Source organism: Alnus glutinosa, chromosome 6 (assembly GCF_958979055.1).
Source record: "Alnus glutinosa chromosome 6, dhAlnGlut1.1, whole genome shotgun sequence".
In the NCBI taxonomy this organism is placed as follows: domain Eukaryota; kingdom Viridiplantae; phylum Streptophyta; class Magnoliopsida; order Fagales; family Betulaceae; genus Alnus; species Alnus glutinosa.
The window spans coordinates 22890603-22958638 of record NC_084891.1 but is presented as its reverse complement, the minus strand read 5'-3'; the positions used below and the strand labels follow the sequence as shown (position 1 = coordinate 22958638).

The window sequence follows — 68036 nt, the reverse complement described above, 5'->3', positions numbered from 1 at the left end:
GCCTTATTACTGAAATGACATTACTTATAAATATATATATATATCTCACATTTTGTTTGCGGATGATACTTTGATTTTTAGTGGGGCTGACCCAAATCTCTTTCGTCATTTGCGATGCTTGTTTTTATGTATCGAAGCCATCTCAAGCTTGAAGGCCAATTTGGCTAAGTCATAATGGCTTATTTGGGTAATGTTTCTGATGTGGATGGGTTGGCTGGCACTATGGGTTGTGGGGTTTTCCCTTTGCTTTTGACATATCTCGGTCTTCCATTGGGGGCATCCGACAAGGCTAAGTCTATTTGGAATGTTGTCGTTGAAAAGATTGAGCATCGGTTGGTTAGTTGGAAAATGATGTACGTATCTAAGGCCGGTAGGGTCATCCTTATTAAGAGTATACTTTCCAATTTACCTATGTATTTCATGTCCCACTTTCCTCTCTATGTGGGTGTTGCTACCCGTATTGAGAAGTTTCAACGTGATTACTTATGGGGTGGGCTAGGCGAAGAATTCAAATATCACCTGGTAAGCTAATCCAAGGTTTGTTCTCTGGTCTTGGAGGGAGGGCTGGGGTCCGGAACATGCTGTTGTTTAATCGTGCTCTCATAGAAAAATGGCTTTGGCGTTATGTGCATGAGAGAGATGCTTGGTGGTGGATTCTAAATTTGGTAGTTCGTGAGGTGGGTGGTGTTCTAATGAGCCTCTTAGGACGTAGAGTGGGATTATGGAGGAATATTAGGAGGGGTTGGGGGAAGTTCTCCAACCATACTAGATTTGAGGTAGGAGATGGCTCCAAGGTTAGTTTTTGACATGATCTGTGGTGCAGGGAGTTAGCCCTTAAGGAAGCCTTTCCAGTTTTATATGACTTCGCTTGTGCAAAGGATGCTTCTGTCATGGCTCACTTGGAGATTTTGGGTGGTTCCAATCAATGGAATGTAGGCTTTATTAGAGCGGCTCATGACTGAGAGGTAGATGTCTTTGCCTCGTTTTTCAGGATGTTGTAATCAGCTAGAGTGAGACGGGTAGGTCCATAGGTGAAGACAAGCTTTGGTGGGTTACTTCCAAAAGTGGTTTGTTCGCTGTTAGATCCTACTACAACGTCTTGGTTCGTAATGATAGCTCTCATTTCTCTTGAAGAAGTGTTTGGCGGATTAAGGTTCCTTTGAAGGTGGCCCTTTTCGCTTGGTCGATGGCCCTAGGTAAAATCCTTACCATGGACAATCTGAGGAAACATGTCATCGTGGTTGATAGGTGCTGTATGAGTAAAAAGAATGGGGAGTCCATGGACCATTTTCTTCTCCACTGTGAGATTGCTGAGGCCTTATGGGACGTTTTCTTCAGTCGATTTGGATTGATTTGGGTTATGCCTAGACGAGCAGTCGACTTATATGCATGTTGGTAGACTACTGGTAGCACTCAGAGTGCTGCTGTGCTGAAGATGGTGCCGTTATGTCTACTGTGGTATCTATGGAGGGAAATAAATGACAAAAGTTTGGAGGATCAGGAGAGGACTATGGAGGAATTAAAGCTTTATTTTTTATACTCTGTATCTTTGGACAAGTTCTTTTGTTTCTTCTTTAGTGATTTGTTATCATGACTGCCTTGCTCTTTTCTCCTTCTAGTTAGGTATTTTTTCTTGTATACTTCCTATGTACTTGGGGCGTCTTATGCTTTTAATGATATTTCGATCACTTGTATATATATATATATAAAATAAAAAAATAAAAATCAATGTGCTTTAAGAGGAATCTAAACATGCAAAGGCTATTGCGTCAATTCTCCATCTTTGAAAAGATGTGACTCCACTGAGTTTGGAGCAGAACTAAGAATGCCATCTCCATAACTATTGTGCTTTTGATGAATGATCCCACAGTTCTTTTGAGCTTTATTGGTTGCAAGTCTTTGGTCGGAACATTCTTCATCTAAATATCACCTTGCTTAATTGAGTAAGTATTGTCATAGCCACAATGTTGTGCCTTCTTATAAAGTAGCCATGGTTGCCTTAAAACAAAATGGTGCCCTTCATTGGAAGTATGCGGAATTATGCATTCTCAATCAACCCTCCAATAGAGTAAGAGACCAAGCATCTTTCATGAACTTTCAAAGAAGTGTTGTCACATAACTCCTTCCTATTTGGGGTTCTCCTGTATACTCCATACGTGCTAGAGTTGCTCTCTTCTATGCTTTATTAATGATATCGCATTACTTGTAAAAAAAAAAAATTGCTGTCACATTACTCCCATTTGAATTGAATTGGAAATTACTACTCCTTTGCCAATCTTCTTTGTCACCTTAGTCAAAAAGGGGTGTTGAAGCATATGTTGTTGTTCATCATCACTAATCTCACAAGGCAATTTTCTCACACTTGTTTTGCCTTGTGATAGCATTAAGTGTCTCTACACTTCGTCTCGGCCACACTCACACCAACATAGGTAGAAATTGCAAGAAAAAAATCTTAACAATTTATACAAAATTGATTATACAAAGGAAGATCAAGGTCCCTTAGGAAACACTCAGTTGTGATCCTTAATAAATGCAGCCCAACCAAGGCTTTTTCAAGGATTTCAAACAACCCTAACACTACCCAGAAATACAGAATGCATGATACCCCTGCTTATTTTGAAAACTCGAACAACTAATACCCCTTCCTCACAAATGAACTCAGAATGACAGCTTCCACATAAAATATACTCGAATACCCCATTGCAAAACCAGAAAAGAAAGCTAGGCTTTTGTCATTGCCAAAAAAACCAACAGACAACTAAGAAACGTTAGGACACACCCACACGTGTCAACGGGGGTTTGGGGTCAGAAATTTAATTCTGTTTAATCGAGCTCTCTTGGGAAAGTGGTTATGGCGCTATGCTTTTGAAAGAGGGGCTCTATGGAGAGCGGTATTGGATTGTATATATAGCAGCTCGTGGGTTGGGTGGAGTTCTAGTGAGGTTAATGGGTCATTGGGGTTGGTCCATGGAAAAATATCATAAAGGGTAGGGGAAGTTCTCTAGATATGCTAGATTTTGAGGTGGTGATGAATATAGTATTGGATTTTGGCATGACATGTGATGTGGGGAGCCTTAAGATAGCTTTTCCAGAGTTATTCAGTATTGCTCACTTCAAAGATGCTTTTGTGGCAGATCACTCACAACTTTCTAGTGGCTTATTGTGAAACATTAATTTTATTAGAGTGGTGGACAATTGAGAGTTGGATTTTTTTTTTTTTTTTTTTTTTAAATCATGTTTTTCAATTTGTTGTATTCCATCAGACTGAGACGGGGTGGTGAAGACAAGTCTTGTTAGGCTCCTTCCAACAGAGGGTTGTCTGATGCCAGATCGTTCTATAGTGTCATAATTCCCCATGATAACAATCCTTTCCTTGGAGGAGTATTTGAATAAGGTTCCATTGAGAGTTGCGTTCTTTGCTTGGTAGGCCGTTTTAAGGAAGATCTTTAATATAGATAACTTAAGAAAACAACATTTCATAGTGGTAGATTGGTGTTACATGTGCAAGAAGAGTGGAATCTATAGATCACCATCTACTCCATTGTGAGATTGCTAATGTCTTATGGAGTTCTACTTTCAGCCTTTATGGGTTAAAGTGGGTCATGCCTCGACGGGTGGTGGATCTCTTCACATGTTGGAGAGGGCAGGTTGGTACTTTTCAAAGTGTAGTAGTGTGGAAGATGATCCTTTGTTGCTTATTGCGGTGTATCTACAGAGAGAAATAATCGTAGTTTAGAAAATTGTGAGAGATCGGTGGTGAAACTGAAGACCTTCTTCAAAACCCTTTACTATTGGATAGTTGCTTATGACTGCCTTCAAAACCCACCCCATGTAGTTGGGAACTAGGGAAATAGCTTGTTGATATGAGCAGAGACATTGTACTAGTAACTATATCCAGGGAAAGTAATACTTTAATATGTATTCCTTGTTGTCTCTTTGTATGTATTCTGGATGTTGGTTATGCAAATTTTTTGTTGCCTCACTCAACTTTCTTGTTTTCTTTTTGTAGACAATTTTCTTCCTCTGGTTTGCATTGTCTGGATGGCTTTTTCGGTTCTTGATATTCGCAACATGGGTACTGCCATTTGCTGGTCCTCTTCTCATTGGTGCTATTGCCAATAACCTCGTTATAAAGGTATTACTGCTTGTTGTTCTACTTTTTCCTGTGAACGTGGATGCATGTGTGCAATTATAATTTTAATATTATTTTAGTTGCAATTCTTTCTTAGGGTGCGATTGGACTAGTTACGTTATATGTCATTATCAACATTGTGCAATTAGCTATGAACTGTTTGTCAGTTTCTCCTTGTACCTCATATCCTTGAAAACATTTTAGGATAAAAGTCCACCGTGATCAGATAACCAAGTGACCATCTTTCAAGCTATTGGTACCATTCCACAGAAATTGTGACCTTTTTTATTGGTATAACTTTTGCTCCTTCTATGGTCCAATCAAAAGCAAAGTCCTTACTGTATTTTTCTTCTAGTGGCATATGTGCCTTTTTTGTCCTGATCGATATTAGTTGATATATGGGCTAATGTTGTAAGACTTTTGCTTAATTGTTTTGATTTCAAGATTATAATGGTTATATTGAACTTTTGAGTTTCTTTCAAAGAATTAATTTGTTTTTGAAAAATGCTAACAGGTGGAAATAGTTTTCACAATGCTGTTGCTTGTTCTTTAGGTGAATATCTTCCTTATTTTGTTTTTGCTAGGAATTTATATATTGAGATGAGACGGAAGTAGGCGAGCTAGATATTCTCTTCTTGATCTCTTGGAATGCTAATAACTTTGCACTTGCTAACTGAGCCAATGGTGTGCGGAACCGCATTTGCACTCATTTGGGTTGTATGGTTTGTCAAAACTACTGCTTAAATCAGACATTCTTCAACTCATTTCCATGACTCCTGAATCTTAACAGTTGTTATTTACTATATTTTCAAGACCATTGCATATGGAACATAACTGTCATCAGGCATCATAAAATGATTCCTTAAATTTTTTGGGTTATTCAAAAATATAGGAACTGTATTAGAATTTTAAGAGGTATATAGAGTAACTCGCTGGCTGCAACCTATTGTTTTATTTTTATTTTTATGCATCACTTTGTTGCATGATTCAATATTTATTATTTGCTGTACAGTTATTGGAACAGTTTTCATGAATGTAATAATAAATGTCATGAAGCTCTAGAAAGTCTTCTTGGTTGAACAACTTTGCATGATAAGTGGCCTAAAACATTGGGAATCCTGATTTTCAGATTGCATTCACTTAAACGAATTGAATATTGACACGACTCGCAAACTTAACACAAAATTGGTGGGTTAGGATTGAGAAGTCTGACTTATTTAATTAAATGAGTCGGGTTAAGGTTGACCTATATAGTCTTATACACATGCGTCAACACGTTCCAGACCCAACACACGAACGCGAATTGCCGCCCCTACATTCACTATTTTGTTGGTACCCTTTTCTTGGTGTGTTATGTGTACTATTGAGCTTATGAATTTCTTATCGTCACCAAATTTGGTACATTTTATTTGTAACCTATGGTCAACTAAATATGGAAACAAACTAGCTGATGTGTCATTTTGTACAAAACTTGGACAGGGGGCTTGTCCAGCTTGCAAGAGGCAATTTGTTGGTTACAAGAATCAAATAATTCGCTGCACAGGCTGTGGAAACATTGTATGGCAGCCGAAGGGGGACTTCTCCAGAGGTGGCAGAGACAACTCTACTTCAAAAAAGTCACAGCCTGAGATTATTGACGTTGATTTTGAGGAGAAATGAAGGGATTCCCAAGTGATGGTGCCACGGTGGTTCGCTCTTCGTGGACGTTGTATACAGAGAGCAAAAGGAACGCATACCTTCCAACTATTTAGTCTGGTTATACTTTTCGTGTGAGTGTTAATTCTGCCCCCTGCTATTTCAGAGCGCTTATAGAAATTGTTGAATATTGTCAATCTGTATATCGTTCGTTCTTTTCACTAGGAATACAACAGCCTCTCGTTCCTTACAGAAAAATCTTCATATTGATGGTAGGCAGTTTTATGATCTTAAGGGAATCTGGTCAGGTTAGCCATTAGCTTAGCAAAATGAATCTTTCCAAAGTTAAAAGTTTTAGATATTTATGTTTTTTAGCTGTATCAAGAAGTCTGGTTCTCATTGGACCTTCAAGAACTAATCTAGTGAAAGTGTTCTATTTGTGAATTTTTTGGGTAGATTTATACCAAGAAAAAAGAGAGTTCTTTCAGAGCTTGACCTCTAAAAATGATTTTTTTTTTTTTTTTTTCTGAAAGTAATTTTTGAAAAAATTTAATATACTCCCGATTTTTCATCACTTTTGTAATTATATTTGTAATTATACTAGGGTTTTCATTTCTTGTTTTTACTCACACTTATTATTAAACTAAGAATATTTATAAAAACATACCTTATAAAATTATTACACCCTTGATTTTAAAAACCACGTGTTTTAAAAAGGTTTTATTATTTGAGATATTACAATCTTTCTCTTCTAAAAATTTCGTCATCGAAACTCAGCTTTGTTTTAAAACGAAGTTAAAAATACCATCCGATACAACCACAACAGTGAACATAAAGCAAATAAAAGATATTAAAGTACTCTCATCAGTCATCAATAAGTAAGTCAACATAAGTCCAACAAAATTAGCACCCATGTGCAAAACATAGCTAAGGATCAGCATAGTCTAAGTCAACAGCCCCAAAAATCTCGGCCAACAAAAATGTATGCATGGTGGAGTTAGTCGATGATAACACCTGCCGCTACGACTCGTGGTCATCGTCACCCTTGTCCTCATCTTCTCCCATGCGAAAATTTCACAGCTCCGACACAATTATCTGAACCTCTTCTAGAATCTGGTGATCCCGCAACATGTTGTTAGCTACTCTCCTTCGCTCTGCGACGAACGGGACAGGTTGCTCCCTGACGAGCTACTAGACTTGACCCACGCGCTCCCTTAGCTGGTCCAACTATCTGGCGAAGAGCTGCTCCATGCCCCTATCCATGTGACCGATGACCACACGGTCAATCTGGGAAGCGGTCCATGCGCCTATCCATGTGAGTGAGAATTCAAACTTATATATCATCGACAACTTGATGATAGCTTCTAATCAACAACGACAATATTTGTTGTTGTCGCTGAAAAGCTCCATATCAACAATGACTTTCTCAGTCATCGCTGATATGCTTTTATCAACGACGTGTTGTCTCATGTGCCTCATTATTAACAACAACTATAGTCTTCATTAGGGGTATACAAGTGGGGCGGTTATTAACCGCTAACCGAGCAACCGGGTACCCCGGTTGTGGTTACATGTTATAAGGTTTTAAAAACCGGTTAATAACCAGGTAACTGATTTATATATATATATTAACAAGAAATGAAAAGAGATGAGAGAGTTTGAGAAAAAATGATTCTCGTTGTATTGAAAAGCACTGAGTGCTATAGGTTTAAATAACGAATACAAGAGAATAAAGCTACGAACAAAAAAACTAACAAAGAGAATATTTACACGCCAACTCATCATAACTAATTTACAGAATATATTCAATCCAGCAACAATAAAACCGTCGCTGGAATCCAAGACCATCTAGAAACTTCTGGAATAGTGCTGACTCGATTTATGTAGATACCGTGTGATCGTGATACTCCCCCTCAAGAGGAATATAGATGGTTAAGATATTCATCTTGGACAGTAAAGTCTGGAGAAGAACCCGACCAAGGGGTTTGGTAAACAAGTCAGCAAGTTGATGCTGAGAAGTAATATGCATAGTCCGAAGAAGACCTTGCTGGATGGTATCACGAACAAGATGACAATCAATGTCAATGTGCTTAGTTCGTTCGTGAAAAACAGGATTGGTTGCAATATGAAGGGCAGCTTTACTGTCACAAAAAATGAGAGCAGGCTGGGGATGAACAATGGGAAAATCCCGAAGTAAAGCACGTAGCCAAGTAAGCTTACAAGAACATGAAGCCATGGATCGATACTCTGCCTCGGCAAAAGATCGTGATACAATATGTTGTTTCTTGGATCTCCAGGAAATGAGAGATGAACCAAGAAAAACACAAAAGCCAGTAGTAGAACGTCGAGTATCAGAACACTCTGCCCAATCACTGTCACAAAAAGCTTTGATCTTGAAATCAGAAGTAGAAGGATAAAAAAAGGCCCTGGCCTGGGGTGGCCTTGAGGTAACAGAGAACTCGGACTGCAGCATCCATATGTGGTTGACGAGGACTTGCCATGTATTGGCTGAGAACTTGAATAGGGTAAGTAATATCCGTACGAGTGATCGTTAAGTAAATTAAACGACCAATCAAACGGCAGTACTGAGTGGGATCAATAAGAGGAGTCCCAGTATCCTTGGAAAGCTTCAGATTAGCTTCCATAGGAAAAGTAGCAAGTTTTGCTACAAGAAAGCCACTGTCTGCAAGAATATTGAGGGTGTATTTGCTCTGGCTCACAGAAATTCCTGTGGAATTTCGAGCAATCTCCAAGCCTAAGAAAAATTTGGCAGTGCCCAAATCTTTAAGGCGGAATTGAGAGTTGAGAAGCCGAGTAAGAACCAAGACAACTGCAGGGTCATTACTGGCTATGATTACATCACCCACGTAAACTAGGAAGCCAATGAAAGAACTTCCTTGTGAATGAGTAAACAGAGAATAATTAGACTTGGATTGCAAAAAACCATGCTGTAAAAGAGTTGTAGAGAAACGAGAAAACCATTGGCGTGAAGCCTGTTTCAAACCATATAAGGATTTGGTGAGCTTGCAAACCTTAGACTCCCCCTTGGTAGCATAACCGGGTGGAAGCTGCATGTATACCTCTTCATCTAAGGTACCATGTAAAAAGGCATTTTTGACGTCAAGTTGACGTAAAGACCAATGCTTGGCAGCAGCAAGAGCAAGCAATAATCGAATTGTTGTGAGTTTAGCCACGGGAGAAAATGTCTCGTGATAATCTAAACCTCCACACTGTGTGTATCCTTTGGCAACCAAGCAAGTTATACCGTTCAATTTGTTCATTGGATTTGTACTTGACTTTATAAACCCATCGACAACCAATCGGTTTCTTGTTAGGAGGTAAGTCAACAAGAATCCAGGTCTTATTCTCCTCGAGGGCATTAATTTCAGCCTGCATTGCTTATCTCCAAAGAGGATTCTTAACAGCTTGATGATAGAACTGAGGCTCAGAAACAGAAGAGACAGACATGCTAAAATGCAAGTGAGCATTAGAGAGTTTATGATAAGCAATAACAGAGGAAATAGGATATTTGATACCTGAAGGAGGTGTAGAAATGACCAGTGGAAGAGAAAGTTGTGGATGAGGAGAAGTGAACCTGGCAGTGAAAATCCTTTAAGTATGCAGGAGGATGACTAATACGGGTAGAACGACGAGGAAGAGGTAGAGATGGCTGAGAGTTGTCATTAGGAGGTGACTGAGCAGGATTAAGAGGAAGAGAAGGAACAACCGAATCGGAAGTGGATGTATGTGAAAAGTCAGTAGATGGTAAAGGAAAAACAAAACAGCCATCTGCAGTTGGGCGTAAGAGATTAGTCGCATAGGGAAAAATAGATTCATGAAAGACTACATCCCGGGAAATGAAAGAAGTTATAGTAGAAAGATAAAATAAAATATAGCCTTTAACACCAAAAAGGTAACCTAAGAATATGCATGGTTTAGCTCTAGGATCAAATTTATAACAAGAATGAGTTAATGTAGAAGCATAACGCAAACACCCAAAAACCCGTAAACGAGAATAAGTTGGAGATTTTTGAAACAAAAGTTCAAAGGGAGATTTGTTGAATAATAATGGTGCGGGGATTCTATTTATATTATGGGTAGCAGTAAGAACACATTCCCCCCAAAATGATAAAGGAAGATGGGTCTGAAAACGTAACGCCCTAGCTACATTAAGTAAATGTTGGTGTTTACGCTTAACTATAGTGCTTTGTTGTGGGGGTTCGACACAACTACGTTGATGAAGGATGCCTTTGAAGGCAAAAAATTCAGACATGAGAAACTCAGGACCATTATCTGTACATAAGCATTTCACTTTATGTGGAAATTGTGTTTCAACAAGATTTATAAAGAACTGAAGTAGAGAACGGGTTTGTGATTTTTGTTTCATTAAGAAAACCCAAGTAAAATGACTATGATCATCTACTATGGTCAGGAAATAAAAGGAACCATTATTAGATTTAACAAAAAACGGACCCAATAAATCACAATGAGGCAATTCAAAAGGTAAATCAGAAACTGAAGTGCTAATAGGAAATGGAAGCCTTTTTTGTTTAGCAAGAGGACAAATGGTGCAAATATGTTTAGAATTAATAGAAATGTCCGGAATAGAAGCATGTATCAAATTAAGTCTAGAAGAAGATAAATGGCCTAAACGATAATGCCAAATATCCTCTGATACATTGCTGATAGAAAAAGCAGAAGAAACAGATGAAACAGAATCTGTTTGCACCAAGTAAAATAAGCCATGCTTCTCTTCACCCACTCTAATCGTCTCCCAGCTGGTTAGATTTTGCACGAAACAAAATTTGTGAATAAAAATAAGGCAACAATGAATGTTCTTAAGAAGCTTGCTGGTAGAAACAAAATTGAAGGTAAAGGACGGAACACAGAGGACATTTGTTAAGAGTAATGAATCTGAAATTTTCACAGTTCTGATATGTGTAACCAAAGCAACTTGCCCATTGGGTAATTTCACATGTGAAGAAACAACTGCAGTGATTGTTGTAAAAAATTTGATAGAACTGACCATATGGTCAGTGGCCCCAGCTTCAATAATCCAAGGGTGTTTATGAGGAACATTAGATGCAGCAAGAAATGTGATAGATGAATAAAAAACAGAATGTTGTTTATTCAAGAGAGATTTATTTGAGGAAAAGAAATTACATGTCACCTTTGAGAAAAAGTGATCCTGATGATTAGAAGTACCTACTTGATGTGCAACAGGTGAAGAATCAGATGATGGTGGTTTAAGAAGAGCCAAAAATTGCTGACATTGCTCTTGAGTGATGGAAAGATGAGGAATCGAAGTACCCTCTGAATCCTTAATAGTGTTAGCTGAAGAAGAATGGCCTATGTTCTTCATGAATTTGAAACCGGGCGGATAACCATGAACTCTCCACCGTGTGCCCAACAACCCCACAGTGGCTGCATGTTGGTTTAACTTTATGCTGAGCCTGTGTTTTTCCAGAGCGGTTGTTTGGTGAAGAAGAAGAGACTTTACTCATCATAGCAGCGAAATTATGAGAGAAATAGCCAACAGAAGCGGAGGCTTCTTGTTGATGTTCTTCTTGAAGAACTGGAGCAAAGACTCAATTTATAGGAGGTAGAGGATCAATTAATAAAATCTGACCTCGAATATGGGAGAATGAGTCATTCAAGCCCATAAGAAATTGAAAAACATACTCATGGTGGAAGTATTCATAGATAGTCTTCATTGAAACACAAGAACAGTAAGGGATAGGTCGGTAGTTACTGAGCTCATCCCACATAGCTTTGATTTTGGTAAAATATGCTCCAACAGAAAGATCATCCTGTGAGAGAGGAGATAGATTTCTGAATCTGGTAAATACGTGGTCCATTCTATATAGATATATATGAAACTATTTTATATTTATATATATATCATGGAGAGTTTGCGGTAACGACAATGGAGGAATGATAATGGTGGAGAAGAAGCAATATTTTTAGGGGGCAAGAGTTTGATAATGCGTGCCTACGAAGGCAAGCAGTAGTAGTACTCTTGACCAATATGTTCCACAACTTTTCATGGCTGAAAGCAGAGCTTAAAGAGGATAAAATGAAACTCTAGGAGTTCAAAGAAGATATATATAAAATTTTGTGTTTCAGTCTTTGGATCAGAAGAGACATATTAGTTAATCACGAAAACACCTCGTGTTTAATGGCATCTTTTGCATTAGAATAATAATTCATTGACACCTTTTTATACAACTTTTCACCATCTTGTCTATGTGGCAAGGTGGTTCCCTACTATTTTTTTGAGTTTTAAAAATAAAATAAGGTGGGGGGCCACCTTGCCACATAAGGAAGGTGGTGAAAAGTTGTATAAAAAGGTGGCAATGAATCATTACTCTTTGCATTATGAATGCAGTTAAAGAAAACATTAAATTATATGATTTCAATAAATAATGAATTTTAAACTTAAGATCTCATCATCCTCCGTTATTCTTATGAAGAAGAAATTATCATTAATTTGAGATTGAATTCATTGACTTTAATTAATTCAAGATATAAATATTAAATTAAAGGATTTTAGTGAATTATATTTCAATTCCAATGTGAATAAATAAGAAAAAATATATAATTTAAAGAAAAATAAATCAACAATGTATGAAAACCGATTACCCAGTTAGTAACCGGATAACCGACGGTTGGTAATAACCTCAACTGGTATCGGTTGCGATTTTTAAAATGAGAATAACTGGCCTGGTACCCTAATTGCGGTTATGATGAAATAACCGTAATTGCAACCGGTTGTACACCCCTAGTTGTCATGAGTATTCTAGATAAGGTAATCGTAACGACAAAACTTGTCGCTACTCTATTGCGATGACTTAATGACCTTTCGTGACTCTAAGACCATATTTCTTGTAGTGACAAACCATCCCCAAAAGCTTAGGAATAGTTTGGTCACTCTCTCTGGCCAATTTAGTGGTAATCCAACTACCCCTTCAAAAATATATATATATATATATATATATATATATATATATATATATATATATATATATATATATATATATATATATATATATATATATATATATGCAGGGATCAGACCTATTGTTAATTTTGTTTTCCAAAGAATTTTTAGTCAATTTTTATACCAAGGGAGCTATTTGCAAATCAGTAAAACCTCATGGACTGATTTTGTATTTTTTTTTTCCTTATTTTAAATTTAAAATACAAATAGTTTTGTTGAATCAAAACCTTCAAAAATCTAGTCCAGCTTATATTGTGAAACTAATATCAAGTAATTTATATTAAAAGGAATCATATGAATGTCTTTATTTTAAATCCAAAGATTCATTATTTTAAAGCCTTGGTGGGCTTGGTGGCGTACCATGGGCTGCCTTGGTGGGTGCCTATGTCGGTGCAGTGGCATGCCATAGCCGGCCTTGATGGGTGCTCATGGGTTGCCTATGTGGGTGTCGTGGCATGCCCATGGGCACTACAAAACGAGGTTAGCGGCATGTCATGGCCTGCCTTGGTGTGGGCCATGACATTCCTTGATCGAGTATTATAGTAAAGATAAATGATAAATACTATAATTTTATCCGACATTTATCCAATGAGATTGACGTGACACTCTAAACTAACTATTGATTTAATCATCGTTAAATAAAAAAAAAAATCTAATAATTGATTTAGAGTGTCACATTAACATTGTTCGACAATTATAAGATAAATAGATTACCTTTCTTTGTGATCTTGTTTTTGTTGCTGATGAAGAATCATCTGAATAGCTACTACAACAAAAAAAAAAAAAAAAAAAAAAAAAAAAAAAAAAGAAGAAAGAAAGAAAGAAAGAAAAAGAAAAGAAAAGGAGAAGAAGAAGCAAATTCTGGACGATTTTTTTTTTCAGACGGTTTTATAATTAAATTTTTACAGACGGCTTTTTGAAAACCGTCCGTAAAAAAATAAATTACGATTGTTTCAATAAAATCTTCTGTAAATTTACAGACGGTTTAAATGAACTGTCTAAAAATGTAAATTTCTAGACGGTTTCATTGAAACCATTTGCAATTTCAATAGTTAAAAAGGAGTTCCACACCACTCATTGAAAATACCATTCATCCATATTAATTCCATGTCATCGATCCGCACCACAAATTCACATATCAACCGTCTCTTTCAAATTTATCAATGACTCATATAACACCCCAAAATCTGCACAATCTCTCTTTACTTTATTCACAGACTTTGTAATACCCCGTATTTTAAGATTTTAATTAAAATATATTAAAATATGATTTAAGACCTAATAATAAGGCAAAAGAAAAAAAATATGAATATTTATGAAAATAAATATTCATTTATTAAGAAGCGTTTATAGTTTTAGTTTAATAAAAGTTCAAACGGACCTTAAACTTTAGAATAACGAAAATAGAGTCAAACGAACTTCGTTTTTGTCAATTCAAAATCCAGAACGCTTGTCTCGAAGTCCTTTAGATACCCTCCGAATTTCATAATTTTTGGACTCCATTTGAGGTGCGAAAACACCCGCGAAAAATACTACCTCTGATTTGGACGAAAATTTAGCATGAAAAATTAATGGGCCCATTTTGAATTCAGCCCAGCCCATTTGTTATTTTGTCCACAAACCCAATCCACATGGCAGCCCAGCTCTCACACGTAAGCCTAGCCCAGTCCACATGTTCAAAAATAATGAGGAAAAACTTGGCCAGCTCAGTTCAAGTTATCTATAAAGTTAGAAACTAAGTATTAGTTTGTTAAAAATAAGAGATATTTTTACCAAGCTGAAAACCTTCTTCCACCCACGTAATTCATCCCCTCCAGCACATCAACTTGCTGCACAAGCATGACTCTCAGTCATTGGATCCAATATGTTCATGGGTTATACAAAAGGAAAGCTCCCCTCTTCACTTTCACGCATTCTTCTCTTCTTCTCTCTACAGAAATTCTGCAGAAACCCTCTGCTCATCTCTCTGGACATCAACTTAATATTGTTCTTAGAAAGATTACACAACAGAATTTTCACCTCTCTCTCTCTCAGTTAAACTAATAGAAGAAGAAAGTAGCCTCAAACCTCTCTTTCCCCCACCTTTGGTCAGAACAGAAAACAAAGGAAGAACCCTCTCGGTAATTATGTTCTAGACCAGCAGCAGATCTCTTCTTCTTCCCTGTGTAGTTCCGGCCAGCAACAGAAAAATAGAGCATAAAGAGCTCTCTGTTTCTCCCCACTCGTCCAGTAGCTGTCTTCTTCTCCTCTCTCTCGGCCTAGTTGAAGAAAAAAATAGGAAAAAAGGATCCTCTCCGTCTCAAGTAGTCTCTCTTTCCCCGACTCTCTCAACGTGTGAGTGTGTTTTGTGAGTAAAAGAAAAGATGAGAAAAGCGAAAATAAGAAGAGAGGACCGTGAACTCTCTAGAAGAATAATGGTAAAAGAAATGAAATAAAAAAGATAAAAGAGGAGGTGAATCGGTCAACTAAGGGAAAAAGGAAGCAAAATTAAGACAAAGGATCTGTGTGTGTGTGTGTGTGTGTGTAAATAAAGTGTTGTTTTAATATTTGTGATTTTATGAGTTTTATTATAAGTTATCTAACGTTTTAAGTGATGTTTTAAATAGAGCTTTTCAAAGCAGAGTAATAATTTATAAAACACGATATTGTGATACCCAAGTGAAAAGTCAATATTTTACAAAAGCGCCGTTATGCCGCTCAAATATTTTAAAGTATTTTTATGCATTATTAATATTAATGCCGTTATTCTGCTCGGATTTTATGAGAATAAAATATGGTTATTATTCTATTCACTTGTTTTGAAACATAAAACTCATTATTTATATTTGGTAAGCTATTATGTTCATATATATATATATATATATGCTTTTTAATGTTAAAGCCTTTATAATGTCATTTTAACTAAAATTGGTTTGTTTGGGGTATGGAGTGTTGGACTAATGATTAGGTGATTCAAGGGAGTTACTGTTTTTTTTTTTTGGGGGGGGGGGGGGGGGGGGGGGGAATTTTATGTTGTTTAGGCCGAATGAGTTCTTATTGAAATTCCTAAAATGTTAACGATTTAGTCTATTAAGTAGTAATGTTGATAGGTAGTATAATTTGGAGATCTATGGTTTCATGTTATAGGATACCTTAGTTTAAGGCTTCAAGTCTCAGAATATTTCTATAAACTTTTTCTTGCAATTTATTTAGGTAGAAGGTAGCTAAAATACTGCTCAGAAAATACCAGGTAAGGGAAACACTCTCTCAAAACCCTGGCGAAGTTTTAATAGAATTTTTTCAAAAGAAAAGGTCGGGGATTTTCTAAACTCTTTCAACTCTTTTAATATTACTTGTCTTTTAATATTACCATTATAATAATGCTCTTGTCATATGATGTGATTGAAATCTCATGTGATCATACTTGGTTTATATTTGATACATGTGCACCATATGAGCAAAGGTTGATGATATCATAGTATATGTTACATGTGCACACAGTTTTACCCCTGCGGTACCATGTTATAGACGATCCAGATCATATATGTGTTATGTGTTATGTGGGTAGCATGCGAACCACACGGAATGACGAAAGTGTGGGATATCGGCCGGGTGGCCTTCACCTAGGGAAGTTTCCAACCCGGTACAGCACTCCTCTGTGACGACATGATGATCCCATAGTTGTCCTTTGGGACAAGCTAAACGTGCACCGCTCATGGTTAAAAGCGGAATTGGGCCAAGGGAGGTTAAAACTTACACGTTATATAAATGATACATGCATTTGATCTAATTGTACATTGTGCAATTGTTTGTTTACTTGCTAAATTATTTGAACTCTACTTAAAATTCCTGAAAAAATATCATACTCTTGTTTGTTGTGCTTTCCTTACTGAGTTGTCAAACTCACCCCTTTTCCCCAAAACCTTTTCAGATAACACAGTAAGATGAAGTCGTTTTTTTGTAATGATGTAAACCTCGCTCAGAGCAATAGATCGTTGAGGATCGACCTAACCTTTATATTGTATAGTATGTCTCTTTTTAAAATTCATGGCATTGTAAAGAATGATTAATAGGCATAAATAATAAAATAGGAAGTTACAATCTATATGTTGTAAATGTACGCTTTCATTTAAATGTTTTAACAATCAAGTTCGCGTTTCCCCTTATATTCCAAAACGGGGGCGTAACAGACTTGGCCAAAAATTCCCAAGAGGAAGGACATGCAGGTCTCATTCTTCTTCTTCTCTCTCTGGCCGGCGACTGAAGACGGGCAACCAGATCTGGACGGAACGGGGGCATCAAGATGACGGGACGGAACGACGGGAGAGAGTGCTGGTGATGGAGGGCCGAATTTGTCAAGCCCACACCGGTGTGTGTGGGTTTCCGGCCGATCTGGCGAGGTCGTCAGGGTTTCTAGCCGGATCCAGTCGAAACAGGCTCTGGGTCGTTTGGGGTTGGAACTGGCGGGTTGGTAATTGGGGTGGGTTTCGGTGTTTCTAGGTTGTTTCAGTGTTTCTGGGTTGGTAATTGGGATGGGTTTCGGTGTTTCTGGGTTGTTTCGGTGTTTATGGGTTTCGGTGTTTTTGATTTGGGTTATGGAGTTTTGAAATTCATTATCGATTGATTGAGGTACACCAAACTATATTTTTTGGTTAATTGGTGAAAGGGGGATGTTTGGCTATAGCTGTGGTTGTTGGGTTGTGCAATGAGGGAGGATAAATGGGCTGCGACTTGTCTCTCTTAGTTTCTCTCGGAGTGGAAGAGAAACAAAGGAAGACGTCTAGCTTCGATGGAGGTTTGGTGCGGCTGAAAGGCTGGATTGTGGATGGTGGTGACCGGAGCTGATTTTCGGTGGACAGCATCGAAAGTCATTTAATGACTTTATAATTATAATAATTATAATAAATACAAAAAAATAATAATTATAATTATTAAAAAGAATAATAATAAATAAATATTTAAAAAAAAATAACAAATTCTAGACGGTTTTGCCCAAACCGTCCATAAATTCATTTAATGACATTATATTCTAGACGGTTTTAAACCGTCCAAAAAAAACCGTCTGGAATTGATATCAGACGATTTTTCTCCATTTCTGGATGGTTTAAAATCGTTCAGAATTTGTTTTTTTTTTTTTTTTTTAAGTGAGCATTGCCATGGTGTAAGAGATGTAACAACCTTCACCAAAAGGGCTTCTGAATGATCCAACCGTCATATAAATCTTCTAGACAAAGCATCCAACGTGATCTTGCGCAAAAAAAAATAAAAATAAATAAATAAATAATAATAATAAATAAATAAATAAAAAAAGATTTTTCAAGCCATTGAGCGTTGCGAAATATTTTTGTATATATTTGATTTGAGTTTATTGTTGGAGAGCCTACCCCACAAAGTACTAGTTAGGCTTTGCCTTCACGGGTATATAGTATCCTACGGAGCATGCGTAAAATTAGGGTGGATCAATCCGTGGTGCTTTCACTGTAGCTTCAATCTCTTTGGTTGGTCATATATATGATCTGTAAGTTAATTACCACACACAAATCGCCTACCCTAACTATATGTTGGTCCCCAATCACTATACTGCGCGCGTACGTACTACTAGCTATGCCTACCCTGCTACCAACTTGCCAGTGAAACGTGTAAATGAGGGGAGTTTATAAATCATATCAATTTCAAATATTTAGATGGATTTAATTAAGTCTCAAAATTAAAATTAAATCAAGTTTTTAGATAAAATAAACAATTAAATAAATACATGTCACTCAAAATAAAAGAAAAGTCAACCGCCCGGAGTGACGGTGCCCGGGCTAAGTTTGAAAGAATTATATATATTATTTTTTATATTAAAAAAAAAAAAAAAAAAAAAAAAAGCTCCAATGTTGACAGAGAATATATAGACAATAAGTAGCACTCCAACGTTAATTTTTTTTGGTCTTAGGGTCCGTTTGCGTTTGCGATTTCGAAAAAGTGCGATTTAAAATAACGATTTTAAAATGTACGATTTGAAAAAAGTGATTTTTAAAAACGCAGTTAAGCGTTTGGCAAAATCGCAGTTTAGCCTTTAAAATCGTGAATTTACCTTTAAAATTCTGCGTTTTCAAAAAAGTACCATCTTATCGGCGATTTGAAAAAGCAGATTTTCTGCGTTTTCAAATCGCAATTTTTAAAAACGCAGTTTCCAAACGATCTATGTTCTGCGATTTGGTTTAAAATCGCACTTATTGTCTATGAAATCGCAATCTCAAACGCACCCTTAGTCAACTGGTTATCGTAATTACAAGTGTAAATACATGTTATTTTCCCCACTTTATAGCCTTATAGGACCAATTGATAGAGCGCGGGAAAGGTCAAAAGTCATAGCCCTGTTAGGAGAGGAGACACGTGCGGAAAAAAAAAAAAAAAAAAATGAAAAGAAAAGAAAAAAGTGCAGGGCACATGGCACGTGTGAAGACAGGTCCAGCGCGCTAACCTCCTTGCCTAGTTGCCATGGTGTAATTAAGGGATGTAACAGCCTTCCCCAAAAGGGCTTCCGGATGACCCAACCGTCAAATAAATTAATCTTGGTAGACAAGGCACCCAACGTGATCTTGCGCAAATATGAAAAAAATAAAAATAAATATAAGATAAAAATAAAAATAAAGGTTCCTCAAACTATTGAGCGTTGAGAAATATTTTTTTGTATATATTTGGTTTGGGACTATTATTGAGGAGCCTACCCATTTTTTATTAATTGGATTATCCACTTCTTCCTTTTGAATCAGAAGTGGAAATCATCCTCTCTCTTATAACCATTTTTATTATTCAATTAAAAAAAAAAAACCTTAGTTGTTGGAAATCTATGGTTTTAAATCCAAAACCTAGCTAGCTAGCTAGCTAAGTTTTGTCCTCACCAACATAATTTTAACCTGAGCACGAAGCAAAGTACTAGCTAGGCTTTGCCTCCACACGTATATAGTATCCTACTGATCATTAAAAGCTGATGTGTCAATGTAAAAATAAATAAAAAGTAATGTTATGTGAAAGAAAAAGAGAGCGGAAGATCAGGGCAAGCCATGGCACACACTTAGGCATGCCACAGAGCCCCCCCCCCCCCCCCCCCCCCCCCCCCCAAAGATAGGCCATGGCATGCCACGACGCCCACCAAGCCAGTCATGGCATGCCACTAACCTCGGTTTATAATGCCTATGGGCATACTACGACATCCTTCCACCAATCCCACCAAGGCAGCAGCCCATGAAATGCCACGGCACCCACCAAGGCCGGCCATAGCATGCCTTGGCACCCGGAAGCTGAAAGAGACGTATAAGCTACATCTTGTTCATTCACTATATAAAATATTATTACATAACTCTCTATTTATAAAGAGACAATAAATAGTGAGCAATTAAGAAACCGTAGACTTAAATAAGGTAAACATTGATAAACCTAATATAGAGAGTATAAATATTCTAACATAATGGCCCGGAATAAATCTTACAAGAAAATCAAACCTAAATAGGCAATATTATTAGAAGAAAATAGACCCATCACGTCATTGGATGCCATGAAAAAATTGCTCCTAATATAAGATCGATTAGAACTCTTAGAACTGACGTCTCACATCTGGGAAGGAAGAACTGAAGTACCTTGAAGTTCAACAAATGTCATCAATCCTCAAACAGATGAATAACCTCAAGGATCGAGTCGGCCATATAGCACTCATCTCCGTCTTCTTGTTCCTCGGTTTACTCTTTGTCTTCGCTTGCATCCCGACCACTTTCAAGCCACTCCTTTCCGTACAATGTAACCAGTGTCCACAACCCTCTAAGAAAGTAAGCATTTTTTTCCTTCTTCTTCTTTTTAATTATCTGCATCCCTTTGAGAATGACAATACCTTTATTTGAATTTGTGCGCTATTATATTATGTGATATATATATAATTAGGGCGACATGATCACTGGCCATAGAGATGCATTGGAGGCAGCTTTGTCTGAGGCTTCCATGGGGAACAGGACTGTGGTAATCACTATTGTCAACAAGGCTTACGTGGAGGGAGATAAGCCGATGCTTGATATGTTTCTGGATAGTTTTTGGCTCGGGGAAGATACCCGGGAACTGGTCGACCACCTTTTACTCGTTACTGTCGATCAGATGTCGTTCGAACGCTGCGAGTTTCTTCGGCTTCATTGCTACCAGCTTGAGATGGACGGCGGCTTGGATTCCGATGGCGAGAAGCTGTACATGTCCGATGGTTTTATCAAGATGATGTGGAGTAGAACCCTCTTTCTGGGAGACGTACTGAAGCGAGGTTACAATTTCATATTCACGGTACGTGCATAGGTTATGATCTTACTGATCAATTTTAATTATTCACATTAGCAGCTTCCAATTGAAGATGATATTATATTAGAATAAAAGAAAAGAATTTTTCTTAGTTCAGTTATTCTGTTGTATTAGTTTCGTTAGTTAGTTTAGAGTTAGTTTTTCTTTCTGGCTTGTATTCTTGGTCTATATATATATATATATATATATATATATATATTTGTAAAGCTTGAGTTTTTTAGTTAACGCAATTCATTCAATGAGAATTCTTTCTCTCCGTTTCTTTGTTTTCCGCATTCTCTCTCTGTTCTTTCCAGAACTTGACATGGTATCAGAGCATACAACAATGGCGCCTGAAAACTCTTCTTCCTTGTTGAAAATTCCTTCTGATAACATTCCTTTCACAAACACTGAAAATCCTCCTCTTCAATTCACTGTTTCACCTTCAATTTTGACCAATCCAACCAGTCCCTTCTACTTGCCCCAAGGCGAAAGTCTAGGACCATTTCTCGTCTCTCAGCCGCTCATCGGTGAAAACTACAATACCTGGAGCCGATCAATGCTGATGACTCTCATTGGCAAGAACAAATTGGCATTCGTTGATGGAAGTCTTCCTCAACCTTCGGTTGATGCTGGTACCAAGTATCACGCCTGGATTCGTTGTAATAATATGATCTTGTCTTGGATTCTCAACTCTGTCTCCAAAGAAATTGCTGCGAGTATCATCTACATCGATACATGCCATGGCATGAGGATTGACCTAAAGGAGCGTTTTTCATAGAAGAATGGACCTAGGGGTTTTTAGCTGCAGAAGTCGATTTCGGCACTTTCTCAAGATAATTCCTCTGTAAGTTCATATTTCACTCATCTCAAATCTTTATGGGATGAGCTGAGCAATTACCGCCCGATTTCTCCCTGTTCTTGTGGTGGTATGAAAATTGTTGCTGAACACTATCATCAAGAATATGTTTTTCAATTCCTGATGGGACTCAATGAGTCTTTTGCTGCAATTAGTGGTCAAATTCTTCTCATAGAGCCTCTGCCTTATGTTAACAAGGTATTCTCCATGATCACTCAAGAAGAAAAGCAGCAAGAAATTTTTGTCAAGACACAGGCTTTCAACTAGGATTTTGTTGCTCTTATGACTACACCAGTGAATCAGTTTGTCAAGCAGCCATATCGGAAGGACAAACAGATCTGTACTCACTATGGAGTTCCTGGACATACAGCCGATAAGTGTTATCGGCTTCATGGCTTTCCCCCGAGATTTAAGTTTACCAAGAATCTCAAGAAGCCTTCTTCTTCACATTCTGCCAACAATGTACAAGACATTGATCCTCAACCTCAGCAGCATGATCCTCTGCAAATTGTTCCTCAGTTGACTATCACTCCTGCTCAATGCCAACAACTTCTCTCTCTGTTGCAGCAACAATCTGTTGTTCAACAACCTTTCGCTAACATGGCAGGTAGTATTATTACCACTTTATTTGCTCCGGCTCCCACTTCTTCCTCTGTAACAGGTTCTATTCTCATTTCTTTTATCTGAATCCTAAACATTCGGTTTTTCTTCAATTTTTGTTCCAAAATTTTCAACTTCTCATTCAAAATCCACTCCCTGGATTATTGATACAGGGGCAACTGATCATATGATCAATTGTCCATCCCTTTTCACCACTATAACTGATGTGGTTTCCACATTTGTTAAGCTTCCAAATGGTTCTGTGGTTCCTATCACACACATAGGAATCGTAGTCATTTCAGCCAATCTTACATTGACTGAAGTTTTGTGTGTTCCTTCTTTTACTTTTAATCTCATTTCAACTAGCAAAATTATCAAATTTTTGCAAGCTTGTCTAATCTTTCTTGCTGGTTTCTGTTTTATACAAAATTTGTGCCCTTGGAGGACGATTGGAGTGGGTAGAGAGGAAGTTGGCTTATTCTACTTGCTGCATGACCCAAAGGTTTCTTCCACACCATCTTCATCCTATACCACTTGTTTTAGCTCAATAAAATCTTCTTTGAGTGATGTATGGCATTATAGATTAGGTCATTCATCAACCACCTGAATGCATTTGTTGCATAATAAATTTCCTGAGATTTCTTGTAATTCTCATGATACTTGTACTGTTTGTCCATTAGCTAGACAGCATCGTCTCCCTTTTCCTGTACACACAAATGTGAGTTGTATGCCTTTTGAAATAATTCACTGTGACATTTTAGGGCCAATGGCCACTCCTTCAATAAATGGTTCGCGTTTCTTCCTTACTATTGTTGATGACCATACTCGTTTTACTTGGATTCACTTGATGAAATCTAAAGCACAAACTCGTTCCTTGATACAATCTTTCTTTCGATTTGTTGAAACCAAATTTAATCTCAAAATTAAATGTCGATGTTCTGACAATGGTTCAGAATTTAAAATGGATGATTTTTTTTCTTCCCATGGCACCATTCACCAATTAAGTTGTGTTGAAACTCCACAACAAAATGCTGTTATGGAGCACAAACATCAACATTTGTTGAATGTTGCTAGGGCTTTGATATTTCAATCTCAAGTTCCCATCCATTTTTGGGGTGAATGCATTCTAATAGCAGCCCATCTTATCAATCAAATTCCAACTCCTATTTCGTCAAATAGAACTCCTCATGAAATCTTTTTTTCCATTCTACCTTCATACTCTCATCTCAAAGTTTTTGGATGTCTAGCATATATTTCCACTTTATCTAGACATAGAACCAAATTTGATTCTCGGGCAACTCCTTGTATTTTCATTGGTTATCCATTTGGCACAAAATGATACACATTTTTCAACTTGCATACATAATCTGTTGTTGTTTCCCGAGATGTTGTCTTTCATGAACAAATATTTCCTTTTGCTATTAATTTCACACAAGCCTCTAGTGATGGTTGTTTAGAATAATGACATGGTATCAAAGCACACAACAATGGCACCTGAAAACTCTTTTTCCTCGTCGGAAATTCCTTCCAATAACATTCATTTCACAAACACTGAAAATCCTCCTCTTCAATTCATCGGTTCACCTTCAATTTTCACCAATCCAACCAGTCCCTTCTACTTGCCCCAAGGTGAAAGTCCAAGAGCAATTCTCGTCTCTCAGCCGCTCATTGGTGAAAACTACAATACCTGGAGCCGATCGATGCTGATGGCTCTCATTGCCAAGAACAAATTGGCATTCGTCGATGGAAGTCTTCCTCAACCTTTGGTTGATGCTGGTACCGAGTATCACGCCTGGATTCGTTGTAATAATAGGATCTTGTCTTGGATTCTCAACTCTGTCTCCAAAGAAATTGCTGTGAGTATCATCTACATCGATACATGCTATGGCATGTGGATTGACCTAAATAAGCATTTTTCGCAGAAGAACGGACCTAGGGTTTTTTAGCTGCATAAGTCGATCTCGACACTTTCTCAAGATAATTCCTCTGTAAGTTCATATTTCACTCAGCTCAAATCTTTATGGGATGAGTTGAGCAATTACCGCCCGATTCCTCCCTGTTCTTGTGGTGGTATGAAAATTGTTGCCGAACACTATCATCAAGAATATGTTTATCAATTCCTGATGGGACTCAATGAGTCTTTTGCTGCAATTCGTGGTCAAATTCTTCTCATGGAGCCTCTGCCTTCTGTTAACAAGTCTTCTCCATGATCACTCAAGAAGAAAAGCAGCAAGAAATTTTTGTCAAGACACAGGCTCTCAACCTGGATTCTGCTGCTCTTATGACTACACCAATGAATCAGTTTGTCAAGCAGCCATATCGGAAGGACAAACTGATCTGTACTCACTATGGTAATTTCACACAAGCCTCTAGTGATGGTTGTTTATCTTGTTCTACATCACCCAATTCATTACTTCCTTTACCTATTTATGTTGATAATTTTTCAGATTTTCCTGTTTTTCTACCTTCTTATTCATCACCTGCACCTTATCAACCTCACACATCTCCATCTCATTTTCACCATAATTCAGCACCACCTGTACCTCATACAACCCTACATGCATCTTTTAGTCTAGTACCTATTCCTCAACCAAAAACCTCAGAAAAATTAATCTTTATCTTATCATCCAAATCCAGAAATACAACCTGAAAATTGAAATTGACTTCTAAAAATAAAGTGTGTGCAACAAGTGTCAACAAAAATTAAGCATAGCGGAAAGTAAAAGACACACAGATTTTTGTTGACGAAGTGGAAACTCAATCAAGAGAAAAACCACTCCGGGGCAGCCAAACCCAGGAATTCCACTATTCAGAAGACGAAGCAAGATACAAGATAGTAACACTCACATGTACCGATGCAGTGGTCGAACCTTGCTCTCTGACGTGTAATCCAACATGAACGCTTCCCAACCAGGTCTCCTACCTGAATGGGTCTTCAATGGAATTCCTTACCTTAGAGCCGACCTCTAAGATAGACTTCAGTTGTAGCGCAACACACTTGAAACGGCTTCAGAGGGATCTTGAACTTCTCTGAGCTCTTGTGGAATTCAATACCGAATTCTTGCAGTTCTCAATGCCCATGGGCCTCTATTTATAGGCTGAGGTGCAGAATGGGTGACTGCTGTAATATGTATGGACGCCGTCCGGACGGTGAACTTGGGTCGTCCTGACGAACAACTGTGTGACAGGATTTTCTGAAAATTTCGCTGAAAATCTTTCGTGTTTAAGAGCCGCGTCCGGACGGTGAGACACTGACGTCCGGACGGTCGCACATCCGCTGCAAGTAATTTCCATATAAGGCTTAGCGCGTCCGGACCAAGGGGATGAACGTCCGGACGGCAATTCTTCAACACGCAATTTCTATATCTGCTATGCGTGCGTCCGGACCAAGAGAGGCAGACGTCCGAACGGTTGAAGTCGAATCGGCAATTTCCTTAACTGATGAGCGCGCGTCCGGACCAATGCTGACTGACGTCCGGACGGTGACATTTGAATTGCGATTCTTGCCTTATTTATGATTGCGTCCGGACGGAAAATCACATCGTCCGGACGGTTGAAGTCGATCTTTCCATATACTGAACTTGGAAAGAATCTGAAGCCGATCGATCACTGATGGACGTCCGGACGGGCTGCTGAGAGGTCCGGACGGATGCAAGCTGGAACAGAAGCTTCTCGACATAGTGTAGGGTCCGGAAGAAAAAGATACGTCGTCCGGACAGATGATGTTGGTCTGTCTGGCGTCCGGTCGTGATGAACATGTCGTCCGAACAGATGGAATAGTGGACAGATGGGCGTCCAGACGGGATGACACGTCGTCCGGACGGCTGACAGGGAATCTAAAATCTTCTATCTTTTTCGCAGTACAGAGTCTTCTGAAAATGCTCTAACAAGTGGAATCCTTTTTTACAGCATCTTTACACATAAGTGATTTTATCCAAACACAGAATGAGGCCAAAATACTAACACAACCTTTGGATGTTCCTCTTCCACCCTTATCTTAACCTTCTAATCTTCAAAAATCCACAAGAGTTAAAACTCAACCTCGGTACCTGCAGAATTACCATTGTCAATTGGCTTCTTCTTCCCCATCTCTATCTTCTTCCACAGCACAAAATTCAGGTATTCCTTATTCTTTGTCTAATTACGTTTCTTATGATCATTTGTCTCCTGCTTACAAACACTTTTGTTCTTCAATTTCTGCTCAATCCAACCTTCTTATTACCATGAGGCTATTAAGTTTGAGTCTTGGCGTGAGGCTATGTCAGCTAAGATTTCAGCTTTGGAGGCTAATAATACTTGGGTTGTTTGTGATCTCCCACCTCATAAACATCCAACCGGGTGTAAGTGGGTTTATAAAATCAAACATAGAGTTGATGGTAGTGTTGAAAGTTATAAGGCTAGGTTAGTTGCTAAGGGATACCTTCTGAAAATAAATATTGACTTCTAACAACCAAGTGTGTGTGTTTGTATGCAACAAAAATATCTTTAAATGCGGAAAATAAAAAGACAAGATATTTGTTGACGAAGTGGAAACTTTGTGAAGAGAAAAATCACTCTGGGACAGCCAAACCCAGGAACTCCACTATCCAAAAACAAAGCAAGTTACAAAGCACTCGTACTCATAAAACCTATTGCAGTAATCATACCTTTAATTATAACACGAAGCTCATCGTGAACGCTTCCCAACCAAGTATCCTACTTGAAGGGGTCTTTGATGGATTCATTTACCTTAGGGACGAACCCTAAGATAAACTTCACACGAACTGTTGAGCACATACTGGCAATGACTAGAGAGCTAGCTTCTCCCTAAACACCCTCTCTAAGCACTATGAAATTCGTTACAGAATTCATACGATTTACAAACCTAGAGCCCTCTATTTATAGGCTTATAGAAAACCTAAATCTGCTTAAAATCGAACTCTGGCTATCGAGTGTCTAGACGGAAGTTAGCTTCGTCCGGACGGTCTTATGAGACTGCCTTCCAGAATAGCGCAAATCTTTCCATAACAGGTATACGTTCGGACGGCTTGGCCGTGCATTCGGACAATCTTCGCTATAACTCCTTTCCGCGTTCGAACGGAAGTTCGAAATATTCTGAAAAGCTTACTCTGATGTCCGGACGTCTTTAATGATGAAGCTTCTAGACACTGCGGGGCGTCCGGACGCCTTCAAAGGCTCGTCCGGACGGCTTCAATACTAAAGCTTCTAGACATTGCGGAGCGTCCAGACGCCTTCAAAGGCTCGTTCGGACGGTTGCATAGGAACCGATTTTTCTGTCTTTTCTGTCTTGGAATTTGCAAGGAATCTTCATGACCATCTTCTAGAAACTTGTGATCAGTCACATGTTTTGAAATGAACATTGTCCGTATACATGAAGACTCTGAATGAGAACCGATCATCCTGTTAATTTGCAACCATTACATAAAAGTATTTTTGTCATCCAGAATGTAGCCAATATAAAATACTAACACACTCAATGTGAGGGATTGGATTACCAGGACACATTCTCTCCCATAGCAAAAATGACCACTGTTCGATGTTTTTAGCCTTAGCTGCTACCAAGAATTGGTTTTTACACCAATTGGATGTAAATAATGCTTTCTTGCATGGTGAATTACATGAGGAAGTTTAAATGAAAATGCCTCCTGGTTTTGGTGTTAAGGGGGAGTCTAAGGTGTGTAGACTCACAAAATCTCTGTATGGCTTAAAGCAAGTCTCAAGGCAATGGTTTTTCAAATTTTCATCAACTCTTCTTGATTTTGGTTTTATCCAATCAAAGGCAGACTATCCCTTATTCACTAGGGTGCAAGGATCCTCTTTTCTTGCCTTACTCATTTATGTTGATGATGTGTCCATTGCAAGCAATGATTATGTTGCAATCTCTTCTTTCATTACTATGTTGAATGATAAGTTTAAACTCAAGGATTTGGGTTATTTGAAATACTTTCTTGGTTTAGAAATTGCTCGGTCTTCTAGTGGAATTTCTGTTAGCCAACAAAAGTATGCCTTATAGATTTTGGAAGATTCTGGCTTGCTAGCTTCAGAACCTGTTCAATTTCCTATGGAGCAGAATTTGAAGTTGTCAGGGATGATGGTGTTCTTCTCTTGGATCCTACAGTTTATAGGAGATTGATTGGTCGTCTCCTCTACTTGACTATTACTCGGCCCGACCTAGCTTATTCAGTTCAAACTTTAAGCCAATTTATAGATAAACCGAGACAACCTCATCTTGATGCAGCTCAACGGGTTCTTAGATATATTAAATTTGCTCCAGCTCAAGGTCTTTTATTTCATGCAAAGTCAGATATGCAACTCAAAGCTTTTTGCGATGCTGATTGGGCAGGATGTATGGATACTTAAAAATCTATTACAGGATATTGCGTTTTTCTTGGTGATTCTCTTGTTTCATGGAAGTCTAAGAAGCAACAAATTGTTTCTTGTTCATCAGCTAAATCTAAATATAGATCTATGGCTGCCACGTGCAGTGAACAATATTAGTCTTCATGAAATCTGAGATCGAATTCAAGCTTTTATTAGGAATATTAATGTTATAGGGGTTTCTTCTACGTACAGATTTATAATATATTAAATAGACTAAGATTATCATGTAGAGGTAAAATTGTTTGATGTTGTAAGCAAAGGTCATTGAGTTCCACCAATTAAGAAATTAAACTTGGTCATACTTTTGGAATTCTTTCATTAGAAAATTGTAGAAGCTAGATATTGAATATGCTAAGAAAATTGTACCATGCATGCTCTTATTCAATAATTCTAGCTAGAGTTTTAATTTATAGAAGACCCCTTACAAGCTCTAGGCAGGATAATTAAAGAAAATATCTCTGACTTTCTACATGTAGAAAGAAAGATATATATGTAAGATTTTATCTTCTATATCTTATACATGTACAATTAAATTACCTAATGGAATCAAATCAAATTAATTGTTATAGGCATTAATTTGTAAGTTGATATCTTTTTTTTTTTAACAGATCAGGATATCATCTATATTGATAAGAAAACGACCAAAAAAGGTCTAGGGAGAAACTTGATCCCTAAGTACAAGAGAAGAAACATGACTAGGTACATCCTTTAACCACATAGAATTTTGCCTAGATGAAATAGCCAGTTTTGCAATAGAGTGGGCTACACCATTTGTTTCCCTAGGCGTAAAAACAACACAAGAGGATCTAAATCCAACCAATTCATGCTGCATGCTCTCCACAAAATGCCCAATCCAGCTTGTATGAGGAGGTCTTGACTGAATTTCTTTAACCACTTGAAGCGCATCCCCTTCGAGCATTACGTCAAAAAACCCCACCTCTTGGCAAAAAATCACTGCATGGGTAGCTGCCATCGCTTCAGCCACCGTTGGATCAGCATTAATCGAACAAAACAAACATTTTGCACCCAGAAACATACCTTCACAGTCACGAGCCACAATACCAACACTTACGCAACCCTCCCTTCTATTAACCGCAGCATCCCAATTTACTTTAACTACCCCCACAGGTGGCGGTTGCCACTTTCTCACAGGAATGGGTGCCAATACCTCAACAACAGGCTGCATTTTTTGGTGACACAGCTTATACTCTTGGTGGGCTTCAATGGCCAAAGAGACCATTATTTTAGGCGGAGTGAAAATGCCCTCAAACACAAATGTGTTTCTCCGAAGCCAAATACGACGGACCAAAATCACCAAAAGTTCCATTTATGCAGCAGTGAACTGGGAAAAAAAACCTGACATCATCTCAAGAAAAGAAATACCCCAAGCGTTTTTTTTTTGGAATATCTTTGGTCCACTCCCCTAGACATCCATCGCAACATGGCAGGTCCATAGCACATGTACGATTGATTCTTCCTCCTATTTACAACATTGGCACATGGCCTCTACCACTTTTCTTTTGAATAAATTTATCCTAGTAGGCAGGATATTGTTACCAGCCTTCCACAAAAAAACCTTCACTGGATTCGGTACATTAATACTCCATATGGCTTTCCAGATCTCAACACTTAAGGAAGACTTAGAGCACTCACTTTCGGATCTTCTCTAAATTTCTTTGCCTAAATGATATGCACTCCGGACCGAGAGCAGTCCATTGGAAGTACCACTCCATACAAGCCGATCCTGAGGTTGCATAGGGCTGAGAGGATATTTGAAATAACTTTGACCTTTTCTTCATCAAAAAGAGATGAAAGCAACTCCAAGTTCCACCCTTTTGTAACTGAGTCAATGAGGCAAGAAACCTGTTCGTGTACATCCAACAACCATGGGACAGATTGCATCATATGAGTAGTAGAACTCGGCAGCCATTTGTCTCCCCATATATGAATACTGGTCCCGTCCCCCACTCGCCACACCAATCCTTGCTTGAGTAATTCCTGAGCTGAAACTAAGCTCCTCCACACATAGGATGGTCGTGACCCCAGGGATGCTTCAAGAACCGAGCCATTAGAAAAATATTTAGCTTTGAAGAATCGCGCAACCAATGACTTCGGATTTTGATGAATTCTCCACACTTGTTTGGCAAGTAACGCCTTGTTAAACATAGGTAAATCTCGAAAACCAAGCCCCCCCGCAAATTTTGCTATGCCCATCCTCTCCCAACTCATCCAATGGATCCATGAGCTATTACACATGTGCCCCCACCAGAATTCCTACATCATGTGGTTAAGATCCTTGCAAAGAGTAATGGGAAGGAGAAATACACTCATACTGTAAGTCGGTATGGCTTGGACCATAGCTTTGAGTAAAATCCCCTTACCCGCTTGTGAAAGAAATCTCACCTTCATTTATTGAGCTTTTGGCCAACCCTCTCCTTAATAGACTAGAAAGCTTGCATTTTCAATTTTCCAATCAGTGAGGGCAAGCCTAAATAAGTAACTCCAAGTTGACCTTTTCTTCATCAAAAAGAGATGAAAGCAACTCCAAGTTCCACCCTTTTGTAACTGAGTCAATGAGGCAAGAAACCTGTTCGTGTACATCCAACAACCATGGGACAGATTGCATCATATGAGTAGTAGAACTCGGCAGCCATTTGTCTCCCCATATATGAATACTGGTCCCGTCCCCCACTCGCCACACCAATCCTTGCTTGAGTAATTCCTGAGCTGAAACTAAGCTCCTCCACACATAGGATGGTCGTGACCCCAGGGATGCTTCAAGAACCGAGCCATTAGAAAAATATTTAGCTTTGAAGAATCGCGCAACCAATGACTTCGGATTTTGATGAATTCTCCACACTTGTTTGGCAAGTAACGCCTTGTTAAACATAGGTAAATCTCGAAAACCAAGCCCCCCCGCAAATTTTGCTATGCCCATCCTCTCCCAACTCATCCAATGGATCCATGAGCTATTACACATGTGCCCCCACCAGAATTCCTACATCATGTGGTTAAGATCCTTGCAAAGAGTAATGGGAAGGAGAAATACACTCATACTGTAAGTCGGTATGGCTTGGACCATAGCTTTGAGTAAAATCCCCTTACCCGCTTGTGAAAGAAATCTCACCTTCATTTATTGAGCTTTTGGCCAACCCTCTCCTTAATAGACTAGAAAGCTTGCATTTTCAATTTTCCAATCAGTGAGGGCAAGCCTAAATAAGTATCAAATCTTGTTGCCTCAGACAGTTCAGATAGTTGTAAAATATCCCTCATCCGTTCCTGGCTAGTGTTACGGTTGAAAAAAATAGTCGTTTTTTGAAAATTCAGCTTCTGACCTGAACCCTCCTCATAGATACCAAGAGTCTTCACAACCCTCCTCCATTCCATAAAGTTTGCTTTACAAAAGATCAAACTATCATCTACAAAAAAATAAATGACTGATCCTAGGTCCCCGTAAAGAAGAAGGGACCCCCGTGATGGCTTCTGTCAACTCAGCATGGTGAAGAAGAGAAGTGAGAGCCTCAGCACATATAACAAACAGATAGGGTGAAATAGGATCCCCTTGCCTGATCCCCCTGGAAGGGTGAATATGCCCCACGGATGTGCCATTAACAATCACAGAATAAGTGACCAACTGAACACAGGTCATGATGAGATTAGTCCATCTTTCAGAGAACCCTAACCTCAACATTATTGCTTCCAAAAAATCTCACTCAACCCGATCATACGCCTTACTCATATCCAACTTAAGCCCCATGTATCCCATTCTGCTAAACATCATAGTCTGCATAGAGTGCAAAGTCTCATATGCAGCTAGAATATTATCAGTAATCAACCTACCAGGGATAAATGCACTTTGTGTGCTAGAAATAATGTAAGGCAATACAAATTTTAATCTATTTGCAAGAACTTTAGAAATCAGTTTATACAAAACATTGCATAAACTAATTAGTCGAAAATCAATCACACAAGTAGGGGAAAGAACCTTAGGGACCAAGGCAATATTAGTAGCATTAATATCTGGATTCAACTCTCCCGTATTTAGAAAGTGGAGCACTGTAGAACTGACCTCAACATGAACCGTAGCCCAGTTTTGTTGGTAAAAGCATGCGGAGAAGCCATCCGGGCCCGAAGCCTTAAGAGGGGCCATCTGTTGTAGAGCCTGACTAATTTCTTCTATTGTGAATTCTTCAAGCAGCCTATTATTCATCTGAGTGGTAACCCTAGGCTTAACATGCCAGATACACTCTGCCACCTTCAAATTAGCTCCAACAGTAAACAGGCCTTGAAAATAACTTACAAAGGCTTCCTCAATAGCTCCCTAGTTGGTGCACAAACGCCCATTCTGATCTGCAATTTCTGTGACAGTATTCCTTCGACTCCGTTGGCTAGCGCAAGCAAGAAAATATTTTGTATTACAGTCCCCATCCTTCAGCCAGTTAGCCTTAGCTCCCTGCCTCCAAATATGGTCCTCCTGATCCAGCAGAGAAATAAGATCCTCCTGGACACATTTTTCATGTTCAACTAATTCAGGGTTTCCCGAGCTCTGTATAGCACTCAACTCCAACTGCTTCTCTTGTATTAAGCGACCCCCTTTTGGATGGTTTTATGAACCCAAATTTGGAGGGACTTTTTGTACCGATCCAACTTCTTTCGCGCTTGGCCCCAAGAATCACCAATTGGTGCTTTCACTCGCCACTCCTTCTTGATTAACTCCTTAGAAGTGGAATCCTTTTCCCAGGCTGCTTCAAACCAAAACTGACATCTCGTTGTCCATCTAAGCTCAAGAGAGTTTGAGTAGGTGATGAACAAAGGGTTGTGGTCTGAAACGCACCATGGCAGAATACTGACTTCTACAACATTGTACCAGCTACTCCACTCAGCATTCGCCACTGCATGATCTAGGCATTCCAAGGTATTCCCCTCCCTAGGCCAACCATTAGTCCAAGTGAAGAGTTGTCCCTTGAAACCCAAATCAGCAAGGTGGCACTCCCCCAATGTGTCTCGGAAATTATCCATCAAAGCACGCAAGCGAACTGAGCAGGAGAATTTTTCTGATAGACAAGTAATTTCATTTAAGTCCCCTACCACAAGCCACGGACAGGGAGTAGCCTGTGCCAAAAATTTCAGCAAAGACCAAGCCTCCAAGCCCTTAGCTGGGTCAGGGTGCCCGTAAAAACCTGTCAACTTCCAAACCAGCCCATTCCCACTGGACTTGATTTCAACATTAATATGCCTTTGACTAAAATTCAGTATCGTTACATTGCTGCTGGAGTTCCATTCCTCCACTTCTCCCTCGACATTCTATAATAAAAAATCAAAGCCCAAACGAGTCTTCAAAAAACCAGCTTTATGCTGGGTAAGTTTGGTTTCCATGAGGAAAACCAAACTAGGCGACTTTTCCTTCACCAACTGACGAAGGACCTGAACTGTCTGGGGGTTCCTAAGCCCCTGTCAATTCCAACTTAAGAGGCGCATGGCTGTTGGCGGGGCTGCTCAGCAGCCTCCGCCAATAAACAATCAATATTTGCATCTTGATCATGAAGAGCATACCCGGAATCATGTTTCCCTTTGCCTTCTGCTCCCTTTGCTGCTACGTCTTGCCCATTTGTCTTCAACAAGCAGCTTAGAGTTGGTGCAGAATTTCCTTCCATTTCGTTCCCACGAGCTTTCCTTTTCCAGAATTTGAGACTTCCTCTTGACCCACACCCAAGAAGTGGATGATCAGAGGACCCCACTTGTGTCTTCACCGAGGCAAGTGCCAAGTTCTCCACAACTCGTTTAGAGCAAAATTCAGAATGTCCTACATGTAGCCCCTCTTGTTGACGAGTGCCCCCCTTACGGGCTTGGGGAAACCCCTTTTTGTGATCATTCTTTTTTGCAGGCCCACTGTGTACCGGGCCATGTTGAATATTTTGTTTTTTACCCAGCCCGTCAGCAAACAGTGCCACCTCACCAATTGAGCATTATCTTGTTTAAAACTTACCTCCACTTTATTCTCGGAATTCCTTCCATTGTCATAAAGATATTTCCATTTCTTGTTTCCCTGCGAAATCTCTTCCTTTCATTCTCTTGGGCTCATCAAATCGTCAGTTAAATGGGGATTTTGGGCTCTCGCTTTGGGAAAATTTGGACGCATTGAATTTTCATCCAGCCGATCCGCAACCTACTACTTTCCATACTCGAAATTTCTTCCTTCTGTTCCACTTCCTTTTGACCCTAACCGGAAAGCACCAAAGATGACGACCGAGCACTAGGCTGTCCCTCAGTAATTCTTGGTTCTTTGGATAGATCGTCTGCATAGAGCCACAACCCCCAACCCTTTGAGCCATCCTCATGAGACATTTTCTTTGAGTGGAGATCAGAACGACCCTTGGGACTATGAAGGATCCTTCCGCAGCTGAAGCATAACACTAGGAGTTTCTCGTATTTGAACGAGACCCAACAAGAGTTTCCTATGAGAAAAAGAGTCATTCCCCACTCCAATGGCCGATACAAGTTAATGGCCACACGAATTCATAGATAACGGCCTCATCCAACATTATCTTCCGCCACAACCACTTCCTCTACCTTACCCAACATGCTCCCGATTTGAAAGCCCACTTCTTGGTTCATACAGCCAAGTGGCATATTATGTTTTTGAACCCAGATAGGAGAGACTAAGAAATCCATCTGATATGGCGCCAGTTTCCTATCAAAATCATGAAGAATCAGTAGAGTCCGGTCATACGACCAGGGTCTCCCCACCATCACCTTTTGTTTGTCACCTACGTCAGAAAACTTGAATAACCAGAGGTTTTCTAGTATCTCCTTAAAAACCACTCGACCAGGAAGCCTCCAAATATGCATAAGGACAGCTTTGAATGCCTCCTTATTGAGTTTCTTCGGCACTCCCAACCGGCCCACTAAACACTTGGATCCCTTTGCTCTAAGGTTCTGCGTTGTCCCATCCGATATCGTAATTCATTTTTACTCACCATCAGACAAAGGAAAGCCCCTCAAAAAATCCCCATTACCTCCTAACATTCTTCTCAGACACAAAAAGGATGAACCAGAAAGAATGAGGCCCAAAAACACTCCTGCGCCGGTGCCTAGAAGAAGACAAAAACACGATGGAGCTAATGTTACTTTGGGCCAAACGACGTTGTGAAAGCCTAGTAATTGAAGTTACAAGGACCAAGCTCAACCATACGGCGTCATGTTTCTTGCTAGATGCTGGTCCCTCCCAAAATCATCATCTTTTCAAACAGCTTGTTTTGAAATCGCTAAGAAACCGATAATAAAGATCCTTTTTATTTTAAGTGAAATAGAGTGAAATCATTTTATATTGTAAATTGATACCAAATCAATTTAATTAATTAATTATTCCTTGATGGAATGAACAATTACAGTGTATAACAATTTTGCGGGTGCCTGACTTAGCCTGTAAATAAAGAGCATATGTATTCCATCAGTACGACATTCAGTAACCTTTCTAAATTTCTGGTTTCCAGACTCTCTGAAATTTTCTTCACTTTACTTGAGCAAAACATTGACCAGAGGTATTTATATAATTAATTATTTCGCTGCTTATTTACATTGTTAAATAGCATTTAATTATATATTGCTAACAAGATATATACTACCCAATAAACAAGATTTCATTACTTATTTATAGTTCAAGGTGCAAATTGTTCTTAATTCATTAGATTTATACAGCTCGATTTAATTTTAGCATATCAACACCTTCTAATTAATAGCCTTCCCCATGTTTCAAGTAATCCAAAAGAGGAAAGGTTGACCTAACAGCCTTAACTGGCATAAGGATTAGGGTTAAGTACTCCTATGGTCCTTGAATTTTCACAACTTTATTTTTTAGTCCCTGAGTTTCAATTTGCATCATAGATGGTACCTCGGTTAAGTTTTTCGTCCAAAAACTAACGGCTTACCAAAGGTTGACACGTGGCACTATATAAAAAAATTAAAAATCTTTAAAACTTAATTAAAAAATAACAAAATTAAAAAAAAAATGAAAAAATAAAAACACAAGGGGTGGCCAAAAAAATAACCAAAAAAATAAATAAATAAATATTGGTTTTGGCCCTTGGGGGTGGCCGGACCACCCCTAATGGCCACGGAGGTGGTTCAACCACCACTAGGTCGGCCGGTCTAGGGGTGGTCGAACCACCCCCGTGGCCCTTGGGGGTGGTTCAGCCACCCACAAGAGCCAAACCCTCCAAATTTTGTTTTTTTTTCCGTTTTGTCCTTGGGGTGGCCGAACCACCCCCATAGGCCACAAGGGTGGTTCGACCACCCCCAATCCGGCCAATCTTCTTGAGGGTGGTTCGGCCACCCCCAAGGGCCAAACCCTCCAAATTTTATTTTTTCCGTTTTGCTCTTGGGGTGGCCAAACCACCCCCATAGGCCACGGGGGTGGTTCGGCCACCCCCAAACTGGTCGAACCACCCCTAAGGGCAAAACCAATCTTGCTATTTTTTATTTTTTATTTTTATTTTTTTCTGTCCAAGGGGTGGCCGAACCACCCCTGGCCAACCACCCTTTTTAAAAATAAAAAAAAATAAAAAAAAAAAAATCAATTTTTTTTAATTAATTTTTAAATATTTAATTTTTTATATAGTGCCACGTGTCAACCTCTGAGGTTGACACGTAGCAGACTGTTAGTTTTTGGACAAAAAAGTTAACCGATGTACCAATTCGATCTTTTCCTAGAATTGATGTACTTTCTATGATACAATTTGAAACTCAGGAACTAAAAAATAAAGTTATAAAAACTCATGGACTAAAAAGGTGTTTAACCCTAAGGATTATCATCTAATTAAGCCTTTTTTCTTTTTCGTTTTTTTCTTTTCTTCTTTATATGAAAATATCATCTAATTAAGCTGGGGGATGAATAACTCAATTAATTCGGCTAGTAAGCCAAAATCAATCTAGCTATATATTTCCATACCATATATGAATTATTAATATTTGCTGTTCCCTCTTCCTCTTACATTTTTTGTTCTTTTTTTTTTTTTTTGGATGAATTAAAATTTTATAACCAAACACCAAAACAATACATCTCTCCAGTAAAAACTAGAACTCTTCCAAAAGTAAACTTTAACTCAGCTACTAAATACAGTAGCAAAATCAAAACTACAAAATACTTAAAAGCTGCAACCTGTAGGAGGAATTTAATCATTTAATTTATATTCTAACACTTGTAAAAAAAATTGGTGTAAAAAAAATAAAATCAATAATGATGTGAAAATATCATTAATTAATAACTTTTTTTTTTTGAACAAAATAACCGGAGCTACCATACATTAATCTGAAGAGGCCCGAAGGCAAATACAGTAAATAGAGGCACATCGACACCCTACACACTAAGCTAGAAAAATCTGACTTGAGTGTTGCCTATAAATAAACAAATATTATAAGGATAAATGTTTGAGCCACTCTTTAACAATAAAGCACCCCTAAGAGCATTCCTAGTAGCCTCATCAAATTTTACTCATCAAAGTACCTGAAAATCACTTTTCTCTATTCTAGTTAGCCACTTTTTTAAAATTCTCTCAACAGCCTCACAATTTTAACTATTACTATCACTATTCCATTTAAATAATATTTTTTTAATATTTCTTTATTCTTTCTCTATTTAATCTTTTTACAAAGAATCCTTCGTATCCATGAAATAAGGACATTATCGTGTGAGAGAGATGAGAAATGGGAGAAGAAAATGAGAAAAAAAAGGAAAAAAAAAAAAATGTACTGATCATGTGAAAGAGAAATGTGAAACAAAATTGGTGAGTGAGTTGGTGACTGAATATTACTCATCAGAATTGATGTGTAATTTCACTCATCAAAACTTTTTGGTTAAAATGGTGAGGCTACTATAAGTGGTTTTTTAGTGTTTTCATCAAATTGGTTCACCAAAATAACTAAAAAGCTATTTTGATGAGGCTATTAGAAATGCTCTAACAAATAAAAGATGGCTGATCTAGTTAAGAAGTAATAAAAAGTTCAATAAAATCTGCAAATTTAACAGAAAGATTTTGATCAAAAACTACTCTAAAAAAGAGAGAAAAAAACTACAGAAAACACCCAACATAAGCCGACATCAAAAGAAAAACTGCACGTGTCTTGGAGGAACCAGGGAAAAAACAGAAGAATGCTTAGTTAAACTTTCTGCGGCAACACGGACAGAGAGGAGACTCATAGTCTTAAAATGACTAGGAAACCCAAAGCTCCATAGCTCTAGAATGACTAGGAGAACAAAAGCACCACTAGATCTGTGCCAGGGAGAAAACAAAAAACCTCCATAACCCTAGAAAGACTAAAAGGGAAGCACTATTGGAGGGAGGAAGGTGTGGAGCCTCCCTCGTCCTCCTCTTCAAACGCCTCTCTTCTTTCTTCTATCTTTTTTTGTTTTTTTTCTCTCTAGGGCCGGTTCTAATTAATAACTTAATTAAAATAAAAGGAAATTGCAACTTATCACGTGCATGTGTTTTGTTTGGACCTAATTATAATTAATTGATTGCGTTGTTTTAATTATCACAGGACACAGATGTGATGTGGCTAAGGAATCCATTGCCAAGGCTGAGCCAAAACGAAAGCATTGATCTTCAAATCAGCACCGATTTTTTCAACGGTGATGGACGGTCGGATGGCAACCCCATCAACACCGGATTCTACCTGATCAGATCCAACAACAAGACGATCTCATTATTTGACGCATGGTACGCCCGGAAAGATAACTCTACGGGATTAAAGGAGCAAGATGTTTTAATAATGATGATGCGTGAAGGTGTGTTTAGAGACATAGGCCTCACAGTAAGATTCCTGGACACCAACTATTTCAGTGGCTTCTGTCAAGATAGCAAAGACTTTAAAGCTGTCACAACCGTCCATGCCAATTGCTGTCGTACTATTAGTGCCAAGCTGGCGGATCTGACTGCTCTCATTCATGTTTGGAAGATGCTCAAGAGCACGTCGTCCACCAATGATAGTTTGACATCTGGATGGTCAAACCACGTGGCATGTGTCCACTCATGGACTTAGAGGGCACTTGTGACGGATATATATATATATCAAACTCTATATATAAAACTCTGAATTATGGAGAACCGTACGGTCAAATTATTTAATAAAACTCATTCGCCAAACAATGAGTCATTGGAGATTGTTTGCTAGATTCCTTTTTAGATTTTTGGGGCATTTCAAAATTTGATTGAATTTAAGTGGATATATGGTACTTTTACTACTTTAGGAAAGCTTAATTTGTGGGATTAGAATAGATTTGACGGGGCATTTTGTGGAAGAAGTATCTTTTGTAAGTCCAAATATCCAAAATAGTTTAATTTGTTTAAAACTAGAATCAAAATTTGTGTTGGCATGGCAAGATTTCCAAAATAGTTTTGTTTAATTTAGAATAAGTGAGCCTTTCAATTGGCGCATGATCGAGTAATTATGTATGTGAAAGAGTTAGTTGCATTCATGTAATAAGGAGGATTAGAATTTTTATTGTGTCTTTCTAAATATTATTTGGCTTTAAAATTACTATCGGATTTTTCAAGGGGTAGTCCAATCGGAGATCACTAATTCGAATCCCCCTCCATTCTCTTATGTGGACATGTCAAAAAAAATATATATATATTGTAGTAAATTTTTATTATTCATGGGTCTTAAGGTGGGCAACGTTCGTACGCACTCAATGGATCACACTTGTGCTTCGGCTTTGGCTTGGTTATTGGACCTTTGGGATCATTATATATTGGTTTATCACCATTACCTGCAATATCGATGATAAATAAATTGATAATTAGCTCTTGATTAATTGCCATATTAATTGTCAACTTCTTTTTCGAGATTATAATTAATTAAGTAGCATGCATGAATTAAAGCCATGCAGCTAGCCACTGATTTATAATTCGGATTACAAATTTAACGCAGTGTATTTCATAATTAAGATAATTACCAAAGACATTATCGTATATTTTTCTAAGCATATATATATAGGTGTGTACGTACGTGTGTTTTTGAATCCTGATTCTAAGTTTAGTTTTATACGTACACACATATATACATTATAAATTGTTTAAATTACTTTGTGAGCTAGTGTGACCGCATCAATCAAAATAATAATAATTATATGCAAAACAAAAACAAAACAAAACAAAAGCTTTTGCTTTGTTTTACCTTGCGCTTTTACTGCTGGATTGTTAGGATTTTCGGATTTGTCAATACCTACATCGTTGATAACTAGATAATTAGTTCAACATAAATTTATTTTAATTTGAGTCGAAGAAATTTCATCCATTCCATGTATCTCTTAACGTGTGGGAAATACATCATTTTTTTAATTAACGTGATTTTTTTTTTAATTATATATAACTATTAAAAGAGCATGTGCATGCTTCTTATATTCTTAAGAGACAGATGACAGTTTTATAAATCGACTAGGTTGAAAGAAATTCTTCCAACCCAATTTTGGAAGAAATTTATGTCCTTCCTCCGATTCAGTTTAGAAGAAATTTCTGTCATATAAATATTATAAGTGTTTAAATTACTTTGTGAGTGACTGCATCATCGATCAAGAAAATAATAATTGGTTTTACTGCTAGATTTTTGGAATTCCCGGATGATCCAGTACCTGCATCGTCGATAAGTACTATCGTCGATAAGTACTAGATAATTTATGAATGCAGTCTAGTTCTGTACCTGGACATTTCAGTATGATTATATGAACTAGTTTTGCGCAAGCCAAGCTTGGCGTGCTCTTTGGTTTGGAAAAAAACGTAGAGTTGCTTGTCAGTTGTCAAAATCTGACACAGATTAGTTGGCTACACCTAATTTGAGTGTGGAAATTTATACCTATCACATTCCAACTTGTTTCTACATTTATATATATATCCCATCCAATTGAATATGGTCGTGGAAATTTATATCTATCACATCCCAACTTGCTTCTACATTTATATATATCCCATCAAGGTATAAGTATCTGTATGTCTACCTACCTACCTACGCAAATATTTATTTCTTTTCAGCAGTCAAAAAAATGGATGTTGTTTTCACACTACTCTCTTTTATATGATAGGTAACATATATTCACAGGACTGCCAAAAGTAACAATTTAAGATTTTTTTTTTTTTTTTTTTTTTTTTCTTTGATAGCTTTGGATTTGGCTTAGCTGTAAAAAAAAATTACAGCCCCGATCTATATTCTTGTTTTTCAGAGTAACCAAGTCAAATCTCTATTAATGGTTGGCTTTTCTCTCATAGTACTTTTCCTTTATTTTAGCCTTTCAATTTACAGATTTAATGGTTTATCACCATTACCTGCAATATCGATGATAAATAAATGGATAATTAGCTCTTGATTAATTGCCATATTAATTGTCACCTTAATACGAATTTTTATATATATATATATAGGGTATTCATCTTTTAATTTTTTTTTTAATTTCGACGATCCGTTAGAATTTTCCGTTAACTCTTGTCAAAATTTTCAAAATACTAATTTTTTTAGGAAAACAAAAATAAAAAAATTGTAAGGATTTAAGTGTTGGTCAGAATTTAACGAAATTTGCAAAAATACTCATGCTTAAATTGTTGAAATTTTTTATATAATTTTTTAAAAAAAACAAAACATAGGGGTATTTTGATAATTTTAATAGGATTTAACGGAAATTTCTAACGAAATGTTAAAATTGAAAAAAAAATTAAAAAAGAAATACTCTAAATTAACACGTTTTAAAAGTTGAGAAATGCTCAAATTACAACAAGTACTCAATACCAAGGCACATTGGGGGGACCCGCATGTGTGGACCCTAACTACCCTAATATGCCTTGATCTTGTGCATTTGTTGTGCACGTATCATCTCCCTTTAAAGTTTGAATACCTTAATTCAAAAGTGATGAAACATGATAGATTATAAATGAAGTTTTTCAAAAATTAATTTAATTACTTCCAAAATGATGCAGCCGGCCAGATCGATAATTCTGGAGACAAAAGTAAAAGATATATATTTATTCCCTAAAAAGTCTCTCGATCAGCTCTTCATGAGACTCGAGAGAACCAAGAAAAAGCCTCAGAACGGACGTCCGGCCCTCGTGCATTTTAGGTGATTTATGTATAACGGAAACCACAAAAAGGAGCGAGGAGCTCTCAAAGTCTCACATGTTTACGCTTCCCTCTCCGGCTGCGCACTGTAAAAACATGCATGCACCCCATCTATCTATAGCTAATTCACACAAAAACTCAACAAGTTAACAAACATGGCACGAAAAACGACATGCATGTATTGCAATTTATATATATATATTAAAAGGAATCGTATGAATGTCTTTATTTTAATTAATCCAAAGATTCATCGGATCAAGTATTATAATAAAGGAAAAATGCTAAATATTATAATTTCATTCGACATTTATTTAATGAGACTGACGTGATACTCCAAATTGATTATTGAGTTAATTATTGTTAAATAAAAAAACAAATCTAATAATTAATTTAGAGTACCACGTCAATATTGTTTGACAATTATAAGATATAGCATTAGTCGTAAACAGTAAACAGTACTGAATTCCAATTAATCCCTTGGTTTAAATCTTCTTAATTAAAGCTAGATTACCTTTATTTGGGATCTTGTTTTCGTTGCTGACGAAGAATCATCCGAATAGCATTGCCATGGTGTAAGGGATATGTAACGTACAATTAACCTTCACCAAAAGGGCTTCCGAATGACCCAACCGTCAAATAAATCTTGGTAGACAACGCACCCAACGTGATCTTGCGCAAATATGAAAATAAAATAAATAAAAAATAAAGGTTCCTCAAACTATTGAGCGTTGAGAAATATTTTTTTTTTATATATTTGGTTTGGGACTATTGTTGAGGAGTGCATTCATTTTTTATTAATTGGATCGTCCACTTTTTTGTTTTGGATTAGAAGGGGGAATCATCCTCCCTTATAACCATTTTCCTTATTCAATTAAAAAAAAAAAAAAAAAAAAAAAAAAAAAAAAAAAAAACTTTAGTTATTGGAAATCCATGGTACAGTTCTAAATCCAAGTCCTAGCTAGCTAAGTTTTATCCTCAGGAACATAGTTTTAACCCGTGCACGAAGCAAAGTACTAGCTACGCTTTGCCTTCACATGTATACATTATCCGATTGTTCATTAATTATATAAAATATTATTACATAACTTTCTATTTATAAAGAGACAATGAGTAGTGAGCAATTAAGAAACCGTAGACTTAAATAAAGTAATTATTGATAAACCTAATATAAAGAATATAAATATTCTAACATAACGGAAATAAATCTTACAAGAAAATCAAACCTAAATTAAAAATAAGAAATGTTTGGTTGTATACTCTCATTCCACTCTTATACCACCATTACCTACGTGAACCAATAATGTAAGGAGTAATGCTACATGTCATACTTATGTCCCTCTTGTGTCCCTCTAAAAATGAGGTGGCTTTTAAAATCACCATTGAGCTTGTGATTGATCAAAATTGAATTTTGATCACATGGTGATTTTAAAAGCCACATCATTTTTAGAGGGACATGGGTATGACGTTTAGAATTACTCTAATGTAAGAGATAGAAGAGAAAGTATAGTGGGATCCGAATTTTTTTAACAATATTATTGGTCCACGTAAATAAGGGTGGGATATATAAGAGTGGGATGAGAGTGTATAACCAAGCATTTCTCATATAAAAAAAAAAAAAACATATATTCATATAAGAAAATTGACCCATCACGTCATTGGATGCCATAAAAAAATTGCTCCAAATATAAGATCGATTAGAACTCTCTTAGAACTGACGACGGACGTCTCACGTCTGGGAAGGAAGAGGAAGTTCAACAAATGTCATCAATCCTCAAACAGATGAATAACCTCAAGGATCGAGTCAGCCATATAGCACTCATCTCCGTCTTCTTGTTCCTCGGTTTACTCTATGTCTTCGTTGGCATGCCGACCAGTACCTTAAAGCCACTCCTTTCCGTACAATGTAACCAGTGCCGACAACCCTCTAAGAAAGTAAGCATCTTTTTCTTTTCTTTTTTTTCTTCTTCTTTTTAATTATCTGCCTCCCTTTGAGGAATAACAATAACTTTATTTGAATTTTTGCGCTATTATATTATGTCATATATATATATATAGGGCGACATGATCACCGGCCATAGAGATGCACTGGAGGCAGCTTTGTCTGAGGCTTCCATGGGGAACAGGACTGTGATAATCACTATTGTCAACAAGGCTTACGTGGAGGGAGATAAACCGATGCTTGATATGTTTCTGGACAGTTTTTGGCTTGGGAAAGATACCCGGGAACTGGTAGACCACCTTTTACTCGTTGCCGTCGATCAGACATCGTTCGAACGCTGCAAGTTTCTCCGGCTTCATTGCTACCGGCTTGAGATGGACGGCGGCCTGGATTCCAACAGCGAGAAGCTGTACATGTCCGATGGTTTTATCAAGATGATGTGGAGGAGAACCCTCTTTCTAGGAGACGTACTGAAGCGAGGTTACAGTTTCATATTCACGGTACGCGCGTAGGTTATCTTGCTCATCAAATTTAATTATTCACATTAGCAGCTTCCAATTGAAGATGATATTATCTTAATTACCTTATATTTGTTGATCTTCTATTAATTAGGATTTTAATATTAAATTACCTAATGGAATCAAATCAAATTAATTGTCATAGGCATTAATTTGTAAATTGATATCAAATCAATTTAATTAATTAATTATTCCATGATAGAATAAACAATTACAGTATATACCTATTTTGAGGGGTCCTGACCTAGTCTATAAATAAAAAGTATGTGTACTCCATCAATACGACATTCGGTAGGCATAGATCAAAAGAACCTCTCTAAATTTCTAGCTTCCAAACTCTCTAAAGTTTTCTTCATTTCGCTTGAGCAAAACATTGACCGAAGATATTTATATAATTAATTATTCCGCTGCTTATTTACATTGTTAATTAAATAACATTAATTTAATTATATATTGCTAACAAGATATAAACTACCCAATAAACAAGATTTCATTACTTATTTATAGGTCAAGGTCCAAATTGTTCTTAATTCAATAGATTTATCCTGGCTGGATTTAATTTCAGCATATCAACACCTCCTAATTAATAACCTTCACCATGTTTCAAAATAATCCAAAAGAGGAAAGGTTGGTAGACTGTTTGGCATTAGAAAAGAAAAATTATTCTATTCGGGTTTTTTTTTTAAAACCCGCCCACCCGCTTAAAACCCAGATTTAACCCGAATTGAATTAAAATTCAATTCTGACATTTTGATTAATGACTGGGACCCACGCGTAAGAGAAGTTGTCTCCAAAAAAAATGCGTGGGTCCCACATTTAAATAATAAAATAAAAAAAACTTAAATAAAAAAAAATTAGAAGAAATTAAAAAAAAAAAAAACAGAACCGGCAGCCACCCCTTGGGGGTGGCCGCGCGGCCTCCCCCGACCACTGTGGGTGGCCGCATAGTCACCCCCGACCCTTGGGGGTGGCAGCGCGGCCTCCCCCGATCCTTGGGGGTGGCCGCGCGGCCTCCCCCGACCACTGGGGGTGGCCGCGCGGTCACCCCTAACTCTTGGGGGTGGCCGCGCCTCCACCCCTTAGCATTGGGTGTGGCCGTGCGGCCTCCCCCGACCACTGGGGGTGGCCGTGAAGTCACCCCCAACCCTTAGGGGTTGCCGTGCGGCCTCCCCCGACCACTGAGGGGTGGCCGGGCCACCCCCAACCGGTTGGCAGCCACCCCTTGCATCCATTTTATTTTTTTAAAAAAAAAAATTATTTATTTATTTTTTAATTAAACAATCAATATATAATAAATTATTATTTCACACAACTTTTCACAATATCAATCATTATACACAATTTTTCAAACTTCCAATCATTTATTACCATTAAAAAATAATATTTTTCATTCTAAAAATTCAATATCCAAATACAATTTTTTGCCTCGAAATTTGTAAATAGAATTAAAATTCAATTTTAATTTCAAAAATTCAATACCCAAACAGACCATTAACTAGCATAAGGCTAGGATTATCATCTAATTAATTAAGCTAAGGGATGAATAACTCCAATTAATAATTAGGCTAGTAATTAAGCTAAAATCAATCTAGCTATATATTTCCACACCATGAATTATTAATATTTACCGTTTGATCCCTCTTTCTCTTATAGTTTTTGTTGTTAAATCACTACTTATCCAAAAAATTTAAGTTAATAACAATGGATGAATTTAATTGTTTAATTTATATTCTAACTTTTGGAAATTGAGTTGGTAAAAAAAAAAAAACCAATAATGATGTGAAAATATCATTAATTAATAACTTATTTAAAATAAAAGGAATTTGCAACTTAATTATCACGTGCATGCGTTTTGTTTCGACCTAATTATATATTTATTGATTGAGTTCTTCTATCACAGGACACTGATGTGATGTGGCTAAGGAATCCATTTCCAAGGCTGAGCCAAAACGAAAGCATTGATCTTCAAATCAGCACCGATTCTTTCAACGGTGATGGACGGTCGGAAGGCAACCCCATCAACACCGGATTCTACCTGATCAGATCCAACAACAAGACCATCTCATTATTTGACGCATGGTACGCCCGGAAAGATAGCTCTAGGGGATTAAAAGAGCAAGATGTTTTAAAAAAGATGATGCGTCAAGGTGTGTTTAGAGAGATAGGCCTCACAGTAAGATTCCTGGACACCAACTATTTCAGTGGCTTCTGTCAAGATAGCAAAGACTTTAAAGCTGTCACAACCGTCCATGCCAATTGCTGTCGTACTATTAGTGCCAAGCTGGTGGATCTGACTGCTCTCATTCATGTTTGGAAGATGCTCAAGAGCACGTCGTCTACCAATGGTAGTTTGACATCTGGATGGTCAAACCACATGGCATGTGACAAGTCATGGATTTAGAGGTTCGAATGGGCACTTGTGACAGATATATGAATATATATGGTTAATTTAATTAATAATTTGTAATGCTAGGCATGAGTATATATATATAAAAGATTCGCTAATTCTCTAACTCTCATACAATATTTTTTTCAAAAAAAATGTTGTTGAAATTGGATAGGAATTACATGACATGTTCATGCAAAAATGTGAGGAACATTCTCCTGTACGAAAATATATATATATATATAATGTCTCTTAAAAACATTTGGAAAATAGGAGAAAGTCAAAGAAGCAGATTTTTTGAGGATGATTTTTTTTTTTTTTTTTTTTTTTTTAGTGGTAGTAAAAAGTGATTGATGTGATATAACTTGTTAAGGTTTAGGTGTTAGTTAAAATTTAACGGAATTACTTAATTGCAAAAATACTCATACCTAAATTTTTGAAAAATTTTATAAATATTTTTTTAAAATATAAACACAGGCATATTTTCAAAATTTTGGCAGGATTTAACGGTAAATCCTAACAAATTATCCTTTATTGAGACGTTAAACTTGAATACTTTAGTTTAAGACGTTTGAGAAGTTCAACATCTCTAAATCAAAATAGCGAATACATCCAATATCTTTATATAAAGTTATCCCAAATTTTAATGAGCTAGCATAGCTTTTAAAGCAAAATGATTTTCAGTTGCATGATATATATATATATATATATATATATATATATATATATATATATATATATATATATATATATATATATATATATAACTCTGAATTATGGAGAACCGTACGGTCAAATTATTTAATAAAACTCATTCGCCAAACAATGAGTCATTGGAGATTGTTTGCTAGATTCCTTTTTAGATTTTTGGGCCTTTTCAAAATTTGATTGAATTTAAGTGGGTATATGGTACTTTTACTACTTTAGGAAAGCTTAATTTGTGGGATTAGAATAGATTTGACGGGGCATTATGTGGAAAAAGTATCTTTTGTACGTCCAAATATCCAAAATAGTTTAATTTGTTTAAAATTAGAATCAAAATTGAAAAAAAATGATAGATTTACAATACCATTACAACAATTACACAACACCCCTTCACATGGGGTGAGCCCAGTGTATGAAGTTCACCCTCATTTGAAGTAGTGTTGTGCAATTGTTATACCGATGAAGTGTAGAAATCAAACCCCATCAAAATTTGTGTTGGCATGGCAAGGTTTTCAAAATAGTTTTGTTTAATTTACAATAGGTGAGCCTTTCAATTGGCGCATGATCGAGTAATTATGTATTTGAGAGAGTTAGTTGCGGTCATGTAATAAGGAGGATTATAATTTTTATTGTGCCTTTTTAAATATCACGTGGCTTTAAAATTATTAATTAATTTTTCAAGGGGTAGTCCAATCGACTTGGGACCAGGCCTCATGAAGCGGGGGTTACTAGTTCGAATTCCCTCTTCCCCTGTGTAGACATGTCAAAAAAAAAAAAAAATCACCGTTTGATCAAAATCTAATAATAATCATATCAAATTAATAGTGATTTTAAAAGACACATGACATTTAGAATGACAACAAAATAAAAGACTCTAGTCCTCCTATAGAATTACTCATCAATGACATACATAAAGCTTCTTCTTTTTTAATCTCAAATAAAATACAGAATTTTCATGAACCTCAAACCATAGAGACCATTTCGATGAGCTATTTGTCAAAATCTCGGGACCAAAAATATGCATTTATCCTTAAATAAATCAAATAGAGCATGTGTGTGTGTATATATATATATATATATATTAAATGAGGAAATGTTATTATTCTTCCATAAATCAAACTGTAAACATAAAAAAATTAATGAAGAACTTCACTTATAATCTTTGATCTTTCATCACTTTTAAAATATGGTACTCAAACTTCATAATGTGTCAATTTAAGGTATCCATCTTTCAATTTTTTTTTTTTTTAATTTCAACCATCTGTTAGAATTTTCCGTTAAATCCTGTCAAAATTTTCAAAATACCCATTTTTTTAGGAAAACAAAAATAAAAAACATTGCAAGGATTTAGGTATCGATCAGAATTTAATGAAATTTACAAAATACTCATGCTTGAATTGTTGAAATTTTTTTATAATTTTTTTTTAAAAAAAAAAAAAAAAAAACCAAAACATAAGGGTGTTTTGAGAATTTTGATAGGATTTAACGAAAAATTCTAACAGATTGTTAAAATTGAAAAAAATTAAAAGATGAATACTTTAAATTAACATGTTTTAAAATTTTGGTGTCTTATTTCAAAAGTGATGAAAGATCTAAAATTATAAATGAAGTTTTCCAAAATTAATTACTTCCAAAATGATGCAGCCCGGCCAGATCGATAATTCTGGAGACAAAAGTAAGAGATATTTATTCCCTAAAAAGTCTCTCGATCAGCTCTTCATGAGACTCGAGAGAACCAAGAAAAAGCCTCAAAACGGACGTCCTTCGTGCATTTAGGTGATTTATGTATAACGGAAACCACAAAAAGGAGCGAGGAGCGAGGAGCTCTCAAAGTCTCACATGTTTACGCTTCCCTCTCCGGCTGCGCACTATATATATATAAACACCCCATCTATCTGATTCACACAAAAACTCAACAAGTTAACAAACATGGCACGAAAAACGACATGCATCGCGGTCCATGCAGCTCTTACGACAATTCTCCTCGTTGCCACCTCTGTCATCTCCGACGATGCAACGCCGATTCCGGCCGACAAGTCACAAGTGAACTCCTGGTTTCAGAACAACGTCAAGTCGTTCGCAGCGCGCAAGGGTACTCTAGACCCTGCACTTGTGAAGGCCGAGGAAGCTCCAAAGGTTATTACGGTTTCCAAGACTGGAAGTGGAAATTTCAAGACCATCTCCGATGCCGTCAACAGCATTCCGGCGGGGAACACAAGACGTGTAATTGTGCGTATTGGAGGCGGACAGTTCAATGAGAAAATTACAGTTCCCCGGACGAAGCCGTTTGTTACTTTTTATGGGTCGCCAAGCAGTATGCCAACTTTGACATATTCCGGCAATGCGGCGCGGTATGGAACCGTGGATAGTGCCACCTTGATCGTGTTCTCTGATTACTTCACCGCCGCAAATATTATTATTGTGGTACATATATATGCGTCTAAATCATCATCCATCCTATTTATCTTTGGCATCATCCTTGGAACTATATATTTACCATATATATATATATGGAAAGTTCTCAAAACCCTGTAAACTAACTATCTAAAGTTAAAAAAATTTCAATTTAAACAATCAAACTTCTAATTTTTTTTGTAATGTCCCCCATTCTTTTAGGATATTTTTTTTTTTTTTTTTTTTTGTCAAATCTTAACGAATGCAATAAGAATGACTAAAATGCCCTCAATTTTTTTTTTTTTCATTTAATAATTTTTTTTTTAAAAAAAAAGAGATAAAGAAATTTGTGTCTCTGACGGTGGGCCACCACCAGATCCCGTCGTGGGTCAACCGTGAACTATGATGGGTCATGGCATGAGGTGACCGAGCGCGGATCACTTTTTTTTTTTTTTTTAAAAAAAATTATTTACTTTTTTAAAATTTTGAACTTGAAATTAAGGATAAATTTAAAATTTTATAAAAGTTTCATGAGCCTAAATGTCATCATCTTACCTCTTTTTTTCTTTTTTTTCTTTGTTTTTGGTCTAATTTAACGTCAAATCTTAACGAATGGGGACATTACAAAAAATTAAAAGTTTAATGGCTTAAATTGAGAGTATTTTAACTTTAAAAAAGTTAATTCAATGGAATTTTGTGAAATTCCACCCATATATATATATATAGAGGCTCATGCATATATGATAACCTGTTGTGTGGGTTACAGAATTCTTCACCAAGGCCTGATCCGAGACAAAAGGGAGGTCAGGCGCTTGCATTGAGGATAGCCGGCGACAAGGCTGCCTTGTACAATTGTAAAATCAAAGGATTTCAGGACACCGTCTGTGACGACAAGGGCAACCATTTCTTTAAGGACTGCTACGTTGAAGGCAGTGTTGATTTCATATTTGGAAGTGGCAAATCTCTTTATTTGGTACGTCCAACCTCCATCTCTCTTTTCAGAAACAGACAAAATTAATGTGCATGTGCAACCCCTCTTCACTTTAAATTTCTTCTCCCTGTCATTCGATCCCCTGCTTTCTTTTTAAATACTTTTTTTGTTTTTTTGTTTTTTTGGAAAACTTCATTTACTATCATGTTTTTTTAATTGACTAATGATATTTGTATACACATTGTACACACATTCATATTGGGTGTGAGATTCATCCTACATGCATGCATGAGTCACGTACTCAATGTGAGTACGTGTGTGTGTACAAATAATACATTTTTCTTTTTCTTTTTTTTTTCTTTCATCATTTTGCATTCATATTCTTAAACTTTAAATAGTGTGGAAATAGATCATTTCCATTTCAAATTAAATGGAAAAGAGCTGGTTAGTTATAAAAGAAAGGGCAAAATTGTCCAAAAATTAAAATGACAATTTTGCCTCTAATTTTATAACTAACCGGTTCCTCTCCATTTCAAATCCTATTCTCAATTTAGTGTATTTATTTTTCAATTTTTTTTTTTTAATTTCATCTCTTCATTAGAATTTTTAATTAAATTCGAACAGAGGGGTGTCAAAATTCTTAAAATATCCCTCATTTTTGTAGGAAAAAAATTGTAAAGATTTAGTCTTTGGTCAAAATTTTATAATCTTTGAAATATATATATATATATATATATATATAATAGGGATATTTTGAGAATTTGATCTGATTTAATAAAAAATCTTAATGGAGGGCTAAAATTGAAAAAAGAAAAGAAGATAGATTAAAATTGACACTTTTTAAAGTTTAAGGGTACGATTGCAAAAGTAATAAAATTTCAATGTAGTAAGTAATAAAGTTTTCTCTACTTTTTTGTTAGTGAATAGGGCTGCTTTTTCGTTTTCCTTTTTAATTTATTATGGTAAGGAGTAATATTGATCGAAGGACGAGTTTTTTTGGTGCAGAACACTGAATTACATGTACTTGGGGATGGTGGAATCACGGTGATCACAGCACAAGGCAGGCAATCTGCCTCGGAAAACACTGGATTTTCGTTTGTACATTGCCGCGTAACTGGCACCGGCGATGATACGTACTTAGGAAGAGCATGGATGTCCCGGCCCAGCGTGGTTTTCGCGTACACCACCATGAGCAGCGTTGTCAATGCCGCCGGATGGAGCGATAACTTCCACCCAGAACGCGACAGGTGAGCCTTTTTCTTTTTTCTTTTTTATTAAAATGTATAGGAGATATATTTATATCATTCATTTTTTGAAATTAAGCAGTGATTAATTATTAGCACTGCATGCATGCAGCACTGTTTACTTTGGAGAATACAAGAACTCCGGACCCGGTTCAAGTCTTTCTAAACGCGCCAAGTACGGCAAGCGATTGGGTGACATTGAAGCCAAAAAATTCCTCAGCCTTGTCTATATCAAGGGTTCCTCATGGTTGCTTCCTCCTCCATCGATGTGAATATACTTTTGAGATCGAGAATAGGCGAAGCTGGCCGCCGCATGGCCGCTCGTGGAAATGTATTTTTATAATCTTTTGCTTCTTCTTTCTTTATTTATTTATTATTTTTCTTTTCTATGTTTATTGTTTTTAGCCAACCGCATGAAAACGATAGATATGTGTTGTACATCTTTTGATGTGCATGTAAACAATAGTTGTTATATATATATATAAAATCAGTGGCGCGGAGTCATGATTTTGCTTTTGATATATATGTGGGTCAAGATTAAATTATAGAGTTGAACGAAAATTAATTTAAAATCGTAAGGGATATAAGTAATGAAATACATACGTACACAATTCAATAAAATTTATTATTAATTAAAATATATAGATGTCGTTTACAATTTATTTTGTCATGTCTAGCATTAATTTATTAAGTTGTCATCGACAAATTTTCATATTTTGAAATCGTTGCAGGATTTTTTTATTGTTAATGGTCTTGAATATATCATTTTTAATGTATTCAATATACGTAACCGGACAATCATTCATCTACTAATCTCCCATTCGGTTACGTAAACAATTTTTAACAATTTTCATTACTGAAAATGATATTTCAATAGTAATTGTTGCAATTGGCAGAATCATTGACAATGTTTCAATGAATAAACAAATGGATACACGTACAACATCATTTTTTATCTATACTATCTTCTTAGCAAGTTATCTAATCACTTTGAATGTTGTGAATTCTTCACTAGAATTCATGTCAATTATGTACGTTTGAAGCTGGTTTTCCAAGGGCATATGTTGAACTGTTGAAAAATCATTCAGATAAAATTGAGAATGAATTAATTTCTCATTGTTAAAAGCAGCAAATGAGTCCTCTAGACTAACACGCAACACAAAATAATAATTCAAAATTCACCTCATCTAAAGAGTTTGATCCGTCTTTTAATTGTATCACGTATGACATATTTATATAGGTTAATTGTGTGTGTATATATATATATATATATACACACTTACACGATGACCACATGTGCTACGTACAACGCTATTCTATATAGATCCACGCGTGTGCGCTGTTTCCTTAAGTAAGACCAAATTACTGGTATATTAAAAAGAAAATATGAAATTATCACAATAGAAAACAAAATCTAATAAATCATTTGATTTAAAAATTACAAAAATTTTAAACTTAAAAATTTAGCTTCAATGAATTATTAATTTAAATTAACGATCTTATATTAATTGGTTATTTTATAAATAAAAAAATAAAATAAATAAAATAAAATTGTTGCATGTGTATATATATAGAAATATATAAAAGACAAAATTTTATTAAACATATAAAAACAATTAACATTCATATATTTATTTTGTTTTATTTTAATCATAGATGTAAGTTAATTATTATTTTTTAATTTCAAATACAATATCAGTAACGACACAAGCATTGTCGCATATATACAGGGCGGAGCCACCTTGGGGGGGCTCTGGCCCCCCCAAGCCCCAATGTTCTCTAAAAAAAAATATATATAAAAAATATAAAAAAATAAAATTTTGCTCCAAATTTTATTATTTTTTCTAATTTTGGCCCTCCAAAACTTTTTTTTTCAATTTGGCCCCCCAACTTGGGGGAGCTAGCTCCGCCCCATTATATATATATATATACACACACTAGCGACTACGTACACATATATGTCGCCAATGTCATCGCTATCAACTTATTTATTTATTTATTTTTTTGTAATTTCAGATAAACTACCAATTATGTCGACACCATGCCATTGTCATCGTTGATATGAATTTCTCTGTTTTTATTCATTTTACATGCAACAAAATTCGTGTCGTTGCTCCTATATATATGTATATTGCTATTTTTTTTTTTATTTTTTTTTTTTTTAATTTTAAACGAGATTCAAATCTTATTGATAAAATTAAAAGAGACGAGTAGGTCAACAATGAGGGACAATAAATGCATAATGCATTCCTCATGAACAATGTCACATATGATAGCGAGGTAGAATTTCTTTTAACCATATAGTATCTATTACATAAATTACAGCCGTTCAAGTTAAATAATGAGCTGTTGAGTTTGCTTCCCTATGACATATATTTTGCTGAAAGAAAGCTGTATTTATGTAATATGCACCATGGAAAGGCAATATTGTTTAGCTGTATTTATGACAGAAACCACAAATGAGAAACAAAAAACTGTGAGGATCGATCGAGCTATCCAAGTGATCTGCCATGAATTTAGGAAGATTCCCTTTTCATGGTGATTCTTAAATAAATACAGCTTTCTTTGAGCAAAATATCAATATTCATCCAACAAAAAAATATATCAATATTAATTCAGTCACCGAAATTAATACAAATATATGGCCAAAACAATCACATCTATCGCAGCCCATGCGGCTCTCACGACAATTCTCCTCGTTGCTTCCACTGTCATCTCAGATGATACAACGCCGGCACCCGCCGACAAGTCACAACTAAACAACTGGTTCAACGGCATTGTCAAGCCGTACACGCAGCGCACGGCTACTCTAGACCCCGCACTAGTGGTGGCTGAGAAGAGTGCTAGAGTTATTAGGGTTAGCAAAACTGGAGGTGGAGGGGGAAATTTCAAGACCGTCTCCGACGCCATTAGAAGCATTCCGCCGGGGAATACCAAACGTGTCATTGTGTATATTGGACCTGGAGTATACCATGAGAAAATTAAAATCGAACGGACTAAGCCGTTTGTTACTCTATATGGATCGCCCGGAAACATGCCAACTTTGACATTTTCCGGCACGGCGGCGCAGTATGGAACAGTTGATAGTGCCACCTTGATTGTGGAATCTAATTATTTTGTTGCCGCAAACCTTATTGTTGTGGTACGTACCAGCTGTGTCCAAAACATTATCTATCTTTTATTTTTAAAAAATGTTATTTAGTAGACTATACGGATTGCCATATAAAATCAGTTATTGATTTTTCTTTGGAAAAACTTCATTTAACCCCTTCCATCAATTGATCACATTTGCAATTATTCCTCTAAATTTTAAAAACTCTCAATTTAATGTATACATCTTTTAATTTTTTTTCAATTACATCCCTCCGTTAGGAATTTCGTTAATTCCTAACTAGTTGGTGTCAAAATTCTCAAAATACTTTTTTTTTTAAAGAAAAAAATTGTAAAGATTTAGACATTGGTCAGGATCGGATTTAACGAAATTTGCAAAAATACCCACACCTGAATCTTTGAATTTTTTTTAATATTTTTTTAAGAAAAAAATTGATAAGATTTATGCGTTGGTCAGAATTTAATGAAATTTACAAAAATACTCATGCATGAATCTTTGAACAAATTCAAAGATTAAATTTAAAAAAAGAAAAAAAAAAAGAAGGTAGTTTGGGAATTTTTGGCAGAACTTAATGAAAAACCCGAACGGATGAATGAAATTGAAAAAAATTGAAAGATTGATACATTAAAGTGAGAGTCTTTGAAGTTTATGGAGATAATTGCAAAAACGACGACAATTCAGAAGAGTTAGGTGAAGTTTTTTCTTTTTCTTTTTACAAAGTCCTTATTAATTCAAAAGCTAATTAATTTTCATTGTCATACCATTTCACTTATATAACAATCGTACAACAATTTACTAAATAGCATTAGTCTTTATTTTTGCCATGATCCTTAGACATATGTTTACGATAGCATGCATGCATGCAATGGATTTTTTGTTGCAGAATTCAGCGCCAAGGCCTATTGGGGAACACCAGGGAGGGCAGGCAGTTGCAATGAGGATCACTGGCGACAAGGCTGCCTTCTACAATTGCAAATTCAAAGGGTTTCAAGATACTCTCTGTGACGATCGGGGCAACCATCTCTTTAAGAACTGCTACATCGAAGGCACTGTCGATTTCATTTTTGGGAGCGGCACTTCACTTTATTTGGTACGTCCGATCGAACAATCTCGTCTATGTAGCTTTATGTATCTTTTGGTCTTTGTAAGGGATTACAAAGAAAGATGTACGTTGTTTGACAGAACACTGTGTTATATGTACTTGGGGATGGCGGATACACGGCGATCACAGCACATGCAAGGGAACTTACCACGGAGAGCAATGGATTCTCGTTTGTCCATTGCAGCGTAACTGGCACTGGAAAGGGTACATACTTGGGAAGAGCATGGAGACCCAGTTCCAGAGTGGTTTACTCCTACACTACCATGAGCGGCATTGTCAATCCTGCTGGATGGAGCGATAACTCCCACCCAGAACGTGACAGGTGAGAGCAGAAGTGATAAGTGGAATTATCTCTTTTCTGTTTGATTCGATCAGTTCAATAATATATTTGTTTTAGTTATGGAAATTAAGCAGCAATTATATATATAAATGGCATTGCAGAACTGTTTACTATGGAGAATACAAATGCTCGGGACCAGGTTCAAATCTTTCTGGTCGTGTGAATTATGCAAAGCGATTGAGTGACGCTGAAGCCCGACTCTTCCTCACCCTTCGCTTTATTCAGGGTTCCTCATGGTTGCTCCCTCCTCCAATGCTGTAAATGTAGTCCTGCTGATCGAGAGAGTGTCTAGGAGTACTACTAAAATGAATTGTCTTTGTAAACGCAAAACCCCCTATGAAAAAAATATATATATATATAAAAATTGGGGGAGGAAATTGATTTTTGAATGTGTACGGTTATAGAAGTAATACGAGGATAAATTAGAAGTGGTATTAGAGTAGAATTATGTTAAATAATGATAGCTATTTGTTTAATTTAATCTTTTAATTATTTGTAGCACTATGGTGCAGAAGTTATTTAGTAACAGGCTTTTCTATTAATTGTTCTTTATAGGAGTTTATCTCTAAGTTAGATTAGAAGTTATCACTGAGTAATTTATCTGTATTAGGGGTTTATCTTAAAGTAGATGTAGGAGTTCATCTCATCATGTTCTATATCTCTATTCTATGTCTTTATGATTATCTTATTTATAGGCATGAGCGATTAATAAAAAGTAAGCATAATTAATTTCGAACTTTGTATTTGAAAATGTCCAAATTCCCTCTGAATTTAAGGTATATGTTTCCTGATATGCTAAAATCTATCCCATTGCATGTTTGTAAAATCATTCACATAACATCTACCTCATAAAAAATAAAAAATTGAAGGAATGCTTTAAATTTTTTGGGGACTCAAGATCCCCCCCCCCAAAGCCTTGTGCTAGGTCCACTAGCTAGGGCATATATAGAAAATGTAAAAGAAAAACATAAAAACATATATATCTCCAATGAAAAATGCTACAAATCATTTTGCTATCTATCCGTTGTGCATGTCCGTCAACTTTTTTTTTTTTCTTCTTGCAAATCAACCATTGAATTTGTGAGATCCAATGAAATAGAGAGGATCATATTTCGTCTTAAAACCAACAACAAATTACATCCCCTTAAATGCCAAGCTAGTGCTGGGACTTTCAACCAACTTAACATGCATGGAGCAGCTCATCAGACTAACTAATGGCAACATAAGCCTGGTAATCTCTCTTAACATGCTTGAAAGAGCTTTATCATAGTGTTAAAATATTTATTAAATAATTTAATTTACTCTTTCATACCGGTTTAAACTTTAATTTTAGGACAAGTGGTAATTTAATATGGTATCAGAACAAAGGTCGTGAGTTTAAACCTTATCTCAATTTAACACAAACCGTAGTCGTGTTTTATTCTAGCCAAGACTTTTTTGTTTTTTAAAAAGGAAAAGGTGGGAAAGGAGATCGAAAGGGGAAATTCTGGCTTAAACTTGACTGGTACAACAAGATTATTCCTTGTTACACCTTTTTCAATATAACTCCTTTACCTCTTTAGTGTTAAATTAGCTTATGTTGGTTGCAGCAGTTTATGTCATATGGCTTGAGGGAAATGCCAGGTTGTATTACAGGAGAGTCAGCTAGATATGGTTCCAACAATATTATTGTTGTTTTTGATAATGCAATTGGTAAGGGCAAAGATTATTGTTGTTTCTATACCGGCTCGGCTACCTTCAATGGATGCAAACATGAAGAAAGCTCATGCAGCCTTATTAGCTGTAAAACTTGCAACCTCATAAAGCTGTAACTTTTTGTTTTCGGAAGGGACTCTTTAAGAGTAATTCTATTAGTACATTAAGTGTTTATCAAGTGTCCTTAAAAAAATAATGTGGTTTTTAAAATTACTATTTGATCAAAATCATTATTTGATCAATCACATGCTTAATTGTGATTTTAAAAGCCATCTTATTTTTTGATGGACACTTGATAGACATTTAATGTACTAATAGAATTACTCACTCCTTAATCTACGATTTGGTTAAAGATAGATTGAATCAAAAGCACATGTCATATAAATATCCATCAAGTGTCTATCAAATAATGAGGTGACTTTTAAAATTATCATTTGATCAATCACATACCCAATGGTAATTTTAAAAGTCACTTATTATTTGATGGACGCTTGATAGACATTTATATAACATGTAAAATTACTTGAATTGTACCCATCTTTATGCACACCAAATTATTAAATAGGCCGCTTTTTTTTTTTTTTTTGAACAGAAAATCATCATCAATTTCATTGCTGAGAATATCAGAAATTTGATCCTATCACCAAAGGATCTAGGGACACACATATTCCCTAAGTACAATCTCCCGAACACTCCTAGGAATCTCTTCCAACCAGCATATGTCTACAGTTTTACTAGAAGCCTCCTTAGCCAAAACATGGGCTGCGGCATTACATTCTCTAGGTATAAAAACAAAGCTCACCGACCTGAAGTTCCTCTTCTCAGAATGTATATTTTCTAGAAAGTGCCCAACTCGTGACCCATACGGGGGAGCAGAATTTATATCTTTTACCACTTGGGCTGCATCGCCTTCAAAAACTGCATCTAAAAAACCCATTTCTTTGCTGAATTGTACTGCATATAGAGCCGCTATCACCTCTGCTGTCTTGGGATCTACCTTCACTTGCTTTGTCACACTCCTAGCTCCCATGCACACCCCATTGCAATCTCTCACTATCACTCCAATCCCGATTCTTCCTTGTTCCACGCTCAGAGAGGCGTCCCAGTTTATTTTGAACACCCCACTGGGAGGTGGACACCAGGAAGGTTGGCGGGAACTCGAGGCCCTTGTAGACAAGTCAGCAACTGTCTTTTCTTTGCATCTCCTGAATTCATCCAGCGATATAGTCCCTTCATTGTATACTTTGTCCGGATGGGCAAAAATTCCCTCAAACACTAACGAGTTTCTTCGGAGCCAAATCCGTCTAGCTAGCACTGCCAACAGTTCCAGGTCCTCCTTGTTCATTTTCCCAAAGCAGTACTCGACTAATGCTCTGAAGGACTCCCCTTCACAGTAGCACTTCTGGAAAGCAGACAGATGGCTACCCCAAACATCTCGAGCAGCAGGGCAAGACCATAGCACATGGAGAGTAGTTTCCTCTTCTAGAGTGCAGCAAGGGCACTTCGAGTCTTCGACAACCTTTCTTTTGAACAAGTTGGTCTTGGTAGGCAAAAGATCGTTGCAGGCCTTCCACATAAAGAGTTTGACCGGGTTTGGCACCTCCATAGACCAAATAGACTTCCATACCTCTTGTTCCTTTTGCCTTTTAGAACATTGACCCCCTTCTTGATCCTGAAGCTCTTTACCCAAGTGATATGCACTTCTCACCGTAAAAATGCCATTCTCCGTTCCTCTCCATATAAGCCTGTCGCTGGGTAGCATCGGACTAAGGGGGATATTAATGATTACCTTGGCCTCTTCCTCCTCAAAGACTGATCTTATCAGGTCAGCTTTCCAGCATTGAGTCTCCACGTTGATCAGATATGCTACATGGGCATTTGCATCTATAATTCTTGGATAAGACTGCACTGAATATGTTGTAGGTGTAGGCAACCATTGCTCCCCCCACACTTTAATATCCTTTCCATTTCCCACTCTCCACACCAGCCCTCTACGCAGCAAAGGACGAGCATTAGCGATGCTCCTCCATGCAAAGGATGGCCGAGATCCCAAAGAGGCCTGCATAAAGGAATTCTTTGGATAGTACTTAGCTTTAAGGATTTGTGCCGTCAAAGAGGAGGGCTCCTGCAGAATTCGCCACCCCTGCTTCGCTAACATTGCCTTATTGAACAGAACCAAGTCTCTGAATCCAAGCCCTCCAATAGCTTTTGATCGGCTCAATTTTTCCCAACTCATCCAATGGATTTTGGACGATTGGGACATATGGTTCCACCAGAATTTCTGCATCAAATGGTTGATTTCTTTGCAGAGGCCTATGGGGAGCTGAAAGATTCCCATACAATAAGTCGGAATGGCCTGGATAACCGCCTTCAAAAGTACCTCCTTACCAGCTTGGGATAGAAATTTCACCTTCCAGTTTTCTAATCTCTGTGTCACTTTATCAATGATGTCATGGAAGGCCAATCTTCTAGACTTACCTACAAAAGATGGGAGTCCCAAATACTTGTCAATGCGGTGTGTTTCGGTTAGGCCAGACAAAGAGAGAATTTCTTGCCTTTTCTCAACACTAGTGTTGCGGCTGAAGAAGATGGATGTTTTATTCAGATTAAGCTTTTGCCCTGATCCCTCCTCATAAGTCCCCAGTATTCTGAAAAGTCTTCTCCATTCTACAGAATTTGATCTGCAAAACAGCATACTATCGTCAGCAAAGAAGAGGTGACTCAGCCTGGGCCCCTTTGGAGAGGTAGGGACCCCTGAAATGATTCCTCTTTGCTCCGCCTTATGCAGGAGTGCACTGAGAGCCTCCGCACAGATGAGGAAAAGGTAAGGTGATATGGGATCTCCCTGCCTTATGCCCCGAGAAGGACGGATGTTGCCCACCGGATGACCATTAACCACCACCGAGTAAGTTACTGTCCGAATACAGGTCATTATCAACTTCACCCATTTTCCATCAAATCCCAACCGCCTCATCGTCGTCTCCAAGAAATCCCACTCGACTCGGTCATATGCCTTGCTCATGTCCAGTTTGAAACCCATATAACCAGTCTTACCCCACATTCTTGTCTGCATGGAATGCATTGTCTCAAACGCAGCTAGAATGTTATCAGATATCAACCGGCCGGGTATAAATGCACTTTGAGTGGGAGAGATTATTTTGGGCAGAACAACTTTCAATCTATTGGCCAAAACTTTTGAAATCAGTTTGTAGATAACATTGCATAAGCTTATAGGGCGAAAGTCCATGACTGAGGCAGGGGACAAATTTTTTGGGATAAGAGCTATATGAGTCCGGTTGATCCTAGCATCCAAGATACCAGAATTTAGGAAGTGTAAAACAACAGAACAAACCTCATGGTGAACCGTGGCCCAGTTGTGTTGGTAAAAGCAAGCAGAAAAGCCGTCAGGCCCCGGGGCCTTTAGAGGGGGCATCTGGTTTAGTGCCACCGAAATTTCGTCCAAAGTGAATTCTGCTAACAGTTTCTGATTCATATCCTCTGTTACCTTGCACTCCAGAGCCTCAGTACAAGCTGCCACCTCCAAATTTGCACCCCCAGTGAAGAGCTCTTGAAAATAGGACACGAAGGCACTCTCAATTTCTTCTTTAGATTCACATGATCTGCCATCCTTATCAGTTATTACTGATATTCTACTCCTGCCATGCTTCTGGTTAGCACAAGCATGAAAAAATTTTGAATTTCGGTCCCCATTTCGCAACCAGTTCTCTTTTGCTCTTTGCTTCCACTTCATGTAGCGCCCCAGATTTTTAGTAATACAATTAATGTCTTAAACTAGAATTTAAGATTAAATGAAATAGACTGACGGATTTATTCAGTAGACTAATTGGCATAATAATATTAATAAATAATATTAATGTGTAATATGTGCAATATATATTTGGTTTATAAATTTATTATGTTTAAATATTATTGAGATAATAATATTACCGATGAAACAACTAGACTCAAAACGGATTTAGAACAGTATTTTTATGAGACTGCTTGTATTAAAAGACCCGGTTTTTAAAACACAATCTGCTAAAATCGTTAGCCGCCTCCTACGTCATTCTTACGTTTTATTCCATTTAAACCTATTTAAATCATTTCAGCAGTCGCACGTTGTTCCGATTCCTCCACTCAGTTTATTAAAAACACAGCCTGCCTCCACTTTGGTTCTAATATATTTTCTTCAGCACGATCGTCCTTCTCGGTGCTTAAACAATGCAATGCTAGCCTGTCTTCACTCAGACAGCTACAAAGCAGTTCATCTCTGCTGCTGTAATAATGGCACCCTTCTCCCTCTTTCTTTATTCCTTCTTTCTCCTTCTTTTAAGACCGAGACACAGCAGTGAGCGAGAGATCGAGAGAGTGAGTTGAGAGTTGAGAGTTGAGAGTGAGATGAGGGACCAGGAGAAAGAAAGTCAGTAAGAAACAGAGATGAGAGAAGTGAGAAACAGTGATGGAGAGAGAAGAGAGAAATGGAGTTTGAGAGTGAAAGAGAAGCAGACAGTGAGAAGGGGGCCGTGGGATTGAGTGTGTCTGAGAGAGAAATTGCGGGCTGAGAGGGAGATATCGGAATGAGAGATTCGGAGGGGAGAAACCCAGGAGGTACCCGCCAGACCCGATCTTCCACGGGTCACCGCCGGAGTCGACCCAGGGGCAACTCCGACGGGTTCTGGCCGTAACCCGTGCCGCACCGTCGGTGCCGTGACCATACGTGACCCAGCCGAGCCGAACGCCTTTAGCCCAGGAAACACGAACGATGATCCAAACCTCCTTGCTCGGCGATCTCAGCAAGCTTGTAGCTGAACCACCGAGACCCAGCTGAACCCAGTATTGCCATAAGCTCGAAACCAACGAACCAGGACCTTAGACCCGTGCATGAGCCCATGCATGACCCACTGGAATCCATGCAGCCCGGCCCTCGGCAGACCCCAGCCAGCAGTCCATGCATGCAAACGATCCAGCCTCCTTCGACGGACCTAAACCAGCTGGAAACAATAAATCCGACGGACCCAGACGCGACTTCCGGTGGGTAGACGGCAGGATTTGGAAGTGAAGACCAAGAAGGCCGTGGCAAACCCGTGAACCCCGAAGACCCTGCACAGACCCAGATCCCAGCCAAGACTCGACCCCCACCGTGACCGAACCAGGCCGTGCGTGCATGAAACCGAACCCAGAACCTAGCCGACCCACGACCAAAACCCATCAAGATCGAGACCCACCGAACCTGCTGGAACCCGGATGACCAGTAAACCAGAACCGGTTCTGCCATGGCAGCCATGACCCACGACACCAGCTGCAACCCCGGTGAACTCGCACCCAGCAGACCCGTGTTCACCTTGGGCTGATCTAAGCCACCCCGATCCAGCAAGATTTCCGGCAGCTGATGCTTCCAAATGGGATTGGCCCCCTCCTATGCAATACCCACCACTCGAACACTATGATGAACTGAAAAACGGTACAAAAGAACTGTGAGTATTCCTTACTCACTCAGAATGATCAAGTGGAGCTTTCCATAATGTTTTGATATCTGTTTTATTTAATAGTATGCAACTTGTTTGGAGCATATTGGTTGTAATATGACATGTTTTAGTATTAAGGCATAGAGACAGATAGGAAGCCCTGAGAGGGATAGACAACCCAGTTGGTGGGTTTGAAGCTCTGAGGGATAGACATTCTTAGATTTAGGAGCGATAGACATCCTCGGCTTTGAAGCTCTGAGAGAGATAGACAACCCAGTTGGTGGGTTTGAGGCTCTGAGAGAGATAGACATCCATGGATATAGGAAAGATACACATCCTCGGTTTTGAAGCTCTGAGAGAGATAGACAACCCAGTTGGTGGGTTTGAGGCTCTGAGAGAGATAGACATCCATGGAATTTTGTGGGATTTGAGGCCCTGTGAGAGATAGACAATCCTAGTATGTGGGTTTGGTACTCTGAGAGGGATAGACAACCCAGGACTGAGGCCTTAAGAAAGGACCCTCAGTGAAAAGCCCGTAGAAAGAATAGAGATTTCGGAGTTTGAGTCCTTGGCATAAGTGTTTATAATTATTCTCATATTGTTACACTACATATTGTTGCATCGCATACTTTTAATTAAATCAGTAATCTTATCATTATTGAAAGCAGTTGACTGACCCATGTATTTATATATGGGCGGTATAGCCCATGTTGCAGGTACGAAAGTGTATAAAGCTCAAGGATAGGAGTTTGTTAACATTACAGGAATTAGAACTGTTCGATAATGTAGTTGATGATTGTAGTGAATTCTTGTATCAATTTGAAATGTAATACTTTAATTACGTTTATCACTCAATAAAGCTCTAAATGTGTTATGTTATCAATTACTAAGGCTTTAGAAGAAATAAATATATTCCGCTGCGAGGGTTATCTCTGATGTAGTAACGTCACGTGGAAACCGGAGGTTTCTGCTTACGAATTTGCTGGTTCAAATTCGGGGCGTTACACTTCAGCTCCTCCTGTTCTAGCAGGTTGTGCAGTTCATCTTCGAGAGAGGCTTCAGGAGCAGGCAGCTCCCATTGCTCTTGTTCCTGTAGGTGCTGGAGTTCCTGTTCTATGGACTTGATCCGTTCTTCAACTGGGTTTGTTTGTTTCCTTACCCATTGTTTCAATGAGCTTCTGCAACTGCTAAGCTTTTTGTGAAAAGTGCTCCACGGGTCTTGATCTCTCTGTTTTACCCTCCATACTTTTCTGATAATTTCCTTATGCTCCTTCTGTTTTGTCCAACTGGCCTCGTATTTGAAGAACCGACTTTTGTTCCAACATATATCTCTGCTTTTGGAGAATTCCACTGCAATGGGGTGGTGATCCGAAATGCCCCGTTGCAGAACACTAACTCCCACAACGTCAAAAATTTCAGTCCATTTCATGTTCGCCACTGCCCTATCCAGCCTCTCCCTGTTATAAGAACTGCCACTTCTCCCATTGCACCATGTGAACTTAGGGCCAGAGAAGCCTAAGTCAGCTAAATGACTATCATCCAAAGCCTGCTTGAAAGCTTTCATTTGGCTGGGAGGCCGTATAGTAGAGCTAGTCTTCTCTGCTGCATTGGTGATTTCATTGAAATCACCAACACAGAGCCATGGCTCAGGAGCCAGGCGTGAAAGGTGTCTGAGTAATGCCCATGAGTCCGGCCTTTTAGCCACATCCGGGTTCCCATAGAAGCCCGAGAATTTCCATTCCTTCCCTACCTTCCCAGATTGAATTACTGCACATATATGGCCTCTGCTGTAATTTTGTATTGTCACATGAACCTCTTTTTTCCATAGAAGGGCTAAACCTCCACTGCGTCCGTGACAGTCCACTACGAACAGCCCCTCAAACCCAAGTCTTGTTTTTATAGCCTCCATTTTATTCCGTCTAAGCTTAGTTTCCATCAAGAAAACCAGGCTGGGTTTCTTTGCTCCCACCAAGCGGTGGAGAATACGAACTGGTCGGGGGTTCCCAAGCCCCCGACAGTTCCAACTCAAAACAATCATTGGGCTTGGCGGGGCTGTTCCACAGCCACCGCCAATTCTTTTGTGCAGCAGAGTTGTCCTTCCACCATTTTCCTTCCTTTTTTCTGTTGGAAACCACCCTCCTCCATACTTCTCTGATCCTCCTTGCTTCCATCCGCATTAGTATCTTCCTGAGTCTCTCTCTGTGTACAGACTGCCTCATGTCTAGCTCTTTTCTTCCAGTTTGCCACCGAACCATTTGCTACCTTCTTTCTTTCATTTGACTGAGTGACTAGCGGTTGTGCTTCTGTCGACATACCCCGCCCCTTCTTTTTAAAACCGCTAATATCATTGTCTGGGAGCTCCCTTTCGATTTCACCCCTTACTTGACTTGAGTTTGGGGCAGTCCAGTCTTTCGCAACCCCGCTGGTTACAACACGCGGATGATAAGAATCACTGCATGGGTCCCTCTCCAGCATGATAGTGCTAAATTCCTCATCGACACACTCATACACCATCTGGCCCAAAGTCGGATCCCATCGGCCCAAAAACTGTTTTTTCTTTTTTCCCTCAGGCCTTTCCTTTATTAAATTTAGCTCTCCATCCAGCCCACTTACTTCCATATTTAAATCTCCCGCGACATCTTCATCCCTCAGCTTCTTTCCTTCTAAAAGCCTCCCTCTTTCCTTTTGAGTTCTCCGTCAATCTCGCCCGAATTCCGCACTTCTGTCAGGGGCACCTTCTTCGCCGCAGAATCCACCCGCCGAATCTTCTCACTTTCCATAGCTGGATCTTTTCGTGGTGTGCTAGGGTTTGGTTCGGAAACCTTCCTACCGCCGCCGAAAGCCTGCCCCTCCACCGGAGGACTAGACGGCTGGGTGTCCTTTGTTTTTCCAGCCGCCCTCCATTGCTGCTCGTCTCCCGGGGTTCCTTCTTGCCGAAAGCCCCCGTAGCGATACTCACCCCCCATGCCCCTGCGCTGCGGAAACTGAACACGGAGCCACGTCCCATATTGCTGTTCCTCTGTTTCACCAATCTTCGCATGAGTTCCAGCCCTCTCGCATCCCATACTACCATGTTTAATCAGTCCACACGTAAAGCAGAACTTGGGTAGTTTCTCGTACTTGAAGGCCACCCATGTAGATCTATCCTGTAAATGGAGCATCCTCCCCCTGGCTAAAGGTTTTGATAGATCAATCAAAATTCTTACCCTCAGGTACTC

At 37.8% G+C, this 68036-nt stretch overlaps 6 protein-coding genes across 6 annotated transcripts in view; 5 read left to right on the top strand and 1 right to left on the bottom strand.

Annotated features, from left to right (window-relative positions):
• Nucleotides 1-6211, top strand: part of LOC133870441 (uncharacterized) — a 13397-nt gene extending 7186 nt beyond the window's left edge. Inside the window, exons 3-4 of the mRNA XM_062307566.1 lie at nucleotides 4010-4135; nucleotides 5612-6211. Of these exons, the coding sequence (XP_062163550.1) occupies nucleotides 4010-4135; nucleotides 5612-5791 (306 nt within the window). The 3' untranslated portion in view covers nucleotides 5792-6211. The remainder of the gene's footprint in view (nucleotides 1-4009; nucleotides 4136-5611) is intronic.
• A 14108-nt stretch (nucleotides 6212-20319) lies between these two features.
• On the top strand, nucleotides 20320-39928 carry LOC133871965 (uncharacterized protein At1g28695-like). The gene is made up of 3 exons (XM_062309453.1): nucleotides 20320-20557; nucleotides 20670-21053; nucleotides 39424-39928. Exons 1-3 carry the CDS (start codon nucleotides 20387-20389, stop codon nucleotides 39922-39924), a joined length of 1056 nt encoding a protein of 351 aa, XP_062165437.1. The 5' UTR covers nucleotides 20320-20386; the 3' UTR covers nucleotides 39925-39928.
• Nucleotides 39929-44728: 4800 nt separating this feature from the next.
• LOC133871873 (uncharacterized protein At1g28695-like) lies at nucleotides 44729-47949 on the top strand. Its single transcript, XM_062309319.1, has 3 exons — nucleotides 44729-44919; nucleotides 45043-45426; nucleotides 47345-47949. Exons 1-3 carry the CDS (start codon nucleotides 44746-44748, stop codon nucleotides 47843-47845), a joined length of 1059 nt encoding a protein of 352 aa, XP_062165303.1. The 5' UTR covers nucleotides 44729-44745; the 3' UTR covers nucleotides 47846-47949.
• A 2515-nt stretch (nucleotides 47950-50464) lies between these two features.
• LOC133871991 (putative pectinesterase 63) lies at nucleotides 50465-53376 on the top strand. The gene is made up of 4 exons (XM_062309484.1): nucleotides 50465-50959; nucleotides 51696-51902; nucleotides 52866-53107; nucleotides 53217-53376. The coding sequence occupies exons 1-4, from the start codon at nucleotides 50465-50467 to the stop codon at nucleotides 53374-53376; spliced, it is 1104 nt and encodes a 367-aa protein (XP_062165468.1).
• Nucleotides 53377-55745: 2369 nt separating this feature from the next.
• Nucleotides 55746-57919, top strand: LOC133871924 (putative pectinesterase 63). The gene is made up of 4 exons (XM_062309391.1): nucleotides 55746-56246; nucleotides 57100-57306; nucleotides 57399-57640; nucleotides 57760-57919. Exons 1-4 carry the CDS (start codon nucleotides 55746-55748, stop codon nucleotides 57917-57919), a joined length of 1110 nt encoding a protein of 369 aa, XP_062165375.1.
• A 7922-nt stretch (nucleotides 57920-65841) lies between these two features.
• On the bottom strand, nucleotides 65842-66856 carry LOC133871628 (uncharacterized). Its single transcript, XM_062309055.1, has 2 exons — nucleotides 65978-66856; nucleotides 65842-65874 (listed from the first exon to the last, which is right to left on the bottom strand). The coding sequence occupies exons 1-2, from the start codon at nucleotides 66854-66856 to the stop codon at nucleotides 65842-65844; spliced, it is 912 nt and encodes a 303-aa protein (XP_062165039.1).
• Nucleotides 66857-68036: the final 1180 nt, after the last annotated feature.

Coding starts and splice junctions, on each gene's coding strand:
- LOC133871873 (XM_062309319.1), top strand. CDS start 44,746: ATGTCATCAATCCTCAAACAGATGAATAACCTCAAGGATCGAGTCAGC. Junction 44,920..45,042: donor GCCGACAACCCTCTAAGAAA/GTAAGCATCTTT, acceptor ATATATATATAG/GGCGACATGATCACCGGCCA. Junction 45,427..47,344: donor GTTACAGTTTCATATTCACG/GTACGCGCGTAG, acceptor CTTCTATCACAG/GACACTGATGTGATGTGGCT.
- LOC133871924 (XM_062309391.1), top strand. CDS start 55,746: ATGGCCAAAACAATCACATCTATCGCAGCCCATGCGGCTCTCACGACA. Junction 57,307..57,398: donor GCGGCACTTCACTTTATTTG/GTACGTCCGATC, acceptor GTTGTTTGACAG/AACACTGTGTTATATGTACT. Junction 57,641..57,759: donor TCCCACCCAGAACGTGACAG/GTGAGAGCAGAA, acceptor ATGGCATTGCAG/AACTGTTTACTATGGAGAAT.
- LOC133871991 (XM_062309484.1), top strand. CDS start 50,465: ATGGCACGAAAAACGACATGCATCGCGGTCCATGCAGCTCTTACGACA. Junction 50,960..51,695: donor CCGCAAATATTATTATTGTG/GTACATATATAT, acceptor TGTGGGTTACAG/AATTCTTCACCAAGGCCTGA. Junction 51,903..52,865: donor GTGGCAAATCTCTTTATTTG/GTACGTCCAACC, acceptor TTTTTGGTGCAG/AACACTGAATTACATGTACT.
- LOC133871965 (XM_062309453.1), top strand. CDS start 20,387: ATGTCATCAATCCTCAAACAGATGAATAACCTCAAGGATCGAGTCGGC. Junction 20,558..20,669: donor GTCCACAACCCTCTAAGAAA/GTAAGCATTTTT, acceptor ATATATAATTAG/GGCGACATGATCACTGGCCA. Junction 21,054..39,423: donor GTTACAATTTCATATTCACG/GTACGTGCATAG, acceptor TAATTATCACAG/GACACAGATGTGATGTGGCT.
- LOC133871628 (XM_062309055.1), bottom strand. CDS start 66,856: ATGATTGTTTTGAGTTGGAACTGTCGGGGGCTTGGGAACCCCCGACCA. Junction 65,875..65,977: donor GAAGCTCATTGAAACAATGG/GTAAGGAAACAA, acceptor CTGCTCCTGAAG/CCTCTCTCGAAGATGAACTG.